This window comes from Neltuma alba, unplaced genomic scaffold (genome assembly GCF_004799145.2).
Source record: "Neltuma alba isolate B1F8T4 unplaced genomic scaffold, ASM479914v2 tig00012000_pilon, whole genome shotgun sequence".
NCBI classification, from domain to species: domain Eukaryota; kingdom Viridiplantae; phylum Streptophyta; class Magnoliopsida; order Fabales; family Fabaceae; genus Neltuma; species Neltuma alba.
Genome location: NW_021636573.1, coordinates 180,594 through 252,682, shown reverse-complemented (window position 1 = coordinate 252,682; position 72,089 = coordinate 180,594). Strand labels below are relative to the sequence as shown.

General features: G+C 33.7%; 3 protein-coding genes across 5 annotated transcripts in view; 2 read left to right on the top strand and 1 right to left on the bottom strand.

Annotated features, from left to right (window-relative positions):
• The window catches only part of LOC114720842 (uncharacterized), an 8,532-nt gene extending 183 nt beyond the window's left edge, over positions 1 to 8,349 (top strand). Inside the window, exons 1-8 of one of the 3 annotated variants that reach the window (XR_003737995.1) lie at positions 1 to 202; positions 764 to 987; positions 2,247 to 2,308; positions 4,127 to 4,336; positions 5,569 to 5,698; positions 6,401 to 6,726; positions 7,129 to 7,256; positions 7,856 to 7,968. The exon at positions 1 to 202 is cut by the window's left edge and continues 72 nt beyond it. Coding sequence is in view for 2 of the 3 variants with exons in the window: in XM_028906564.1 (XP_028762397.1) it covers positions 1 to 202; positions 764 to 987; positions 2,247 to 2,308; positions 4,127 to 4,336; positions 5,569 to 5,698; positions 6,401 to 6,726; positions 7,112 to 7,256; positions 7,856 to 8,101 (1,545 nt within the window). In the remaining variant the exon portion in view is untranslated. Of the gene's footprint in view, positions 203 to 763; positions 988 to 2,246; positions 2,309 to 4,126; positions 4,337 to 5,568; positions 5,699 to 6,400; positions 6,727 to 7,111; positions 7,257 to 7,855 lie in introns of all 3 variants that reach the window. The other 2 variants (XM_028906565.1, XM_028906564.1) reach the window with 2 other exon arrangements.
• Positions 8,350 to 44,990: 36,641 nt separating this feature from the next.
• Positions 44,991 to 51,792, top strand: LOC114720817 (uncharacterized). Its single transcript, XM_028906537.1, has 7 exons — positions 44,991 to 45,005; positions 45,749 to 46,010; positions 46,563 to 46,786; positions 48,934 to 48,995; positions 49,984 to 50,193; positions 50,559 to 50,688; positions 51,550 to 51,792. Exons 1-7 carry the CDS (start codon positions 44,991 to 44,993, stop codon positions 51,790 to 51,792), a joined length of 1,146 nt encoding a protein of 381 aa, XP_028762370.1.
• Positions 51,793 to 60,228: 8,436 nt separating this feature from the next.
• LOC114720843 (CRM-domain containing factor CFM3A, chloroplastic/mitochondrial) lies at positions 60,229 to 66,632 on the bottom strand. The gene is made up of 9 exons (XM_028906566.1): positions 65,510 to 66,632; positions 64,688 to 65,171; positions 64,481 to 64,611; positions 63,195 to 63,545; positions 62,647 to 62,803; positions 62,016 to 62,308; positions 61,517 to 61,576; positions 61,288 to 61,386; positions 60,229 to 60,734 (listed from the first exon to the last, which is right to left on the bottom strand). The coding sequence occupies exons 1-9, from the start codon at positions 66,431 to 66,433 to the stop codon at positions 60,636 to 60,638; spliced, it is 2,598 nt and encodes an 865-aa protein (XP_028762399.1). The 5' UTR covers positions 66,434 to 66,632; the 3' UTR covers positions 60,229 to 60,635.
• Between the last annotated feature and the right edge of the window lie 5,457 nt (positions 66,633 to 72,089).

Here is a 72,089-nt window from a genome sequence, read left to right as displayed (position 1 = left end):
TCTCTCTTTTCAGATGGCAGCCGAGTGGATTTCTCTCATGCGTTCGCCGTGTCATTCGCCGGATTTGTTGCCGTCTCTAACGCCTTGGGCCACCGACACGCGGCGTCGAAGCAGGTGGATAAAGACCACAAGATCATCCCGAAGCTGGAACGGACAGAGTCTGGTCGCGTCGGAAAGCTAGAGAAGTTCTCCCATTATGTTGGTACGCAGTGCTCGCAAAAAATTTTCGGATCGAATAATGAGATCCTGACATTAAAATCTCCCTGTTTCTGTGTTGAGAAAAGGAGGTGGTTGGTTTCATCCTGGTCTCATCTAACTTCTATTCGTTTATTTTGGTTGAATCTCATGTTAGCTCGGTATCATTGTCGCTTTTCAACTCTACCTGATCCGGATTGGGGATGAGATTGATTTGTTGCTCAAATAACAATACAGAATCTCTCATATTTGAAAATTGAGAGTGATTACAATTTGTTTGATAAAATGAATCCGAATTATCTAGAGGGCGAGGTTCTGGTTAACTCCCGGATTAGTGTTAATTAATTTATGCTTATCGTTTATGCAGTTATCTAAAGAAAGCACAATGACTTATGCCTGCTTTTCATAGAAACTAGTGGTAAACTGGTCATGCTTTTCTTTAAAAGGGCAATAGAATGGCAAAACTTTACGCTTATGTGTTCTCTCTTTGATGGGACTTGAAATGAAATGTGGGGTGTTGTTAGAGAAACACAGACATGAACTCTGTGCGTGGATCAATAATTTGCAGCTAGGCAAATGGGATTTGAAGACCCTGAGGAAGTTCCTGGGCTGTGCAAGTTGGCTAATGACTTCCTGAGAAAAACCAAAGACTGTGAGGCAAGCATATACGGATATTTTGATAAGGAGGATGGAGCTGAATCTCTTTATGAGATGTTGATTCATGAGTTCGACAGATGCATTCTCACTTACTTTGCTTTTCATTGGAACCAAGCTTCTGCTGTGATTAGTCAGGTAAAGTCGTTTTTTAAAATTATTTATTGATTTGTTTAATTTTTTTAAAATATCAATTGACTTGTTCAATTAATGATTCCCGAACATTTTATTTAAAAAAATGGAAAACTATCTGTCAACTTTATTTTATGCAGGGAAAAATAATTATTTTAGATAAATATTAGCCAAAAACAAACTAAATTTAAAAATAAACTATCAGCCTGAGAATGAATAACGATTCATTTATTGCATGGGTCAATGCGTGGCTCTTATATATTTACCTATATGTTTATTTGTTTATTATTAGTAATTTACTTGATCAAGTTCCAAGAAAAATTGAGAGGCCCGAGAATTGCGATTTTTTTAAAACTTATTTTCTATGAACTTTTTGTTAATTATTTATATGAAACGTGTTTAAATACTACTAATATATTCCAGGTCTAAAATTGATCAAAATAACCATGTATAAAAAGTGATCAAAATAAATAAATAAGTAAATAAACTCAATATCTTAACGCTAGTTTCGAGAGGGCAATTCTTACCTGAATAAAAAAATTATAGGGATTGAATAATGTGAATTTTCTCCCCACGTTTTTTCCAATTATTTTTGGGATTACGATTCTGTATTCATGATTTTGATGGGCAGATGAGGATGTATGTTGTTTTCTCTTGCTCTCTGTAGTGATATTAGAAATTAGAAATAATCTACTTACCAAAAAAAAGAAGAAGAAATTAGAAATAATCTGAAACAAGTTGCAATTTTGTTGGCAAAAGAAAACAACAAAAAAACAAGTTGCAATTTTATAATACGTTGAAATAGGATGTTGGGCACGTGAATAAAACTCAAGATATTATTAAAGAACTAATTATTGATAGCTTTGGATTTTCTTTCCCCCCCCATTGTGATAAGGATGCAAAAAAGTCGGACAGTCATGACTGCGACCCCAAATGGAGATAATACTTTTTTTTTTTTTTGGGGCTGAAACCAGAAATCAGATGAAATTGATTATAAACATGTGATGATTCGTCAAAATAATTTTTTTTTAAATGGTAGTTTAAAATAGCTTGTTGATTTTTTTTAAAATACCATTAATAACATGTTGTATTGTGTTAATTATCTATGACTGCAGCAAAACGAAATTTCTACTTCTAAACCAGCACTTTTATCTTAACATGATTTCATATGTTTGTGGTTGGTATAATTTATTTTTATATATTTTTGGGGTTTAATCGAATTACATCGAAAATAAAAGTTTTTCGGGTTTCCTTTTGGGTTATAGGCATTAAGCAGAGAGTCTGGGAAGAAAACTCAGCTGAAGGAGATGCTGTTGGCTGCTACGAGGTGACTCTCTCTCTCTCTCTCTACATACATATATATATATATATATATATATATATAGATGTAAATGTCATACGATAATAGTATAATACATTTATTTCTCGAATAATGTTTATAAATGAAGAACTAAAATATTGCTCTCATTCTAACACCCTGTTTCCACAGTAAAGTTTATTGATTGTTAAATTAGAATATGAAAGGGAAATTTTTTCTCAAAACTTTATCATGGTTCCTAATTTGAAACTTTTCTCTTCTTTTTTTCTTTTCTTTTTACCAGCAATTTGAAACTTTTCATATATCAATGTAAAACATGGAACTTGTAGAGTGTCACACTATTTTCGGCTTGTGAATAATGAATCTATTTTGGATGGACGAGTCTTCCCCTCCTCTATCCTCTTTTTTCCTTAACCACAGTTAGATAAAAATTTCAACAGTTCAGATTTGACGTTTTATGAAAACAAATATTATTATAACTTTACTTAAAAAGTATATAAGTAAATTTCAACTATTAAAATTTGATCTGAACAAGTCATAATTGTAGTGAAATTTTTATTGTTACTGTTATAAATAGTTTAGATCAAATTTTAATAATCTAAATTTATTTATATATATTTTTTAAGTAAAATTATAATAATATTTATTTTTATGAAACGTTAAATCTAAATCATTTGATTTTTAATGCAATGGTAATGAATGGAAAATGAGCAGAGAATCTTTGTTCCGCAAGCTTAGCACTAGGTTCACACGAGGTTTAGTGCGTTACTTCTCATTGAGAAAATCATAGGAAAATACCATTGAAATATCAATAGGAAATCAGAGATTGGAAAGAATTTTGAAATGTTGTGAAAAAGATATCATCACCTCCAAACTTTTTAATAAAAAATGACCCGGAAGCAGCACTTCAGGTCGCCAAAGCTTTGGCAAGCTGGTAGTACACTTTTGGAAATTTCAAAATAATAGTAATAAATAGCAATATAAATTTTGTAAATAGTAGGTAACAAGGACCTAAAATATTTTTCAAATTTTCAGAATAAGAGTATTGATTAACGAAATAAAAGTGAGGGACATCAATATCTTTTTAACAGCATTTCAAAATTCCAAATCAATCCAATGAACTGATTTAGGAGGTGCTTGGTTTCCTTTTTCACATAGATTGAGACAAATTTCTCTCACATATTTAAATTTTTAGATCGTGATTTGGTTTCCACTTTCCATCCAAATACACTCTTACTTGGGATTTTGATATTTTAATGGTATATTTCTAGAATTTTTCTATTTTAATTTCATTGAAGAGTATCCTAAACTACAGCTCGAACAAAATGAGTGCTCGACACGTGTGTGCCAGGGTAGGGCCTGCGTGTGCTTACCTAGTTTACGTGACAGAGAAGTAGCGGGCTAGTCCCTACGCATCGTAGGCTTTGATATTGACTTAGTGGCCCATCAAATTATTGTAGCTGTTTTCAACAAGTACAATGAAAATATAGAAAAAGGACAATTATTGTTTTTCCTTCGGGAGGGCAGACAAATTAGTTTTTTTAATAAAAAAATCGAAATATCTATCCTTAATTAAATTTCAGTTTTTAAAAAGCGTCTAAATTAAAACTTATCTCGTCTTTCCTATTCTTGTTATTCTAAACATATCTTAAGCAATTAGGAAATGGCATTTTTTTTAAAATTTTTTGTTTTGATTGTTTGTGAATAACTTAAAATTTAAAAAATACAAAAGAGAAAGAAAATAGAAAAAATCTGTAATTATTGTGTAAGTAAATGAAACAAATGAAGAGGAAATTGATCTGATCAGGGATTGTGGTGTGTATGCAGGAAACAGAGGTTTGAGAGAGTAACAAAGGATTTGAAGGTAACAAGAGTGTTCTCTACATTGGTGGAGGAGATGAAAGTGATAAAAGGAGAATCCAAATGCACAGATGTCATGGTCCCAGTGGCCCTCGGTGAGAGGAGTCCTGTGCTGCTGCTCATTGGGGGTGGAATGGGTGCTGGCAAGAGCACTGTTCTTAAAGACATTCTCAAAGAGTAATCATCTTACTTCTCCTATTATGCATACACAGGTTTTGAAATATTTGTTATTCTGTTATATGATTAATAATTAATATTAATAATAATTTTAAAAAATTAACATTGGGTTAAGTTGAAATTTGGGACAAACAATTTAGTGATTCAATTGTGTTATTGAAATGTTTTTCTGAATATGCGTGCATTCGTGTAATATATGAATGTGTTACAATTATAATTATAAATTATGAATATTACAAAATACTATTTTGAAATGTATAAATATTTATAAATGTAAAGTATTTAAAATTAAATATCTCACATATGACAGTAAATGTGTTGACTAGATATCCCAAATATTTGTCATGCAATACCAAAACTCTATTTTAAATAAAGAAAGTCAAATCAATTTCTGACTGTTTGGTTACCAAAACTACTAGTTTTCAATTGGTTTAGTTGATTTTTTAACAATTTTTCCTGAGCCAGTTTTGAGAGTTAGATGAATTGATTCCATCATCACTTAGTCTGTTTTTGTCTATAAATACATTTTAAACATTCCAAGTATTCTTATCTACTCAGTTGTGCCAAATAGTTTCATATCCTGTGTACGATAACAATTTGTCCTTTTGGGTTTTTTGAGATTAACAAGGAGATAGTTTTTAAAATTAAAAAAAATTCATTGAACAATATTTTCAAGTGACTAAAGGATATCAAAAAGATTAATCTACAACTTCACCAATTCTGAATGATAGTGTGATGCTAGGATGGTCTATTTGTACCACACAACCGTACAGTACATACATGATGATGATGTCATTCAATTCCAAGCTTGCGTTTTTGAAACTATCATTTTTTTTTTCTCTTGGAGAAACTTTGATTATATCTGGGCAAACTATGCCATCAATCATGTGGAAATATCACAGCTTTTTAGTGGTTCTCTTGCTAAGATCACATTAGTGCTTTCTCTTGCTAAGTTCACATTAGTGCCCTCTCATCTCAGTCTAATTAGAGTATTTTCTCTCCGAAATTTTGTTAAATTAAATTGAATGAAGTTATCTGTGTACGACATCTACTAGAGTCGCGAATGTAATAATTTTGCAAGTAACATCATTTAAATACTAAAGCATAGTTAAGTTTGTTTGCTTTTTCTTTTTCTTTTTCTTTTTAATGAAAAAGGATAGCTTTCTTTGTCCGTTCAAGAGAGATAAGTTTGTTTGCGCTTTGTAGACTTATATATCAAATGGATCTGGCAGGCCATTCTGGGAAAGAGCATCGAAAAATGCTGTGGTGGTTGAGGCAGATGCTTTTAAGGAGTCTGATGTTATATACAAAGCCCTGAATTCTAGAGGCCACCACGATGACATACTCCAAACTTCTGAATTGGTGCGCTCCTAAAGCGACTTCTTCACATAATTTTTTTGCCTGATGATTCTGTTGCAGTTGGGGGAAGTAATGCATAATAATTTGATGTTATATAATTATTCATTGAGGTTTAATATTCGATAGTGCGTTATTTTGTTGAGTGACATTAATTCTTTCGGTAGTTTCTCGCTATTTCAATATATTCCTGTTTTACGTCAAATTTAAATTGCATGTTATCTAATAGCGAAAGCAAGAATGTGATGTACAATTAAGTGCATTCATATGACTGACTCTTACCTAAACTATTTTGGGGTTAGATAGTGAGTGGTTTTATAATAAATCTCCTAGTCATACTGGACGTATATTATTTTTCTTTCTTTTTGTTTTTCCTAATACAACTATTACATTGGAGCACTGTTGGACTCAAATGGGATTAGCTGTCTCAAGTTTCAACTTGGAACTTTTTTTTTTTTTTTTAACCTTCACAAGGTTCAAATCCTCTGTTGAAGGGGAGAATTGAATCTCATTCACTTTGACCCAGCCTTCGTTGGTATGTTGGATGTATATTGAATTGATTGAAGTGTGCATAGATAGACTCACACAACTTTAACGTTAAAAAACTTTTAAAGTTTGAGCTATTGAAAAAGTAGAGGGGTTACTATATTGTAGTAAACGATGTTCAATTGATAATTACCCTCGATTAATTAATGGAGATTCAAACAGGTGCATCAATCTTCAACTGATGCTGCATCATCACTGTTAGTGACGGCACTAAATGAGGGGCGAGATGTGATAATGGATGGCACCTTATCATGGGAGCCTTTTGTGGAGCAGACCATCGCCATGGCAAGGAATGTCCACAAACACAGATATCGCATGGGAGTAGGCTACAAAGTTGCTGAGGATGGAACTTTGACTGAAAACTACTGGGAAAAAGCTGACCAGGAAGAAGATGCTAATGGAGACACAGGCAATAAGAGAAAGCCTTACAGAATAGAGCTATGCGGTGTGGTCTGTGATGGTTATCTTGCAGTTGTTAGAGGCATCAGGTACACGCTCAAATCCATCTTTTGGTTAAAACAATTCCAATTATATATAGAGCTGGAAAATCAGATCCTTATGTGATGATAAATAAGTTCTACTTGGGTCTTGTCCCCTTTTATCTGACAAAGAGGAAGGGTATCCGTTGACTAGGCTTCAAGCCAAGCTGAAGCAAAGTGAGAGATTTATTTGATTGGTTTGGTTTGATTATAATGCGGTTTACTTGATTTTTTTTTTTTAATATATACATAAAAAAGAAAAGAGGGTGGTCGGGAACTGATGCAAGAAGTTGTTATGTGATTTAATTACCTAACGGACTAAACTACCTGCATGGGATCATTTTTAGATTTTGAAGATTTGCACTGACATTTCATTGAAATTATTATTTGACAGGAGAGCTATAATGACAGGGAGGGCAGTGAGGGTGAATTCTCAGCTGAAATCTCACAAAAGATTTGCTAATGCTTTTCAAAGATACTGCAAACTTGTGGACCAGGCCAAGCTCTACAGCACAAATGCAGTGGGTGCTCCACCAAAGGTAAAACTTCAAGAGTATTATATTACTCGTTGCCTTTGTAAAATCACATCTCATGGTGAATGAACTAAAAAAAAAAAAGTTTGTGGATGAGCATTGTGGGGCCGCTTTGGATCAAAACAATGATAAAAAAAAAGTTATTGTTGAGTAATGATGATGAAAAAAATAATGAATATTATATAGATTTCAATTTGTATATAACTAGGTTGACCTCTATGTATTACATGGAGCTTGAAAGATACAATATTGTTATAACTTTTGAACAAGGTGACTTGCTTTACCTTCTATGCTTTAGATTATTGATATTACAACAGTATCTTATCCCACTAGGTGGGGTCAACTAGATGAATTATATGATGTTATTATACTCTATCAATAACCAAATGTTGGGAATTTTATGTGATTGATAAAAGAGAGAGCATTTTTTCCTTATAATTAACTTACATAAGGAGAGTTTTATTCTTAATCCCTACCTATCTCTGTCCTTCATTTTTACCACTTGAACTAGCCACAAGCGGCTGAATACCCGTACTATATATCCTTAGCAAATTAAATGGTAATTTTTTGAAGTACCCCACAAACACATGGTTGCATTTGTTTAGCTCATAGGATGGAAGGAGGGAGAGCAGAATCTGCTTGTGGATCCTGAGGAGATCAAGTGCTTGGAATCAATAGGTAATCTGAATGCTGATGCTGATTCCATCTACGAACTGTACAAACCTCCCAGCCCTGCTCTGGGGCCTGGCTCCATCTGGAATGACATAGTTTTGTCTCCTTCAAGAGAAACTCATCAGAAAGTGTTGAGAGGTTCCATTCAGAAGATTGAAAAACTCCTCACAAACCAATAACTAACCATTGTGAATGCCCTTGTGATGTACCATGAAGCTGGAAGTTATTCTCATTTAAGGAGTGTTGACATGTCAACGTACTCAGTGTGTACTTAAAATTGACATTGTCACAGCATATTGAACAGACATGTTCAATACATACCGTGTATCTTATTTGTCAATGTTCATGTTCTATAAGGTTACTTATGAGAGATGTAGGCCGTGCCCTTGCTTTCATGTCAAGATGTAAATATATTCGGTGTCTTTTAGTATGGACCTTTCTATTTGTCCTTTTTTTTTTTTAAGGGGTTGGGGGGGGGGGGGGGGTGTGTCAAGGCTATGTTTGGTCAAGGGACGGCTTTTTAAGGGAGAGGGAGAGGGAGAGGTTTAGGGAAGCCTCATTTTGTTTGGTACAGAAAGGAAAGATAGGGAAGATGTGAGCAAATGAATCAATTCATTGTAAGTATGTTTTTCTTGTTATAAATTTGTTTTATTGTCCAACTGGACTTGTGTAAAGTTTCTATTTCCAGTTCTCGGTGTGTAATTAGTCGCTAGATACACGTTCTAATCATTACTCATTCAAAATGGCTATTGGGAGACGCAATAAATGCAACTATCAGGGGGAAAAAAACAACAGTAAATGAATATTAAATCTGAGTACAACAGAAAATCACTTCATATTATATTCATATTGTTTCGTTGTTCTCTCTTTTTTTTTTAATTATTTAAAATAATTTATCTGCTCGTTATCTTAGTATAACTTTTAGGAAAAAATTTGTACATAATTCCTGTTTAAAAATTTAATTAGTTAAAAGACTTGAATTTGTGCGAGTGCAAGTATATGTGGGTGCAATGTATTTTTTGCTATATGCAAATAGTTTCTGTATTGATAATTGTTGTACATCACTAATAATATGTTGTTGCAGACAACGAAAGACAACAAAAGATATGTACTTACGGATTATGGCTACATTCGCTCAAATTTAGATTTTTTAAACTAATTAAATTTTCAAACAGGGATTTTTTACCAATTTTTTCTATCTTTTAAACGCTTCTTTTCTTATATATCATTTTGTTTTATTTTTAAAAAAAACACGCGAATATTAAAGAGTAAATGTTTGCTGTAGTTTTTCAGAGACAAATTTTGATAGTGTAGATGAATAATGGTTAGTAAACCAATAAAGCAATGATATTTTGATAGACAAATGCAAAGTGGAATAAACAAATAATAATGCAAGCGGAATAAACAAATAACAATTCGACAGAGAGTAAAACCACTTTGTAAAGCAAATACTCTAAAACCACTAATGGCTTAATAAACGTATAAGATTGGTTCAGAAGACAATCAAGTTGAGTAGAATACTTTTAGTAAACAAATAACACTTAAGCAAACTCCTACTGTATTTCTGGAAGATATTTTTCGGGGGCAAAAACATGTAGTAAACAAATCCACAACCGCCTACTAACTAATAAAGGAATATAATTGTTCACCAAAAAAAATAATAAAGGAATATAATTTAGTAACCGTTTGCTTATATTGAGACCGAAAAAACTTAGCTTCTAAACTTTTTTTCTAAAAATAAAAAAAAATTCATTAATTTGAAAAGCTCATCATTTTTACACTTTTACAAGATAACTAAACAACTAAGTCTCAGAAACTAAACATTAAACATTTAGCTCTTTCTTCTTAGACTTGTTTGTTCTTCCATTTTTGGAACAAGATCTCTTCCGAAATTCTCTTCCTCTTCGTCAATATATCTTCTCTTTATTTTCAAATCTTTTCTTTAACTTGGATAAACCTAAACAAACAAGTTCAACTCAATATCCATGTTATTAGTTCAAGCATGATATAAATATTGATAACAAATATAAGAGCCAATATCACGCAAACCTTTTGCCTTAAAGCTACTATACCATTAGCTTTTCCAATTACCTAACAATAAAAAAGAGACTTCACACTTTACTATTGAGGGTTTTTGGAGCGTACCTGGAACTGTGAATAAGCCCACACAAGATCCGATTACACAGAGAGGAGTTGGAGTTTTGTTATACGTCAATTGCACAATTAAAAAAAAAAAAAAACAGAGAACAGAGCTTTTGTGCACAGAGGAAAAACTGTTGGAAAGATGTAGGGGTGTGCATGAAGCCCGCATGCCCAATAAGCCCGTCCGAGCCCACAAGAAAAGCGCCCAGCCCAGCCCAGTAAAAAGCTGCCCAAGCAAAAATGGGCATCTTCGGGCTGGGCTGATTCACGGGCAGGGCAGGGCCGCGGGCAGGGTATGCTGCCCTGCCCATTTGGCCCTGCCCGAAAAAATATATAATTATATATATAAGATAATATTATTTTAAGCAATTATCTCTTTTGTTTTGGCCAAAAAAATTAGGTAAAATTAGAAAAAATGAAAGGAACATAAAATTATAATTATATAAAAGAGCTAAATATCAAAATATAAGATTCAATATGCTAAATTACTCCAAGTCAAATTTCTTTCTTTTTCTCTTACATCCAATTTTTTTTTTAAAAAAAGAAAAATAAAACCACCTTTCAAATTTTGTGCTTTCACATGATTATAAAAATCTGCCAACTATATGAATAAACTAAGGAATTGAACTACTGATTTAGCTTGATTATTAAATGTTCTAATTATTAAATATATTTTTTTTTACCTCCCATAAGAAATTGAAAGTTGAAGAACAAGACTACATAGGCCTTATATATATATGAGTGATAGACTCATTCGTGATAATTTTTTTCCTCTCACTTGTCTCAAAACACGATAATTGAATTTTTTTCTACATATGATATAAGGCATGGTGTCATTACGCTGGGCAGAAAAGCCCGCCCTGCCCAGCCCGTCCTTGCCCTGCCCAAAATGGTTAGGGCTTCTACTGGGCAGGGCAGGGCAGCGGGCTGCAAAACGCAGCCCGCTCATCTTTCGGGCTGGGCATCGGGCAAGGGGTTTGCCCTGCCCAGCCCTGCCCATGTGCAGCCCTAGAAAGATGTGTGTTCTCAGTTTTGCAGTACTACTAAATAAGTAAATAACCCGGACATGATTTATTGTTCCGTCCATCACTATTTTGAATAAAATGGAAAATATACGCAAAATGACCCCAAACTTTCAATCAAGGATGGATCAGGTTTAATCCAACAAATATTATTAAATAATTTGGGGAATTAAGTATAGTGGATCAACACCGAAATTCTCTTCGGAATTTAATTTCATCAAACTTATCACATGTGATTGACGAGATTGTGTGGGATAATGAGATCACTATGAAGTTCCAAATATAAAGACAGCAAGGGATTTCCTTGACAGAAGGAACTTACAAAAGCAAGTTACCGTTCTAGCTTTTTAACAATTTTTTTAAGACAGTGTGTTGATAGTCAAAATTTAAGAAGGAAAGATGATACAAAAATAACAATTAAACTTGGAAATCCCAAAATGATTACTTAAATAAGCAAAATCTCAATTCAGGTATAGATGATCAAATTGGGATTTGCCACTTTGCTAAAATGACTATATTAGCTTTTTTTTAAACAAAAACCAAATACCCTCACCGGCCAGCTAGTGGCCGGAGTTCCACTGCTGGTGGTGGCTGCCAGAGTTCAGATAAAAGAAGAAAGTGCCTGTTTTGATCCGTGTTCTGCCGTGTTTAAGCAGCTTTTAAGACCCAAAAGCACAATTGGCATGCTATGAGGTGTTTGGACAAGTTTTTGACCTATTTGATTTATAGGCCAAAAACTATTTTGAAAAAAAGGCAGAATTACAAAGTAGTTTTTAGGTGCTTATGAATCGTGCTTTCGGGTTGCGCGTGATTTGCGTTTTGCTTTTTTGCTTGATGCCCTTGCCTATGCGCGTACCGTTAGATTTATGTATGGCAAGCATTTTGCTTCTTTTTGGTTCCCCAATATCCTCCTCTGTTCTTTGATAAAACAGTAAAATATATCAACCTCCCCTCTATTTAACCTAAATTATAAAGACATTCTTTTTATTTTGGAAACATATATGGACCTCCCTTAAAATCAAAATATATATTGCACAAACCTGTTTTCTAGTTTAGAGATTCAATTCCCATCCACCCATCCGTTAAATCATAAAATTGATCCATTATTTTGATCAAATTACCCCTTCTTAATACAGATATTACTAATAATTATCATTTAATGACATATCATACATCTTTATTTGAAATTAAAAAAATAATTATAATATTTTTTGTTATACTATTGAATTAATTACCATATTATAAATTTTATAAATACAAATTTTTATTTTACAATAAATATTTTTTATTTATTTAAACTTACTTGTGATGTAATTTTTTAAATATATACTAGTAAAAAATGTTTTGTAATTGTATATGTGTATTTTTAATAAAATTATAAAGTTATTTCTTAATTTATTAAATTTAGTAAAAATATTAAATAGATTATTAATAAATATTAATATTAAAAGATAAACTACAGATTTAATATAATGACGGGTAAAGTAAGAAACAAGGTTTATTCTAATTTTTTTAATTAAAAAATGTATGTAAAGAATCTTTTCAGAATATTTCTTAACAGTGTTAATAGTTTGTACCAAAATGTATGTTATCAAAATATAGGGGAGGTCTGTGTAATTAAGATAAAACAGAAGGATGGTCAGAGTATTTTACTCTTGATTAAATTGAGATTGGACTTGATAACAATGCAAAATTTGAATTTGAATTTTCATAATGAGGTAATATTACTCTTCCGATTCTAAATATAAGACCCTTATACTAGTGTGTATAAGGGTTTTATATTTAGGACTGAAAAAGTATTTGAATTAAAAATTTTACAATATTTTTAATTTAAATATATTTTAGCAATTACATATAATTTTTTGCTATTACATATATCAAATTTCTTATATTTAAAAAAAATAAGATACTTGGTCATATGTAATTAAAGAGCTTGATATAATAAATATAAAGAATTTGAGCCAATTATTTTTCATAATAGATATGTATGTATATGTATTACTTAATAAAAATTCATGCTCTTTTTAGTTATTTACAAAAGTTAATCCAAATATGAATCATACTATCCAATCTAACTTTTTTTAAAAATAAAATTTAAAATAGATTATTATTTTTACCACCAATTTATACGGGCTCAAGAAGAATGCCGAGAGCATGGTGGGATAAGAGGATAAGTAAAGTCCCATGTCGTGTACATGGATAAGAAAGGCAGAAAAGAGAGTCCATAAAAAGGGAGAGGAATGTCCCGACCAACTACCCTTCACCTTCATTTCCTTTTTACTTGATGTTTTTATCGTTAGCTCAAATTTCCACAGTTGAGATTTATTTGGTAAAAAATATTACTCCGATCCTTAATATAAGACTTAATTGTTAAGTTGATTTCTGTCCTAAATATAAAACCTATTTATCATATTTATTAATTTTTTTCTAAATTATCCATATGGATAATCCTTCAATCATAATCAAGTAGAAGAGGGAGGTAAGATATTGAGGAAGATGATTATGGTGTTTTAGGGAAAACATGTTATATTTTTTATAATTAACTAATTTATCTAACTTCCTTAATCTAATCAAATTAGTTAAATAAGTCTTACATTAAGAAACGGAGGAGTATTATAGTATTAAATCATAAATAAAAAAATAGATAAATAAATTTATAGTTTACAATCGTAAAATATTATAATAATATTTTTTCTCAACTATAAAAAATTAATCTAATAATAAAAACATTAAGTAGAGAATAAGTGGAAAGGAAAGCTTGTCTCCCGCCACGAACCCCATTGTTGAAGCCATAAAAATTCAAACATTCAGGTCTGTTACTTTTTTCATTTTTTTTTTAAAAAAATCAATGTGTCAATTTTTCAATTAATGAGCTGACAAAGTTTATATGGTCTTCTTTTAGCCACCTCAGCATCGATTTTGACCATAAGCGACCTGATGAAAAATTGAGTAAAACTATAAAGACAATAAGAAAACTATAAATTAAAAATTAACTGTAAAGATTGGGAGATTACTTTTTTTTCAAATTATTATTATTAACATTTCGTAGATCTTAACTAGTAATAATTTTTATGGCTGAAAAAAGGAAAATTAGTTAAAAACTCCTCTTTGACAAATTAATTGGGAAATAGGATCTGTAATAAATGTAAAACTTTGGGCCCATCAAGCTTCAGTAAATGTGATAAGAAAGAAACTATATTACGCTAATAAATGCCAATTACATATGATAGATCTTCACTTGCAAATGATAGATGCTCATTTACATATAATGGATACTTATTTGTGTATGACGGATGCCTATTTGCATTTAGGTTTATTATGTATTATGGATGATAATTACCTATAATGAATGCTCACTTGTATATGACGAATGCTTATTTGCATAAGATGGATCCCTCTTTGTATATAGGTTTATTCTGTAATACAAATGCTCAATGTATCTGACAGACATTCACCTGAGGCGTCTATCATATGTAATCAACATTCGTATTAAGTAATAATATCTAATAAGGATCCATACGTAACTAGAGATTCGTTACATGCAAGTGAACAATCATCATATGCAAATGAGCATTCGTATTACATAATAAATCCATATACAAGTAAGGAATCCATCATATGTAAGTAAGCATTAATTATATGCAAGTAAACATCCATTATATGCAAGTAGCATATATATGATGTAATAAACCGATATGCAAGTAGGCATTCATCATATGTAATGAGTCATGTGCAAATGATCATCCATTATATGCAATTAGTCATATACAAGTGAGGATACTTTTTATGCAATTAGTATATGTCAAGGCAATGTGATCTTTTTCCTATCCTATTTATTGACACTTAAAGAACTCACATCTTTACATTTATTGCAGGTCTTATTCCCCAATTAGTTTGTCAAATGGGATTTTTAACTAGTTTTACCTTCAAGAAAAAACTAGTAGTGAATTTTTACTATAGAAAATTAAGCATAAATTAGGAGTTCTTTTGTTGAAAAAACATTGAATACAATGAACAACATAAATATTACTTATATAAAGGATCAAAAATAATTTTACAACTTTATTAAAAAAATCATTTGGGATGTGCGATTTTATGTATACAAACTTCTCATTATATTCTTTAATTTTACAAGCTATTATTAATGGGGATCTAGGTAGACTAAAAAAATTACCTTATCTTTCATCTTTATTATTTTTTAAACTAATTTATATAATTTATTTATAAATATTGGAGATGTCATATGATAATTTTTTGATTAATTAATTCATTTGACTTTTCTGCACTACTTAAATATAAATATCTTTTGCATACAGAAGAATAATGGATGGGATTAGCGGCTTCAACGCTAAACTAAAGATTGTGTCTCTAGCGATTACGAAGCTTATAAATTTCTACATGATTTAAATTTATGCTGGTCTAGAGGTTTCAAGAAGATTTGTTTATTCTCGGATTGTATAGAGATAGTTAATCTAGTTACTAGAGGGTGTAATAATAATTACCCTTTCAAAGATCTAGGTGATGATATTAGAATACGAAAATCGTAAATAAAAACCTTAAAATATATAAAATTGTGATTTAAGTTTGAATATATATAATTTCTGTTACAACCACATCTCAAATAAAAATTATGAAATATTGATTAAAAGAGGAAAACACCCTTCTTTTTCCCAATCCTTTATCTGTCCCTCAACGTGGATGAGACTAGTCCTCTTCTAGTCCTTTCTCTATTCCCCGAATCCTCATCCTCCCTCGACGCTGCCGATAATTCCTTGTTCAGAGTCGAACTTCATCTCCCTTGGTCCTCACTCCTTACTCTGTCTCAACCTCGATGGCAAGCAAGTGTGGCTTTCACTTTTCCTTCCTCTACCTCTTCGCTTTTGAACAATTGGGGTGCTATGTTTGAGAGAGCTATTGAAAAGTCTCTGAATCAATATTTCAGAATTCTTTCTTTACAAATTGAGAAAACAGATCAACCTCTCGACTTCTAGAGACATAAAGCTATATTTGACCCAACACTTCTTAAGCTCCCACTAATCCTCCTAGTTGTTTGTCTTATTTCCTCCTAAACCCTAATTTTTTATTATTCTTTTAACATCATTGTCTAATTTATTGTTGATTCAACCGTTTGTATTGCTAGCTTTGGTTCTATTTGCTAAATTGAATTGTTTGTTGATTGGACATGAAGGGAAAGAGAGGGAGATGTCACATAAATTCTCACTAGCTCTTCACATTGGATATCTCAATGATTTCATTGCACCATCTCAGGCATGCGTAGTCTCTCTAGAGGGATTAAAGTATAACACTATGAAGCTTGACAAGATTGAGGTAAGTGGTTTTGGTTTCAATGTTCCATTAAAATTTGAATGAAGTTATGCCATTTATTTGGTTGGGCTTGCTTGTGAATCAGATGTCTTTTTTGTTCTAACCTTTGAGCAACCCTCCAAATGTGTGACAAGAATATGCTATCCATGGATGGTGATATTTAATTCTTTTTGAATTGATCTTATAGTTTTATTTAAAATTTAAAATTGGATAAAGTTTTAAATTTGTTCTATATTATATTCAATGGTTAGTAGAAATAAATTGATGATAGATAGTATTAATTTGACGTGTTTCATGTAAATATCACTTAGGGTTTTCAACTGTCAAAAAGCAATCACAACTGTAACCTGTTAAGATTTTGACTTGGAATCCGTGCACGAGCTATTTTTGTGGGTTTTATGTTATTATTATTTTTCCAATGATCAAGGTTGTTGCCTTGTTGGATTGTTAATAATGATTTCTTGTGACAACTTTGATGTATCCAATTTTGCACGAGCTTAATCCTTTTGATAGTGGTTGCAAATGCCTTGCTAAGGGCATGCTTCTCAAACTGATTCTTGATAAATTTATCTGATCAATTTAGCCCTGCACAGAAAGAGTAGTTTTTGTGCCTTCATAGGATTGTGATGTACAATTGTTTTTCCCCACATTGATATTTCTTAATTTGGTTTCATAAATATAAATGCAATTTACAATGTAATGACATGTAGCATGCTTTATATAGTTGCTTTGTGATCTACTTGATCTGAGAAGAGGTGAAGATATTGTGTGACTAGAAAGTCAATGTATTTTGTATGAGGCTAATAGAAGAGCCTAGAGATATGCTTGTTCTCATCAAATACACAAACATGATATAACAACGGTTATCTCTAACCTGTTACTAACCATTTTAAACCCAAAATTTAACAATACTAATCATAGTAGAAAAGAATCTTAGTATAATCTTTGAAAAGGCTACCATGGTTATAAAAAAAAAATTTTGATTCATCAGAAATGTTAACCATGATAGAAAGTATTTCACAATAATTAGGTCTTGGGCTTTACGAAGTCCAAAACATCACATTTAACTCTAAACCCATAACATGATATTTTCTGAACAACATTCTTTCAAACCAACAGTGATTAGCTATTTTCGAAAGTCATTATGAATCGAAAACTTATAAACACAAGAAACCCAACAATAAAAGTAACAAAGACCATCAGTGATATAAGGTACGGATACGGATCAGCTAGAAACAAGTTAGGAAACTAGATGAACGATCGAAGGTAGGACCTTAAAAGAACCTATCTCTTACAACCCTAGCCATAGAGACATCACAAGGATAATTAGTCCTTGATATAGTCGAGTATTCCCACAAGAATACGAGGCGAAAAGCAAAACTCACTCAAGAGAAATAAAATTCTCTAAAATTCATTCATTCAAATCTGATCCCCAATTACAAAAAACGTAGCCTTACATAGGCAGCAAAAGAACAATCTAGAATAAAAAAACTCTAGGTCATAAATGCCATAAATGTGCCTTAATGATGATTGACTATCTTGGTTGGCACCAATTAAGGCTAAAGGAAATAGGAAATTACCTTTTCTTGAAGAAAAAGGCTACTATCTAAAAATAGGAAACTAACCTAAAATATTCTTATGCAATCTTTGACCAAAAGGCCTTATTTAATGCAAATAAAAATGGAAACTTAAAAAAATGAAATTAACCATAACTAATACATACAGACGCCTTCTTGATGCTTCTTGAATATTCTTGGATGTCACTTATGCTCCTCCTCCAAGGCATATGCTTGTCACATGCTATTTTGAGTGAATTCTTCAATCTGGATTGCACATGGGCCTTGTACATCATCTTGTTTGGCTTCTAGCAATGTAATCACCATGTTTGGACCATTGATGGGCTGATTGAGGGATGCTTCTTCCAAATAAATGGGCTCTAATTCTTAAAGATCTTTTATCAAACAATTCAGCGCCTCTTTCATAGATTTGGTCCTTGCTCTTGTCATTGGGCCTGAAATGCCTTGTAATGGGTCTTTTAGAATATTAGACTTCCATCTTTTAACTTGGGCTCCACGCTCTGTGTTTTGGTCTTCCTTTGATGCTTGATCATGCCATGCTCCTCTATCATTCCCTCCCTGCTCAAAAGGATTCGCCCTCGAATCTGCAACATCAAAGAGAGATAAATCAGTCACATTAAATGTAGCACTTACATTACCGTAGGAGCTAGGCAAATCTATTTTATAAGCAATTATCATTGATTCGCTCCAAGACTTGGAAAGAGCCACCTCCTCTTGGCTGCAACTTAGACTTTCGTTGTTCTGGAAACCTCTCCTTTCACAAGTGTACCCAAACCCAGTCTCTAGGCTCAAAGACAACCTTCCTACGACCTTTGTTAGCTTGCTTTGTATATTGCTCATTCTTTTTCTCGATGTTGGCCCTCACCTTAGCATCTAATTCCTGCACAAACTCAGTCTTTTTTTTGCCATCAAGGTTAGCTCGTTCACTAGAAGGCAAAGGCAGAATATCCAAAGGAGATAAAGGATTAAAGCCATAAACTGTCACATCTAGCATTATGATAATTAGAGATAAGAAATATTCTCAAATTATTGAAGATTAAAAATAATAAGGAAAAGTCAAAGAATTTTGGTGGAAAATAATTATAGTAATTTTCCAAACCAATTATAGGAAATTGACTAATTAAAGAAAATTGGTCAAATGTAAATAAGGAAAAATATTTTTGAGCCATGGAAAATTAAGAAAAAATAGGGATAATATCCTTTGAGAGTTATATGAAATTATAAATTTGGTTTTATGACCAAATTACCCTTAGAGAGATTATAAGAGAATTTAAGGGTGATTTAGGCTAATTGAGGGATTTTATTTGGAAAATTCCAAATAAATATTTTAAGAGGAATAAAATTCCAAGAAAATTCCTATGAGATCCCAAGGAATTATAAAGAATTATGGAATTAAATGGAAACCCTCAAGTGTCCAAGATTTTTCCAAATAAATGTGAAAAGTGGAAAAATCCCTAAAGAGAAGGAAATTAATTTTCCTTTTTATTTAAATATTAGGAAATTAATTTTGAGCCAAAGAGGACAATTTGGGAAGATAAAAATGAGGAGAATAAATTAAGGATATAACATAAAATAATTACAGAGACTAAGTTACTGTAATTATAGAAAAGAAGTTAAACTCAGAGCCTAAAGTATACCGATAAAACAAGATTGGTGTCTTGCAAATCCAAAGGATCCTATTGAGCCATGTGTCAAGCTCTTGAAGGAGAAGGTTTAAATTAGCCAAGTGTCATTCCATGAATGGAGAGGATTTTGACTTTAATAAATAATTTCATTTGGAATTATGTTAATTAAGAGAGAGGAATCAAGACTTAGTAGGATAATGACACTTGGACTATCATTAAAGAAGGTGGTTGGGATATTTTGAAGCCTTAATCAGCTCATTCCTCCCCCATTTTCAGATGTCCATTTCGTCCAAAAGAGAGAGCAAGAGAAAAGAGAGAGCTTGAGAGGAAACAAGAAGAAAAAGAGGCACCTTTGGTCATTCAAGCAAGCTTTCAAGGTAGATCTTGGTACTAGAGGTGTTCTTACTTTGTTTTCTTTCATTTTTATGGTTTAAAATCTGTCTCTTCCCTCTCTTAATGTGGACTGAACTGATTAATAAAAAGGGCAAAGAAGTTTTGATCATAACACTTGCTAAGACACAACAACACAAGCTAGATCCTAGTGTTGGCAAGTGAGTTTAAATGATTTTAAAGCATTTTTCATGGTTGTTGTTGTGAGAGTTATTTTCGGCCAAGTGAAGAACTGGACCCTAGGATGAGCTTTTCATTGTTTTAAGGCTTCCATGATGCTTAAAATGAGGAATGGTGTAGGGTAGACTAAAAGAAACAAGTGTTGGAAGCCTAAAAGCAAAGCTGAAAATTTTGGGTCAAAACCTCTAGTGGTTTGGTCAGTTTGTGGCTGGAAGAATCAGTTTTATTTTCACAAATCTAAGCCCATTTTTGGAATCTACATGAAAATCAATGTAGAAACAAGTTAAGGAGTGATTTTTAGGGTTAAAGAGAACCAAATCTAAAACTAGTGAACAAAGGAGGGAACTTTATGGTTCAAGAATCATTTTGATGTATGTTCTTGCTTTTTCATGGTTGGATAATGATTCTTGCTGTCATTTTTGTTGGATCACATGGTTAGGGTTTGATATTTGCCAAGGGAAAGAGGAGAAGGAAGAAAGGCTAAGACTTTTGAAGCAAGGTAGTAAGTTAAACCTAGCTACTACCACTAACTAGCATTGTTGATTATTGTATGGTTAATTGCTATTATTGTGATTGAGCTCTCTTGATTGTTATGTGGCTTCTCTTGATAGTATCTTGCTTTGGCCTTTGCATGATTGAGTTTGCCAAATGATAAGCATGTTAGTTCATCCATAGTAGCTAATGTGATCATGCATAATAATGATGCTTGCTTGGTGTTATAGTTGGTTAATTTGCTACTGGGATTTTCAAAAATCTCATCCCCCAAAAAAAATGTAACATTTTAGGACCTGAATCCTCCAAGGGGAAGCTGCAGATTGAAGGTTGATTTGTGGAGTTTAGCCACAAAATTTCGTGATAATATTTTGGTCATGTACATATTAAACTAACAGTGCTGGAAGCACACTGACCCTGACCGGTTCATGTGACTTTTTGATTATGTTCCCGAACGTATTAAATCGTGAAATTTGGTATGATGAAATATGACATCCTGAGCTTCAAATTGATAGCTAATGCGTTAAAAATGGACAAGTATACGATTTTTGGTGAATTTCCAAAGTTAAAGGAAAGAATCTGGGAAAAAGAAATTTTGGCACTGGACAGAACGGTGTTCCACAAAAACTTGACACTTTCTCATAAAGAATTGGACAATGATATTATTTTTCTTGAAAAAGGACTTAAATAGATTTAAGTAGAATTTTGAACCACCCAAATTGGATTTTTGTAGAATAAGTTATGAATTTTTGAAGTTGGGCCAGAAAAACTGGATTTTTACCCGATGAATAGTAAAAATCCGAAAATTAGCGTTTTTATGGTAAAAAGTGAGCCCAAGACCATCCAATGTGGTCAAAAATGATTTTGAAAGGAACCTAAGTCAATATTATAGTAAGGTGTGACATAAACAATCTCAAATGAAGAGAAAGAAGTGGAAGAGTGAATAGCCCTGTTATATGCAAATTCAATATGAGGCAAGCAGTTGACCCAATTCTTTAAATTCTTTTGAATTATTGCACGTAACAAGGTAGTGAGTGTTCTATTGACAACCTCAGTTTGCCCATCCGTTTGGGGATGTGCCACAGTAGAAAACAACAACTTAGTTCCAAGCTTACTCCACAAGGTCCTCCAAAAATGGCTAAGCAACTTTACATCCCTATCACTCACAATGGTTTTAGGCAATCCATGCAATCTAACAATTTCTTTGAAGAACAAGTCAGCAATATGCACAGCATCATTTGTTTTAGAACAAGCAATAAAATGAGTCATTTTACTAAATCTATCCACTACAACAAAGATGCTATCTTTCCCAATTGAGACCTAGGCAAGCCCAACACAAAATCTATAGAAATATCTACCCACGGTTGGGAAGGCACAGGTAGAGGGGAATATAAACCATGAGGTTGAACGTTAGACTTTGTATGCCTACATGTCACACATTTAGCACAAACAGACACAACATCTTTGCGCATACTAGGCCAATAAAAGTGTTCATGCAAAAGAGCTAAAGTTTTATCAATACCAAAGTGACCCATCAAACCACCACCACGAGTTTCTTTGACAAGCAATTCACGCATAAAACATTTAGGAATGCACAATCTGTTTTTCTTAAAAAGAAACCCATCATACATGTAAAAGTCATTCAATCCATGCTTTTCACAAGAAGACCAAATCTTAGAAAAATCACAATCAGAATTATACAATCCTTTCAACAGTTCAAATCCAAGTAACCTAGCATGTAGAGAAGTAATAAGAGAATACCTCCTAGAAAGAGCATCAGCAACAATATTCTCTGTACCTTGCTTATGCTTGATCACGTATGGAAAGGTCTCTATAAACTCCAACCAGCGAGCATGCCTCTTGTTAAGCTTACCTTGAGACTTTAGAAACTTCAAACTTTCATGGTCAGAATGAATAATGAACTCTTTGGACCAAAGATAATGCTGCCAAGTTTCCAAAGTTCTTTTCAAAGCATAGAGCTCCTTATCATAAGTAGAGTAATTCAAGGAAGCTCCACTTAATTTCTCACTAAAGTAAGCTATAGGCCTAGACTCTTGCATCAAAACAGCACCAATACCAATTCCAGAAGCATCACATTCCACTTCAAAAATTTTATTAAAATCAGGCAAACACAATAGTGGTGCATTAGTTAATTTCTCCTTTAGGGTGTTAAAAGCCTTTTCTTGTGATTCACCTCATTTAAAAATAACATGCTTCTTAACAAGTTGATTCAAAGGTGCAGCAATAGATGAAAAATCCTTAACAAACCTCCTATAGAAACTTACTAATCCATGGAAACTCCTTACTTCATTAGCATTTGTTGGGGTTGGCCAATCCCTGATAGCTTTCACCTTCTCTTCATCCACACGAATCCCTTGAACACCTACAATAAAACCAAGAAACACAACAGAATCCATGCAAAAAGAACATTTTTGAAAATTAGCATACAAGCTATTTTCTCTAAGAGTTTTAAACACCTCACACAAGTGCATAACATGGTCATCTAAAGTTCTGCTGTAAACAAGAATATCATCAAAGTAGACAACCACAAATTTTCCAATAAATGAACGAAAAACATGATTCATTAAGCTCATGAATGTACTAGGTGCATTGGTCAACCCAAAGGGCATAACCAATCATTCATACAATCTAAATTTAGTTTTAAAAGCTGTTTTCCATTCATCTCCCTCTTTCATGCGAATTTGATGATAACCACTCCTTAGGTCAATTTTAGAAAATAATACAGCACCATGTAACTCATCTAACATGTCATCTAATCTAGGAATAGGATAACGATACTTAACTGTTTTTTGTTGATGGCTCTACAATCAACGCACATTCTCCATGAACCATCTTTCTTGGGCACTAGAAGTACTGGAACAGCACATGGGCTCAAACTTTCCCTTACAAAGCCTTTCCTCATGAGTTCATCAACTTGGCGTTAAATCTCTTTAGTTTCTTCGGGATTGGCTCTATAAGCTGGTCTATTAGGTATAGAAGCTCCAGGGATGAAATCAATCCTATGCTCAATTCCTCTCAAAGGAGGAAACCCATTGGGAACTTCATCAGGGAATAGGTCACCAAATTCCTGCAACAAAGCCACAACACTAGAAGGCAAAGAAGGGTTAAGTTGGTTAGTAGAAAAATAAATGTGGCAATGAAAAGTTAATTAGTATAATGTGATTTATGTTTGGATTGACATTTCTAAAAAGTTAGTTTGAAAAGTCAAAACTTATTTGAACAGATAATGAAAAAGTAAGTTTAAATGTAAAATGACTAAAAATGACATAAGTTTTTATATAAGACGTATTTAACTAATTTGAAAAGATTAAAAATATGCACAAGTATTTTAAAGAGATCATGTAACTTATAATATAATTAAGCAATTTATTTATTTTTTTTAATTTGTTCAAATTTTTCTATTGAAATCTTATATTAAGGAGAAAAGGTAATATATCATACATATACAATTTGATAAATTTTTTAAAAATAATAAATTAGATAAATTAAATTTTATTAGTTAATTTTTTCTTCGCCAAAAAAATAAATTATTGAGTTAAGATAGGACCTACTTAAATACTCTTATCTTTCTTCTTATTTATTATTAGGTTTGTTGGAATAATTTTGTCTTTTACCATTATTATTTTTTCTCTCTCTACCTTCTCACCTTTAAAAGTTACTTTGATTAGCTTTTGCTTTTGTTGGATTTTGGGCTTGGATCTGCCCTTGATGGGCCGGACTATTTGACTGAATATTAAGAGAATATATCGTTCAAATATCCAAACAAGATTATGATATGTTTGACTCGGTCAAACATCCTGAATCAAATCCAATCAGTTACGATATAAATTTAATTAATTTATATTATATATAAAATTTAATTAATTTATATTGTATATATTAAATATATATTAAATATATATTTAGAATTAATTGTGTTTAATTCTGGATTTGAATTTAAATATCATGATATTATGAGATAAAGATATATTTATATATCCTAACTCAGATTTAACCTGATGGGCTTTCCAAAATACCCCTGACAAAAGCTATAAATAGAGGCTTCCACCCATCAGTCCAACTCACTCCAATAGTTGAGCTTTCTTACTATCTCTTTCACTCTTATTCTTTCTTGCAAAGAGGTGCTCTACTGTGTACTCAAAACTTAGACTTTCATAGTCTAGCTTATAGCGTGAGCTTAGAGGATCTAACTGACCCAACCTGAGATCCGATTGGTATGTTTTCCCTAATCCCTTCTATATTTTATATGACATTGGTATCAGAGCCCTCGTGATCTCGAGGCTTTATGAATATATATATATATGTGTGTGTGTGTGTGCATATATTGCTTGGGCTCAGCATTTCTTTTTGTGTGAATTTTTTCGCTGCGCTGTTAGTATACTTGTAAGTCATTTTTTTTCAAAATTTGATATGATTGAGTATTAAGTTTGAAAATGCACTCAGATTATATAAATAAAGCATGAAAATACTATCTGTAGTGCCATAAGGTTCAAAAACGTGATCAAAATCCATTTTTCAAAAGCTCTAACATCGGCCGTACAAACCAGATTTTTGGGTCTTTAAAAACAAGTTTGTTTTTAAAGAAAATGAACCCATAGGATTATAGAACTCGAAAAGACGATTTCATAGACACTAAAACACGTAAAACGGAGCTCGGAGGTGGAAGATATGGGGGTTTAAAGTTGGCAGGTCATGACAGACCTACCGGAGCTCCAGTCAGGTCTGGAATGACCCAGCTAGAGGTCAGGGACGACTTGACCAGCCCAAAACAGCATCGTTTTGGGCTAGTTAGGACGCAATGTTTCACTCAAGTGAAACGCTGCGTTTCAGGTCTGTTTGACCCGGAACCTTTGTGGAGTTGGGTCGGTGGACTGACCTGACCCGCAAAAAAATTTTTTTTTAAAAATCTTTTTAAATAAATATTTTTCAAAAAAAATTTTTTTTGAAGACACACCATGTGGGCGAATGGGGCCCAGGTCACAACAAGCACATATTTAGACTCCTTAAAACGTGAGGAATCAAATAGAGTGGGTATAGTGACAGAAGAACGCTGGTAAGGCGATGCGTGGATGACACGCACTGATCCTGAGAATAGGCAACCCTTTCCTCCTTTAAAATTAAAAAAAAAATTTTAGGAAGGCTTCTTGGGGTGCTTGAGGGCACGTGGATGCTTATTTTTGGACTTTGTTTGGCCTAAAATATTCCTAAAATCATGAGCCACAAATTGATATATCATGTGCTTATTTTTTATGACTTTTTGGGTATGAAAAATAGTAAATAACTGTTTTATTTTTATTTTTCCCCTCTTAACTTAAACTTTATTTTTCTTTGGGTTTAGGAAATGGCAATCTCAAATTCTAACCACTCTTTTGAAACATCTAAGTTATTCTCCTCTTTCTGATGCTCCACAGTCTTCAAATACTTATGCTGAAGAAAATACAAATAAAAGAAAAACACCTTAATCGCGAGTGAGCTCTAATGTACCTAAGGGGAGCAATGGTAAAAGGAAATGTGTTCCTGACCAACAAGAAGAAGTTTGTAGACCTAAGGATATAAATTTAATTGAATAAATAGTAGAAAAGCATGCTGATGAACACAAGTATAAAAAATGTTTGTTTTCAAAATTGAGCTATTATGCTAAACAAATTACCAATGAGCAAGACGCATTCTTTTTCTCAAACATTATAATCCAATATAGAGAGGAACTGGCAAGGAGGGGATACATATTTAGCGAAAGAATTTTCAAACAAAGTCTTTGTAGATGTTGGAAAGATGTTAAAGAGAGTTTGAGAGAATCCATGATAAAATACATCATAAACGAATGAGTTTTTGTTCGTGTTTAATTTTCCTTTTTCATTTTAAGTTTACTCTTTGAGACTTTATTTTTAGGTTATCCAAATCTTTGTAAACATTTATGCTTCATTAATAAAATTTTTTATTATAAATGTTTTATTTGAGTGGGAGTTTCACGGGGAAAACTCAAATTGGGGATATATTCAAAGAAAGTCAGAGATAAGAAAGGTGAGAGGCTAACCAAGAGTAATGGGATAGGAGCCAACCTAGTTGTCTCCTGATCATGAAAATGGCAAGACTCTTACCCAGACGATCTATGACATGCTTGAATAACATGTATGTTGCATACTATACTAAAATGCATTATTGTCTATATGATAGCATGATGTCTCAAAGAGGAATCAAGTCCATCATAGCTGACCTCATAGGAGGTGACAAGCTAAATGAAGACAATTACAGCATGTAGCGTAGTAAGATATCATATGTCCTTGAAGAACAAGAAGTCACTGATGTGTTCACAACTTTTCTTCTAGAGCTAGAGGCGAATGCATCACAAAGGGACCAGGACGGCTACGCAGCCTGGAAAAGAAGGGACACCATTACCAGAATTACCATGCTAAGTGCCATCACTGACGATGTGTTAGTACAATTCGAAACACATCCTTTGCCTCTGCTATATGGGTAGTACTAAAATCCGAATTTGACGGTACCTCTGCTGCAAGGCTTAAGAGGCTCACCGTCAAACTTGATAATTTCAAGCTAGGTCCTTAACACTCCCATAAGGCATCACCTAAGAGCAATACAAAACTTGATCAGAGAGCTTAAGGAAGCTGGAGGAGCCTTATCTGATGAGCAACAAATTCAAGCTATCATGAGATCTCTCCCAGCCAGTTGAGACGCCATGAAGGATACTATTACTCATAACGAGAGTATAAAAGCCTTTGCTGATGTAGTTCACCACCTCCAACTGGAGGATGACCGAATGGAGACTGTGAAACCTGTCGGTAAGGCATATTTAACTAAAGGAAAGGGGAGGGTCAACCTCCCAAAACCATTCTAAGAGAAGCAAAGGCTCTCAAAATAAGAAAGGAGGCTCTAAAATGAAGAAGGGAAAGAATTCCTTCAAGAAAGGCAAGAAATCTGCAAAGAAGTGGAACATAGCAACCATTAAATGCTATGCTTGCCAACAGAAGCCAAGGACTGCCCTGAGTAAAAAAAAAAGGTATTGGATTCAGATTCGATACATTTCTCTTATTTTTCTAGTACTGCATTTATTGTTGAAACTAATCCTGCTTGGGTTATAAACTCAGGGGCCACAGACCACATGAGCAAGGATCATGGCAACTTCACAGAATTTTGTCGATTACCAGCAAGAAGCAAATGGCCTTATGTTGGGAACAACACGAGAGTAGAAGTCAAAGGGATCGGCACTTGTGAGCTGACCTTGCATGGAGGAAAAACCTTAGTCCTGCAAAGTGTCCTCTACGCTCTGAAAATCTGACAAAATCTTGTGTCTGTTATTTCCTTAGTTAAATTTCATTTCAATGTCTTTTTCCATGATTTCATAGTAGACATTTCATATGGGACCAATTTTTCAGTTTCTCGTTATGTTTCGGATGGTTTCTTTGTTTTAGAGAATTTCAATAACAATTTTTCTAGCCCTTGCTATGCACTTTCTTGCAATGTCAATTACGATAGATGGCACACTATATTAGGACATATTAGTCAAGAATGAATGACCAAATTGGCAAAAGAGGGTTTGCTAGGAAATGTGTCCAAAAAGAAAATATCTCTATATGAACATTGTTTGGCTAGCAAGAGCACAAGGAAACCTTTCGAAAAGCCAACCAGGGCTAACCACCCTCTTGAACTGGTACACTCTGATATTTGTGGACCAATGAGTATAAGGGCACATCACAGAGCATGGTATTTTATTACCTTTATTGATGATTCTTCTCGATATGGCTATACTTACCTGATTTTTCACAAATCTGAGACATTAGAGTGCTTTAGAAAATATCTCAATCTAGTAAAAAATTAGCTAGGTTCAAGAATCAAAGCCTTAAGAACTGACCAAGGTCGAGAATACCTCTCTGATCAGTTCAAAGAGCTCTGTGAAGAAAGGGGTATTGTTAGGCAACTAACAATCCTCGGCACTCCTCAACAAAATGAGTTATTGAAAGGAGAAACAGAACTCTTCTCAATATGGTTAGATCAATGATGGCATAAGCTGAGCTTCCAACCTCATATTATGGAGATGCTCTTCTAACTGCCACATTTATACTTAACTGAGTGCCTTCTAAATCAGTCACCACTACCCTTTATGAATCATGGACAAACCGCAAACCAGATCTAAGCATCCTAAGACCATGGGGTCAGCGGCCTACATTCATGATTCTTCCCATAAGTACGACAAGCTAGAACTGAGGGACAAAAAGTGTATCTTCATAAGATACTCTGAGAACTCTAAGGGATATGTCTTCATTAGTGAAAATGATGATGGCTTAGTGACTAAGATAGAGTCAAGAGACGTAACATTCATAGAAACCGAATTTCCTAGCAGAGGGAGTATTGATCGAAGAAGCTATCTTTATGAGAACGATGGCAACGAGGTACAACAAAGTGTTCCTCAGTCTACTGATTCGAGTAGAAGATTTGAACCATTTTCACAACAAGGTCTAACTCAGCCACAGGAAGAAAGTCCTACAACAACCCCATTTAGGAGAAGTAACAGAGACAAAACTCTTAAGAGACACTTCTTAATTGAATGAGCAACCTTTATCATTAGTCCAGGAAATGATGAAGAAGACCCCATAAGTGTTAAAGAAGCATTAACAGGGCCTGCTAAGAAAAAATGACAAAATGCCTTACAAGAGGAAATGGATTCCATGGAGTCCAACCAAGTATAGGAATTAGTTGATCTACCACTTGGCCGAAAGGTGATTGGGAGCACGTGGGTTCTCAAGTACAAACGTAAGGCTGATGGATCAATTGATAAAGCCAAAGCAAGGTTAGTTGCCAAAGGGTATACACAATGGGAAGGAGTAGACTATGGAGCCACTTTCTCACTTGTTGTACGTTTCAACTTGATATGATTGATACTAGCTCTAGTAGTAAGTTTAGACTTAGAGTTACATCAAATGGATGTAAAAACTTCCTTCCTGAATGGAGAATTAGATGAAGAAATCTATATGGAAGGGCCTGAGGGCTTCATACAGAAAGGGAACGAACAAAAGGTTTGTAAACTCTTGAGATCCATTTATGGACTCAAACAATCATCTAGGTAGTGGTACTTAAGGTTCCACAAAGCTATAAGCTCCTACGACCTCAAAATGATCAAGGAAGATCACTGCGTTTATATCAAGCAATTTGGAGACAACTTTGTCATTTTATCCCTTTATGTTGATGACATACTCCTGATTGGTACCAATCTTAAACTAATAAGGATGATCAAAGAGTGGTTATCCTTGAACTTTAAGATGAAAGACATGGGCGAAGCAGAATATATCTTAGGCATTAAGATAAGAAGAGATCGTTCTAGAAAATTGCTGTCATTGTGACAAAAGGCATACATAGCAAAGATTCTTGAGCTTTTCAATATGAGAGACTGTAAGCCTATGGATACCCCTATGGTTAAGAGACATAACTTAAGTGAGAAAATGTGTTCTATAAAACAATATGATATAGAACGCATGAAGAGAGTCCCATACTCAAGTGCCATTGACAGCCTAATATATGCTATGTAGTGTACCAGGAATCTGTAAAGAGGATAATGAGATATCTAAAGGGAACCATAAACTATGAATTGTGCTATCAAGGAAACGGCCTTCATGCGAAGGGTTATTCTGATTTTGATTGGGCAAGAGACCTAGACGAGCAACACTCAACATCAGGCTATGCTTTCCTACTGAACAATAGAGCAATCTCCTAGAACAGCAAGAAACAAACGTGTGTGTCTCTTTCATCCATGGAAGTAGAATACGTAGCATGTTCTACAACTGTCCAAGAAGCTGTATGGCTTAAAAGATTCTTAGTATGATTAGGAATCCATGGTGGTAGTGAGGGACCAACTCTAATTCATTGCGATAGTCAAGCAGCAATAGCCTATGCAAAGGACCCTAAGTATCACAATCGTTCTAAGCATATAGACATAAAATATCACTTTGTAAGGGGTATGATTGCTAAGAAACAAGTGAAAGTTCAATACTTATCCACTCATAAGATGTTGGTAGATCCCCCAACCAAGCCTATAGCAAGAGATCCTTTTGTCAAGCATGTAAAGGCTTTGGCCATGTGGAACGCATGATGTATTGAACTCCTTTTTCTTTTTGATCCTTTTCTTGTTCAAATGTGCAAGCATTAGACATGTTGTATTGAACTTTCTTTTTCTTCTTACTTAGTAATTAAGTGCATTTTATCTAGTTCAAAGAAATTTTTTTATATATACATTTGTGTATTTATACATTCCAAGGCATGAGGTATGCAACACCAATATGTCGTATAGATCACAAGGTTGGCTCACTCACACGGGCAACCTGTAACATCCTGAGTTTTATCGGGTTTTAATAACCTCTTTTGGTTGATTTTGAGGATAGATTAGCAATTTAATCTCGATCTTGGTGTTTGGGTTGGATTTGAGGTATGTTGGAGGAATAGGTGAACGTACCCCTCTCAGGGTATGTTCGCTGCGGTGAAGTTTTACTTAACCCCGGCGCACCGGGAGTTCCAGGGGAGAGTATCCTTTCGGGAATGTTTCGCCGTGGCGAAGGTGAGGGCATGCCGCGGCGAAGTTCTTCTGGGCGAGCGAGAGTTTCCTCTCTGGAAGCTTTCACCGCGGCGAACTCAGGTTTTCAGGCGAGTAATCCCTCTTGGGATTAGTTCGCCGTGGTAAAGATTGGAGTTCGCCGCGGCGAAAGGTTGCGAATCTATATAGACGCTGGAGGGTTCAGTTGTGCGAAAATTAGAAAATCTGAAGAAGGAGAGAGGAGCTCTGCTAGGGTTTCGGTGTTGAGGCTTGGGAAAGACATTTCTAAGGATCCATTACTTCAAGTAAGTGATTTTAACCTCTAATCTACTTTCTTTCTTGGAATTTCTGAGGATTTTTTGGTGGAACCCTAGAGTTTTCTAGGTTGTGATGGAATTGAGATTTTTGACCGATTGTTTTGAGTTTAATTGATTGCTTTGGGTTAATCTAAGTATTTAATCGGTGTAGTTTTCTTGGATTTGAAGAACATTGAGTTTTTGAAGCTAGGGTTCATGGAAATAGGAGGTTTGTGATTGAGGTTGATAATGTAGAGGTTGATTCTAAGTTTTGTGATTTGGGTTATGTTAAGGAGGGTTAAATTGGATGTTTAATCGGTTTAGATTGTTGTTGGAACTTTAATTGTTCAAATGGGATGTTTGGGTGTAGAGTTCCTATAGTGGGTCCTTGAGGTTTGAACTCTAATTGATGCTTGGAAGGAGATTTGATGTTTTAATGGACTTTTATGACTTTGGAGTGTTGTTTTGATGGTTATACCCTTTGAGTTGGGTAGAGTTTTGGTTAGAGCTAGGAATTTTGTGTCCCCAAATGTTGTGTTGGCCACATTATTAGTTTGAAAGCTAATACATGATGGTTGTGTGTTTGTGTGCTTGTGTAGACCGGTTGTGAGTCTTGTTGGTGCACGGGGCCACATTGTTGGTTTGTTGTTCCTTGCTCAGGCGAGAGGTAACCACTTTTCAATCCTTAGTACTTGCTTCTGTGGTATTGTGAGTAGATTTATATTTTGTGCTCCAAGTAGTAATTATGTTCAAAGTGTATGTTGTATATAAAAAGGAAAACCGTCTTGTGGGGTTTTGATTGATGATGAATGAAATCTTGAAATTGTGAAGGATATGCCACTGAATGAAGTTACTTATGAGATGTTCAATTACTATTTGATTATGGTTTGAGCATGATGCATGAATTGGGAATTGGTGAGAGTTTTTGATAGTTACTACCACGTGGTAAGGCCTCCATTAATGCATGATGGTTGGCTCAGTACGTCCCCCATAGTGAGGGATAGGCCTTTTGGCTCCTTACGTCCTCCAGAGTGAGGGATAGACCTTTTTGGGCCTTATGTCCCCCATAGTGAGGGATAGGCCGGGTTCGGCTCTTAAAAATCCCCTAAAGTGAGGGATATGGTTGACGGGAATTGCATCATTGCACTTGCATGACTTGTAGTGGCTATCATTTTATATTACTTGTAAACTGCCCCACTTGACACCTCACGAGCACCTATTTAGTAGTACCTAGAATTGGAAAGGTTGGTTACTGGGACTTTGTCTCACCCCGTGGTTTACAATGTTTTCAGGTGAAGTTTCTAGGCGTGCGTCTTCGGGAAGAGACGCAGAGGTTTGAGCTTGGTTAGCTTTAGGCCTCTAGCCTTTGTTTATGTATGACCAGTTGTATATTGCCACAGTTAGGGTCCTTTGAAATATTTTGATTACCCGGCCTTATTGTAAATTGGAGAATATGTTATCTCCTCGTTTTAGTTGGCCGGAGGCCATTTCTATTGTTCTATGAAACTTTGTTACATGGTTGAAAACTAATTGGATGGGCTGATTTTGATGTATGTTGTTACCCGGGCCGGAGGCTCGGAGGCCCAGTGGATATGAATGAATGATTATAGCTGCATGCAACGGAGTTTGGGTTTGACCTGAGTTTGAAAGCCCATTCTAAAATTATGCAAATTTCTTTCTACTATGGTAGTTCATTTTAACAGCTTTCCTTTTCTACCATAGTAGTGATTTTATGATGAGTTATAATGTTATGAGGTTAAGGGTCTTGCACAACCGCCTCACTATGTTCTCATAGGACATAGAAGATTTGATAGCAAATGATCACCATAAGATGGTAGACAAGAATCACTACACAAATGTCCCCTCAGTTAGACTGAGATAAGACCCATAAAAGTCTGGGCTGAATCATGGATAATGTGTAATCTATGAGACCTGTAGCCAGATAAAGAACTATTCACTTATAAGACGTCATATATAGTTGTGATAGAAGAGATCTTGGTTCCAATATTGAAGTGCATTCAGAACTTAAGTCTATACGATGCTACTAAAACCAAAAGCAACATACTCCACTTAGTGGATCAAGCACCGTAGCATGTAATTCACACTGCATAAGCTCACTCAAATCTGTAAAATGGGATGTAGATGGAAGATCCCTGATCTATTACTGTGAGTGCCAGAAAGGAAATAAACATTTCATAATGCCCTCAAGATTTAGACAGCATCACAAGGGTTTGGTTTGGTGACAGCTACTCTAGCCTAAACCCCACGGTCAAGAATGACACGATCTAACGGGTCAAGACTAGGAAAGCGACTATGCCAAATCTAAATGATGAATAGTCAGAAGGAAGATTTATCCTGAAGTACACATCTACGTTGGTGTTTGTGACATGTCCCTTGCATGTTGAACAGAACAACTAAGCAAGTGTGGATACTATACGTATAGGAAGGCAATCTGAGTAAACAAAATAACTCGAGAGGGGTTAGATATGCCATAAGTAAAGTGTATGGATAAAGCTAGGGCATTCAAGGCAACAAGCATACAATTTGTAGGTACATCAAGGGTGTTCTTGTGTGTTGATCCTATATAAAGACTCCTAGTGCACGAGCACCCAAATCGATGACGTCATACCCACGTGGTCACGACAAACACCTAGTATGAAATAATGAAAGATGTAGCTATAGCACGATGGACAGCCCATCAAGTGTGAGTGGGAGATGTTGGATTTTAGGCTTGGATCCGCCCTTGATAGGCCGAACTATTTGATTGGATATTAACAGAATATACCAGTTAAATATCCAAGCAAGATTATGATATGTTTGACTCGATCAAACATCCTGGATCAAATCCAATCGGTTATGATATAAATTTAATTAATTTTTATTATATATAAATTTAATTAATTTATATTGTATAGATTAAATATATATACAGTATATATATTTAGAATTAATTGTGATTGATTCTGGATTTGAATTCAAATATCATGATATTATGAGATAAAGATATATTTATATATCCTAACTCATATTTAACTTGATGGGCTCAATGGATATTTTGGCTTCCCAAAATACCCCTGACAAAAGCTATAAATAGAGGTTCTCACCCATCAGTCCAACTCACTCCAGTAGTTGAGATTTCCTACTATCTCTCTCACTCTCTCTCTCATTCTTTCTTACAAAGAGGTGCTCTGCTGTGCACTCAAAGCTTAGACTTTCACAGTCTAACTTATAGCGTGAGCTCAGAGGATTTGACAGATCCGACCCAAGATCCAATCCGGTACGTTTTCCCTGATCCCTTCTATATTTTATATGATAGCTTTGAATGAACTTTTTTCCCAAAAGTCAGTTTGAGAAAAAGTTAACCTAAACAATTATTCAAGCCTACACCAACCAGCATCGCATGTTTTCCCCTTTCCAATGCAGGTTCTCCGCTCTAAATGTTTTGCCAAACACATGCTTAATCAGCAGAAAGTGAGTTATTGTTTGTGAAGAACAGAACATTTTCTCGTAGATCATCAAGAGGTTCCACCAATTCCTATTCTGTATCCATGTTTTTATTTTCTTGGATGTAGCATTATTGTTTGTCCATTGTAATTTAATTTCTTAAGAATTAGGTGGATGCATATGAAGGAAGAAGAATTAAATTTATGTTGGCAAATGACCACCCACACCACACAAGTGTACGTGTACATGGTGGCATTAATATTTACTTCATAGATAAATTTTTGAACAAATCTTTAAATTAACCTTTAAAAATACCTCAAATTTATCCTACATGACATAAATTTATTAGTTGAATTATGTAGTTTACAACTTAGTAAATAGCTTAAATTAGTGTTTAATTTGTTAATAGACTTGTTATTTTTCATACTAAATTTGTCATTAGCAATTAAATTGTGAAAATAATGTCATTTTCTGCTAAAATTCAAGTTATTATGAATAGTTTTTTAAAACTTATTATTTTTTATATTAGACTTGCTAATAACAACTAAATTGTGAAAATAATATCAATTTCTGCTAAAACTTAAATTATTATAAATAGCTATTTCACACTCGTTATTTCTCACTCTAGACTTGTTATTAGCAACTAAATTGTAGAACTATTGCCAATTTCTGTTACAACTTAAGTTATTGTGAATAGCTTTTCAATACTTATTATTTTTCATATTAGACTTGTTATTGACAATTAAATTGTGGAAATAATGTCAATTTTTGCTAAAATTGAGTTATTGTAAATAGTTTTTCAACACTTGTTATTTTTATATTATACTTATTATTAGCAACTAAATTGTGAAAATAATAATAATTTCTGCTAAAATTTAAGTTATTCTGAATAGCTTTTCAGCACTTATTATTTTCCATGCCAGACCTGTCATTGGCAACTAAATTGTGAAAATAATGTTAATTTCCTCTAAAACTTAAGTTATTGTGATTTGCTTTTCAACGGTTGCTCATTGGCAACTAAATTGTGAAAATAATGTCAATTTCTACTAAACTTAAGTTAATGCTATTTTCACAATTTAGTTGCTAACGACAAGTCTTCATTAGAAAATAACAACAATGTTATCACCCATAACAAAAAATCAGTATCTATTTAACAGCAACTATTTTTTGCAATATGAACGCAATATTCTTCTCCCTCCCCTTAAGATATTACATATAATCAAGTTTGAACTTGTAGTAGTGAGTATGGATTTGCCCTTGACCAGCCCAATTCAAGAAATCTAATTTGGAAGCAGCAACTACTATCAGTATGCAAGAAAATGAAGTTGCACCAGCTCAGTCTGCCATGACATTAACTTAGTTGGGTCCATTGCAGTACCACTTGTTCTGCATTTTTTGTTGGACAAAATTACTAGTTGTCTTTCGTATAATTTTTTTCCTCCAACTAAAAAATAATTAGAGATGGCTCCTTGCATTTCACTCCAATTTAGAAACAATATGTTTAATATGGGAGAAATTGAGGCAATAGATTTACAAATAACATTCCTGTATTTGGAGAGTGAAAAGTCTTCATCCCCATTCTCTCTCCTAATGTCTCTCTCTCTCTTGGCACTTCTTTTCTTTTTAAATTGCAGAAGGGTTTTTTGGTTTTTTAGATTTGATTTCATAATTTCAATTTAAGACTTGGCTTCTTCAAATAATTTTGTTTATTCAAGTGCTCATTTTGTTATTTTATATTGGTCTTTTTATGCAAATTTTCCTATTAAAATATCAATACATAGGGAGTGGCGGCTTGTTTTTAGTCATGTGGATTGGAAGATGATTCTTTTGACTAGTCAATTAGCTAAATTCTCTTATAGACTTGGCAGTAATTTTTGCATCCTGATCACCCTCCTCTTCTGCATTTTGAGCTGGACGGTGATGCAAGACAGTAAGCTTGTTGGCTTAGTTTTGTTAGCTTTTCTTTATTGATTATCATTTATCTTCAAAAAAAATAACGGACGGAGTACCTTTTTTTTTTTCTTTTACCCTACTTGAACTTAAATATCTTTGGCTTCTCTTTCAAATAAAAAAGTATAAGCCAATAAGAGTTTATTCAATTACTAAGAAGTCAGTTTATAATTTCATAATGTTGTGTCATAAGTTTAAATTCTACTGTCAATATGAAAATATTAAGAAGCATGTTTTAGCTTGGGTGAGTCCTGCCTCTCAATTCATTTAAATTTTTTTGTATGAAAAAATGAAAAGGCATAAAAAGTTTTTTTTAAAAAAAATTTAATTGGCTCTTCAAGTCCGCTCGGCTTTTTTACCAAAAGGCTATGAACAGTGAAATAAAATACCAAAATGCTACAGCGTGGGAAGATATTACTGAAATGCTACACTTGAAATTCATCACCAGGAGATGAATTTATAAACTTCATCTTGCCCACCAAGAGATGAATTTATAAACTTCATCTTGCCCTAATCGACTTCTTTAATAAACTGAGACATTTACAAATTCATTTGGTGGAGATGAATTTTAGAAGTTCATCTGGTAGAGGTGAATTTTAGAAGTTCATCTTTGACAGATGAATTTTAGAGTCCCTAGGCCACTTTTGTCCTCTTCTGCCTCCATTCTGTATGAATATCTGAATATTTTTTTTAAATTAAAAAGAAATTTTCAAAATGATACATTCTTCCCAAGACTGATAACACATTTTAAAAAAACATTTTCTGCCTTACCCATACATCTCAATCATCCTTCCCAAGAATGTAAGCTTTTTTACTGTTGATCTATAAACAGTAAAATTTTTTTATCAAAACGTTATACTTTAAAAAGATTTACTAAAATGTTATATTCGAAATTCATGTTCAAGTGAAAAATTTCCAAAATTCATCCACAAAAGAATAATTTGTTTGATATCTTTTATCATACTTGGAGTGGAAGTTCATCTTCTAGAAATCAATATCAAAAATTCATCTTTTAAGGAACAATTTCAAATTTCACTATAATGAGTAAACAATTATTGGAATGAAAAATCATAATTATTAATTAGAGGATATTATATAATATTAATAATACTAATAATGATTATGAAATTAGGATGAACTAATAAGATGTATCAATTTAAAATAAAAAAGTAATGAATAGATTTTGTAAAAAATAATTAATAACAAATAATAGTTAAGTTTACATGAATGAAAAATAATAATAATCTACCTTACAAAAGGTGACTTCCGGTACCACACCTTGTTCTCCTTCGCATACGTTGTGGCTGTTGTTGTTGCTACATGTTGGCTTCTTGAGATTGAAGTGTCTCATTTGTTTGTGTAGTTGGCGTGTTCAAATCAAACCAAGGCAACTCATTCAAATGTATGGACTGTTGAGGGGTGATAAATGCTTCATTTGATGGTCCACCATGCTCAAAAGTAGAAGCATTATATTCGGCAAAAAATACTGATGGATTATCTAATAAGGTCATGAATGATTAAAATTGAGAAGGATTGGCTGAGTCAAAAGGGGATGGTGATGAGGGTGTCGTGTAATGAGGCTCAAATTGTGTATGAGTGAGAGAGATGAAAGGGGATGATGGTGAGGTTGACATGTGATCAACTCAGGTTGGAGATTCATATTGAAACGTTATTCTCTAAGAGCAAGCAAAATGTTGTGTTGGTCTTGAGCAACCCTATCTCGATAATCAATGCAATTAGGGCATATTGAATGAGAATTTATGGATAGCCTATATAACTCCTCCGCTATGTCAGACTGAAATAAATAATAAGATATCGGGTTATAACACTTTTAGTATGAGGAAAAAATGGTATTGGTGAAAAAAAGAAGAAAAACATACTGTGCAACTTGTATCACCACTAATACGTTAGATCCATCGCCTCATATGTCTCCAATACCATTGCATATATTGAGATGTTCGATCAAGTTCATTAAGTGCCATAGGAGCATTAATAACTGCATGTGGCCATCCATCCCATGCTTGAATAAAGTCTGAGTATTTGTCAATCCAATTTGTAATTGTTCTGTCTCGTAATTGCATTGTGTGGTAGTTTCACAAATGAATAGACGTGGCAGGAATTGGTTGCTGACAACCGAATTGCCTTAATACACGATTGGAGTGATGTCATTCTATAATATTAAAACATATTAAAGGAACTGAGGCACTCCAAATTTCAGGTGTAGTCAAACAATACTCTGGAATTAAGTAGCGCACTTCAGGAGATTCATATGGCTGCCAAATTATCTCGTCGTCAACCATTTTATCCAGGAAACTCCTATATCGAAGTAAAGAGACAGTAAGTGGACGGGCATTCTGTCTCACATTCTTCCACTTGTTATTACAAAAAGTAATGTTAAAAATCATATAATTTAAATAATATAAGTGCATATCAAATAGTTGTTAAGTGAATTTTACATACCTAAAACCCAATGGAGGTAAGAAAGGATAGATATTAGAGTGCAGATCTGGATACACAGGTCGTTGTGGTGCTGGCATGGGGAAGCGATCCCATGCCCATAAATGCAGTAGTGATAAACATCCTCCAATCCCATCCTCAGTTGGATTAGTAGCATTACATAATTCTCTATAAAGGTGAGCTAAAACTGCCAATCCCCAACTATACTTTCCAACTTCTTGCAGATCATAGAGTAGTGGGAGGTACATTGAATATACTCTTTGACCCGATCTATCTGGTAAGAGGTAGCCGCTAATTAACCTGAGGATATATGCACGAGTAAATTGTTGAACTTGTAAATCATCTGCATCATCAGGTAAGTCATTAAATTGCTCTTCCAACCAACTTATAAGTAGTCATTGCCCATGTAGTCTATCTGTATGTGGTCTAACGCCTAGAAGCTATTCACAAATGTCTAGCTAGTTATAGTCAATACGCCCAATGACAATCATTCCTGTGCATGGAAGGCCTAATTGTATAACTACATCCTCTAATATTATGGTATACTCTCCACGTGTAGTGTGAAATGTATGAGTTTCAGGACGCCACCTCTCAACAAGTGCTGAGACCAAACCTCGATCGTATTCAAATTGTCCTACTCTAATAGCACTATAAAATCTGATTAATATAAGATATTCAATAATTTGATTGGGTAGGTCAATCATTCTATTAGTGTGCATCACTCATCTATTATGTAGGATTCTATTAACCTACCATAGAAAGAAAAGGAAAAAGGTTAGTATCAAAGCATAGAATTTATAATCTATAGTAAATAGATTTTACTTACATTATCATTCCACACACGTTTTGAAATATGTTGAGGTTGCAAGTACAAAAGAGAGTTATCCTCTAGGCCAGGGTTGATAATCTCTTCTGGAGATTGTGCCATTTTAAAACGTCTCTGTATAAATTAAAGAAAAATTTACAAATAACATAACAGATAATCAAAGTAATTATAGTCTAATCTTCATAAAACATACTAATTTATTACAACAAGTGAACTACATAATTTATTGTTTGGATGCTACACTTTGTGGACACGTAGAATGATTATGACCAACTTGTCGGCACAATGCACACTTGTTAGGTTGGTTGGGAGTGATCCAATCGATTTCATTATATATGTGACTTGAATGAGGATGTCTTTTTTCTCGAATCACTAATGGGTCTAGTATTAGAGTAGGACAATCAATTTGTGGCCAGTAAATCTCATCACCCATTGGTTGGAACTCATTATTATAAGCCATTTGCATGGTGTCTAATCTGAAAACAGGATCCACGTATTACAAATGGTCTATGCCTATTTATGCACATACAGCAATGCTATGCATGCATGGATACTTTTCTGCTTGAAACTCTCCACAATTGCATTTTTTGTCAATCAAGTTAACCTTGCAACACCGACGAAATTGACGACATTGAACATTGTAGGGCTCCACAACCTCAAATGATGTTGATATTCTGTCAAATTCTCGAGCAACACACGCCGAAGCATTTTGTGTTGCTATGTCTAACTTCTTTGTCATTGTCTCAGAGAATACTTTATCAACTGCAATTTGTGCATGAATTTGTTGGGCATGTTTGACAAAATAGTTGTTGACTCTATACATGATTGCCTTAACTAAACCAGTTATTGACTGGCTTCGAACACCTTTAAATACACTATTCATGCACTCTGCAAGGTTAGTTGTCATGTGTCCAAACTGACGGCCTTCAAGGTCATATGCACGCAACCATTTCTCTTTTGGGATGGCTCTAATCCATCTTGCTGCAAGTGCATGGTGCAATGCTATCTCTGCTAATTGTTGATCAACAACATGACATTCGTAGGCATACCCTACAGAAAAATATTAGCTTGTTAGAATGTTTATAGAATCATGTAGTCATAAAATCATAAAAAGCACAAGGAATCTCACCAATATTTATAAACTTCTCTTTCAACCAATTTGTTCCATGTGCTTTGTGAAGATTTGAAGCCACGTGCCGTAAACAAAAAACATGATATGCATGTGGTGGTTGCCATCCTACTTAGAGATTAGCAACAGCAGCCAAAATTGAACGATGCCTATTTAAAATTAAACAAATTCTCGTTCTTTCTTTTACTACACATTGGCGCACAAGGTATAAAAACCATGCCCAAGCAGATTTTGTCTCCCCTTCAACTATAGCAAACGCAAGTAGTACAACATTTCGGTCACCATCTTGTGATACTGCCATAAGCAACGTGCCCTTGTATTTTCCATATAAGAATGTTCCATCAACTTGTACAATAGGCTTGAGGTGAGAAAATGCATCTATGCATGGCTTGAACGCCCAAAAAACATGATGAAACATTTCAACTGGTTGATCATTTATACTAATTTGTACCATATATGGCATGTGAGACTTGGACACATTGGTTAGCAATTCATGATCAAACTAGCAAAGGAGGATTTAGTAACCATCTTAGGAGTAAGGAATATGAGATCTCCCAATTCCCAAAAGCAATCGCAATTGCTAATTGTTTTGCTTTCAATAATTTGTGACACTTTCACATCTAGCTTGTCAGTTACCATTGCTACAATACAAGATGATATGACATCAGCATCTAATTTTGGATAGTCTAGAGTTAATGATATACTCAAGCATGTGTGAGGGCCCCCATATTTCATGATCTCCCAAAAGTTTATGCTTTCTTTCTTGCAAGCCCTCACTCTCCAATTGCAATTTTGTCCATAATTAATACAATGATATTCTTCAGATTTTTTACATGAATAGTGAACCCTAAATGTATGATGAACTCGAATAGAGTATAACTTCACTGCACGTCTTAGAACACAGACATTACCAAACATTTTTCCAATATATAATTCTTCATTATCCCCAACATCTAGAATATTATCTAATTCACTAAACTCAGGAGCTCTAGCTGACTCGACGTGAATTTGTGATAAGAAAGCAGTTGCAAGCTCATTCTGCTCGTTCATATCATCATATTCATTATCGTTGTCATCATTATCACTCCCACTACTGGCATCTAAATATGAATCATATTCATCTTCATCCTCAAATTCATCCACAATGTCTTCTATTTGAGGAAGAGAGCATGATGGTCCATTGTTGCCACCGTCTATGGGAGGTTTAAATGGTTGAAAATTTTCCATGTCATTGCTGAACATGGACCCTTGTTCCATAATGTTCACCTCATTGCTACTTAACGGGAGTGTATTTCCTACACAATCATCCATTGGTTGTGATTCTACATGACCATAATCTAAAAAATTACATATGTTGGCATACAATTCTGCACATGTCAATTGAGTTGAAAATCTTCTTCTGACTTGCCACATTTCTTTTATATCTACATCATCCTCCAAATTGCATGCTTGGTATTGTGGTGGATTTATGCATGTAGAATATCTATATACTAGATTTGTCACCATTTGATTGGGAGGAAGTCGTAACTTTTGTCCAATAACTTGCTTCAATTTGTCCAATGTAATATTTTCATCAACTTTGATTATTTTCACGCTGTTGAACTCAAATGTTGTACCAGCTTGGCCATTATAAATTTGTCCATTTGCAAATATACATCTGAACTCCTTTCTATGATCCATTCTATTTCCTAAATATTGCATTATAATCATTAATTAAGTACAATTGGGAGAAGACAAAACTTTGAAAATAGAAAGACTCACAAATCATGGTTTCCCATGCATAGTTCGCATAGGTTTAAGTCTAGTGCTAAAAAAATTATTCATATATATATGTATTATAATTCTATTTTGATTCATTCCGTACCTTTTAATTAAATTTCTAATAGTTTTAAAAGTAATATCAAATCTATGTACACTATAGATTCTTAAAAATTAAATTTTTTATGATATTCATTTTTATTAATGAAAATTTTTTAACAAAATATTGCCACCTATTTTCTTATTAATAAAAATTTACTTTTATATTATATTTTATTCTCATTATTTTATCCAAAATATTTACTAAATAGGTAAAAATTATATTATTGTAAGAAAAAATTAGGGGGAAGGACCTAGAAAAATAATATTTATTGAGAAGAATCTTAAAAATTATAATTATTTATAAGGACCAAATACTAAAATATAAATTTAAAAATATTAAAGTACCCTTAACTAAATCCCTACATTTTTTCTTATCATGCTTCCATTGAATAGATCTTTTTTATAATCTCCTTAATTTGTACTAAAAAAATTTATAATCTTTTTCTTATCAATATTTATAACAAAATTTATTGAAATCAAATCAAAATCATTTATTATTAAGCTAAAATATCTTACATATTTAAACACAATGAAATGAAATTATTCATCTACATGAACACCCTTAGCGAATAGTTAAATTTTATCTGTCTTTGTTCTATTCCAATTAAAAAATTTTCTTTTTTTCAAACATCTCTTTCGTTACTTTTAATTTTATAAATTTTTTTACCCCATATATATATTTTATAAATATGTTTAAATGTAAATAAACATATTTTACTTGATTTCATTAAATACAATTTAAATTTTTATAATTATTTTTCTTAACCTCGGTTTTTTAAAACAATAAATAATTAAATGAACAAAATTATTCAGATTTATTTTTATATCTAAAATTTTTCATTTATTTTAATAATTTTTTAATTGTTAGTTACTTTAATACACACCCATCAAGATCGAGTAAAATAAAAAAAAAAAAAGAAAATTGATAGCAAATAAGGAATAATATGGGGAAAAAAAGTTAAAGCTATGAATTTTTTTCTTATATATTCATTTCAAAAAAAATCATATACTTAAAAGATACTCCTCTAGTTTTATTTATAAGACAGAGAGAGTGTAAATTTTGATCCTATATATAAGGCACTTGATATAATTTTTAATACAAACATACATAATTATCCTTATTAAGTTATTTGCACAGTTGGTACATTTTCTTCACTCCTTTATCAGTGCTAAATGTCCTTCAATTTTGTCTTCTTCTTATGCTATTATTCTCGCATGTTCCACTTCTCCTCTCTCTCTCTCTCTATTCATCTTTTCCACTCTCCCTTGCTCATTCCTTTTGTTATTCACCTCTTCTACTCTTTTTTTCCTATGCCATTAGTTTTTTTCATGCATAACAGATCTGACTCTTGGAAAAAAAAAACTTGATGAAAATATACATTTTTGTGCTTGATTAGTGTTACTTTTATAATCAATTATGAGATAGTGGATGTGAAATTATTTTAACGGTTTTTTAATCTGTGTGAAATATACTAAAAGTGTCTTATAAATAGAACTAAATGGGTAATAGAGATCAAAAGAAAATCTTGAGATCTTAAAACTATACAATAGAGGATTCTTACCGGCAAAATAAGAGGCACCTAAGAGTATAGATTTTTGAAATTGTTCAACTCACCACTTAGTACCTGGAGATTTAAAATAACAGTTTATCAAATAAAAAATAAAAAAGAAAATCAAATTAAATATTATAATGACAAGATAAAAAATACATAAGAGAAATAACATACCATCAGCAGTAGTAAAAGTATGTGTCAAATGTTTGGAAGTAAGAGTAGAGAAACAAGACAGCAAAATAATGGAGGAGGCTGGAGTAACTAATAAAACGAGAGAGTAAGATGATGAGAGAGAAGAGAGAAGTCTGAATACATGAAGTGGGAACACAAGCTCAACATGTGGAGGACTCAAACGCATTCATGGGCTACTGGCATAAGAGGAGATGCAAAATGTATAAGTAAAGCTCGGACGATTCAGATGCATTCATGGGTGTAAGAGGAGATGTAAAATATATAGCAAGCCATGACGCTACTATAGCTTCACAGGCAAGGGAGATGAGATGACTTAATATTCTTCCCAGCTTCAGACACATGCAAAGAGTTCAGTTGCTTTTCTGACCTAAACAAAAGTGATTTTGAGAGATTCGTACGGGGAGAGGATGCTCATATGCATAGAAATGGGGAGAAAAGGACAAAAGTACTTTTTCTGAAGTTCATCACTCAAAGATGAACTTTACAAATTCATCTCTACCAGATGAATTTGCAAATTTTCCCACTTTATTGAAGAACTCGTTCTGGGCAAGATGAAATTTATAAATTCATCTCCTGGTGATGAATTTTAAGTATAGCATTTCGGTAATATATTTCCGCGCCGTAGCATTTTTGGTATTTTATTTTACTTTCATAGCATTTTGGTAAAAATCCCAGTCCGCTCCAATACTTTCGCTTTGCTGTTCAGAACCCGGCAAATCGCGCGCCCCATATCCGTCATCGTCTTCCTCTGGCGCTTTTCTCTGAATCTGGAGCAAGATGCATCTCCATGGTACTCTATTATGCCTAGCTTCTACCTTCATCTCCTCTCTTCGTAAATTTCACGTCTATTTGCATTCTTCTCTCACTTTCTCTCTTTTCAGATGGCAACCGAGTGGATTTATCTCGTGTGTTCGCCGTGTCTTTCGCCGGTTTTGTTGCCGTCTCTAACGCCTTGCTCCACCGACACGCTGCGTCGAAGCAGGTGGAGAAAGACGACAAGATCATCCCGAAGCTTGAACGGACAGAATCTGGTCGCGTCGGAAAGCTGGAGAAGTTCTCCCATTATGTTGGTACGTAGTTCTTGCACCCAATTTTCGGATCGAATAATGAGATTCTGAGATTCAGATCTCTCTGTTTCTGTGTTTTGAATAGCAGGTGGTTGATTTCATCCTGGTCTCCTCTTAGTCCTTTTATTTATTCTTTTCTTTTGGTTGACTCTCATGTTAGCTCAGTATTATTGTCGCTTTTCAACTCTACCTGATTCGGGGATGAGATTGATTTTTTATTCAAATAGCAATACAGAATCTTTCATATTTGAAAATTGAGAGTGACTGCAACTTGTTTGATAAAATGTCCGAATTATCTAGAGGGCGACGTTCTGGTTAACACCCTGATTAGTGCTAATTAATTTATGCTTATCATTTATGCAGTTATCTGAAGAAAGCACAATGACTAATGACTGCTTTTCAAAGAAACTAGTTGTAAACTGTTCATTCTAAAGGCAAAAGAATGGCAAAACTTTATGCTTTTGTGTTCTCTCTTTGATGGGACTTGAAATGAAATGTGGAGTGTTGTTAGGGAAACAGAGACATGAACTGTGTGTGTGGATCAATAATTTGCAGCTATGCAAATGGGATTTGAAGACCCTGAGAAAGTTCCTGGGCTATGCAAGTTGGCTAATGACTTCCTGAGAAAAACCAAAGACTGTGAGGCAAGCATATATGGATATTTTGATAAGGAGGATGGAGCTGAATCTCTTTATGAGATGTTGATTCATGAGTTCGACAGATGCATTCTCACTTACTTTGCTTTTCATTGGAACCAAGCTTCTGCTGTGATTAGCCAGGTAAAGTCGTTTTTTAAAATTATTTATGGTTTTATTCAATTAATCTTTCCTGAACATTTTTTTTTCAGAAAAAAAATTGAAAACTATTGGTCAAATTTTCTTTTTGTCCCAGTGTTTGAAAATTGAGTAATTATTTTAGATTTAGATGAATATTAACCGAAAACAAGCTAGACACAGAATGAAGACGATTCGTCCATTACTTGTGTAGCCTTTATGTGTTTATATGTATGTTTATTTATTTTGGAAATTTATTTCATTAAGTTCCAAAAAAAAATTGAGATGATCCAGAATTGCGATTTTTTTCCATTTATTTTCTCTGTAATTTTTATATATGTGTGTGTACTATGTGACATGTGGTCAAATAAAATATTGTGAATTTCGAGAGGGGAATTCTTACCAGAATAAAAAATTATAGGGATTGAAGAATGTGAATTTTTGCAATTGTTTTAGGGTTTACGATTCTGCATTCATGATTTTGAATGGGAACATGCCTTGTCTGCTCTACCTTTTGTAATATGTTAAATAGATGGGACAATTACACTCAGGTCCCACAAAGCACAATTAATATAAAAAAGGTTCCTCAAAATCGCGAAATGATTCTGAAGTCCCCAGGGACCTGTGTGTAATTAATTCTAATTGTGAAATTACGTAGTTACCCCTGTTAATTTGAACCTATTTACAACCTCAACAATGGCTGTTAACAACCCGAAAAAAGGTGGTTAACAACCTCAACAACGCCCCTGGCATTCCATAAAGTGAGTTGTCATGAGCACTGCCGAGGTTGTCAATCACTTCTTCTCGGGTTGTTAACAGCCACTGTTGAGATTGTAAACGAATTGCTACAATAAAATTAGAACCTATTTATAACCTCAATAACGGCTGTTAACAACCCGAGAAGAGATGGTTAACAACCTCAACAACGCCTCTGGTATTTCACAGAGTGAGTTGTCATGAGCATTGCCGAGGTTATCAATCACGTCTTTTCGGGTTGTTAACAATCACTGTTGAGATTGTAAACGAATTGCTACAATAAAATTAACAGGGGTACGTAGGTAATTTCACAATTAGAATTAATTACACACAGGTCCCTGGGGATTTCAGAATCATTTCGCGATTTCGAGAGACCTTTTTGATATTAATTGTGCTCTGTGGGACCTGAGTATAATTTTCCCTAAATAGATTGTCGGGCACATTAATAAAACTCAAAATATTATTAAAGAACTAATTACTGATTAGCTTTGGATTTTCTTTTTCTCTCTTGATACGAAAAAGTCAGTCTTGGCTCATGAGTACTGCTACGCTTAATAAAGATAATATTCCTCATCTCTAAATATAATAACTATTTTATAGTGTAAATTATATTATAAAATCAGTCTTATATTTGAGACATGAAAAGTGCTTTTTTTTTTTTTTGCTGAAGCCAAATAAATAAACATGAAAGTTTTAGACAGATAGTTTAAAAAATTAGATGAAATTGATTATAAAGGCGTGAAAATTCTTTAAAATAAATTTTTTGAAATGTACTCGATTTGCCTTGGAATACTTGGAACTGAGGAAGCCAAATCCGAACAATAAATTTTAAAGAAGTTTTCTAAGGACAGGCCACCAGACAATGTTATCGATTATTAATTCGACTCAATGAAGATGAAGTTTTATTTTTAGAAATAGTGAAAAAATGGTACTTTAAAATAGCTTGTTGATTTTTTAATTACAATTAAAGGATAAGGTGCTTAAATACCTCGAAACTATACACGAAAGAGCACCTAACACCTATTAGTTTTTTTAACTCTTATATACCCTGAAATTCTGATCTCCTAGCATGTCTGTCTTAAGCTATTATCTGCTATTAAATTAGACTATTAAAGACATTGGTTGCATTACATAATTTAAAGGTCAAACTTAATGGCAGATAATAGTTAGTACATTATATAAAAGCTAAGAAAAACTTTTGTGAATATTTCTAGGGTATTTTAGATCATTATTCCAATAATTAATAACATGTATTTTGTTACTTATCTATTATTACAATAAAACGAAATTTCTACTTCTACAGTAACACTCTAATCTTAAAACGATTTCATATGCTTATGGTTGATATAATTTATTTTTATATATTAAAATTTTTGGGCTTTCTTTTTGGGTTTTAGGCATTAAGCAGTGAGCCTGGGAAGCAAACTCGGCTGAAGGAGGTCGTGTTGGCTGCTACGAGGTGACTTGCCCCCCCCCCCCCCCAAAAAAAAATATATGCATGTATGTGTATGTGTATATGCTAAGGCCAAACAATAATACGCTTGTTTCTCGAATAATTTTTATTAACGAAGGATTCATATTATTAATATTTTTAACTGAATTTTATATTTTGTTGTTCAATTATTTTAATGGAAAAATCACAGGAAAATATCATTAAAATATCAAAATCCCAAATTAAGAATTTGAATTTCAGTAAAATTTTGAAATGTGGAAAAGATAGCATCACCCCTCAAATTTTTTTTCTCAATAGAAAATAACACCTAAGCAGCTTTTGCAGGTTGTAAGAGATTTGACACCAACGACCCCTTGTTGACTATTGGCATGGATCTTTATACGTTTTTCATATTTTCAAAACAAGAGTGATAAATAGTGAAACCATAAATAGCAAAGTAAACGTAAAGGGTAGTGATGTCTTTTCACACCATTTCAAAGTTCCAAGTTATTAAAATTCAAATCCCTAATTTGGTATTTTGATATTTTAGTGGTATTTTTCTGTAAGTTTTCTGTTTTAATTTCATTAAAAAAATATATATTAAACATACAACTTTGAACAAAATAGCCAGTGGCTTATACGTGTGTGCCAGCGGGGGTCTCGGGCCTGCGGGTGCTTGTCTGGTTCTATGTGACAGAGAAGTAATGGGCTGGTCCCATGTGCATCTTAGGCTTTTTTTTTTAAATTAAAAAAATGTGTCGTTAATTAAATTTAAGTTATTAAAAACATCTAAATTAAAACTTTATCTTGTCTTTCCTATTCTTATTAATCTAAACATATCTTGAGAAATTAAGAAATGTCATTTTTAATCTGTGCTTGGATTGTTTATTAAACACTTGAAATTAAAAACTACAAAAAAGGAAGAAGCTAGGGGAAAAGTCAGCAATTATTGTATAAGTAAATGAAATAAATGAAGAGGAGATTGATCTGATTAGGGATTGTGGTGCGTATGCAGGAAACTGAGGTTTGAGAGAGTAACAAAGGTTTTGAAGGTAACAAGGGTGTTCTCTACATTGGTAGAGGAGATGAAAGTAGTAAGAGGAGAATCCCAATGCACAGATGTCATGGTCCCGATGGCCCTCGGTGAGAGGAGTCCTGTCCTGCTGCTCATGGGTTGGGGAGCGGGTGCTGGCAAGAGTACTCTTCTTCAAGACATTCTCAAAGAGTAATCATCTTCCTTCTCTTATTATTCATACACAGCTGGTTGTGAAATATTTGTTATTCTATTATATGATTAACTATTAATAATTTTAAAAAATTAGGTTAAATTGAAATTTGGGACAAAAATGATTTACGAATTAATGACTCGAGTGTGATTACATTCTGATTGAAATGTTTTTTGAATGTGTGTGTAAGATATGAATATGTGCTTTAGTTCAACTCAATTTTAAGTAATATCATTTAATTACTAAAGCATAGTTAAGTTTGTTTGCTTTTTCTTTTGTTTTTAATTAAAAAAAGGATGGCTTTCTGTTTTTGATAAGTTTGTTCCCGCTTCGTAAACTTATACATGCCAAATGGATTTGGCAGGCCATTCTGGGAAAGAGCATCGAAAAATGCTGTGGTGGTTGATGCAGATGCTTTTAAGGAGTCTGATGTTATATACGAAGTCCTTAATTCTAGGGGCCACCACGATGACATGCTCCAAACTTCGGAATCGGTATGCTCCTAATGCAACTTCTTCAAGCAATTATTTTGCCTGATAATTCTGTTGCAGCTGGGGGAAGTAATGCATGAGATATAATTTGATATTATATAATTATTCATTGAGGTTTAATGTTCGATAATATAGTATTTTGTTGAGTGATATTTAGCTCTCTTGACAGTTTCTCGCCATCTCAATATGATTCCTGTTTATGTCAAATTTAAATTGCATGTTATCTAACGGCGATAACTGACTCTTGCCTAAACTGTTTTGGGGTTAGATTGAGAGGGGTTTTATAATGAATCTCCTAGTCATGTTGGAAGTTGATTAGTTTTCTTTCTTTCTTTCTTCGTTTTGTTTTTAATTACAACTATGTAGTTATATTGGAGCATTGTTGGACTCCAATGGGAATAGCTCTCTCAGCATGATGTTTTTCCTTCACAAGTTTCAAATCCTCGATCTTGTTGAAGGAAAGAATGAGTCTTGGTCCCTTTGACCCAACCTTTGTTGTTATATTGGATGTAGATTGATCAAAATGTGGCTTGCTATAAGTTTTATATTTATTTGATTGATATTACAATAACAGCAACAAGTTTTATCCCATTAAATAGAATTAGCTATATGGATTGCACAACATATTGTGCTATATCAACAGCTAACAGCTAACCGTTTGGAATTTTATATGATTGATATTGATATTAAATTGCAGAAGGAGAGTTTTAATTCTTAATCCCTACACATAGATCTCCTTCCTTCCTTCCTTTTTTTACCACTTGTGAACTAGCTTCAAGTGGCTGAATACCTGTATTATATTCTTAGCAAATTAAATGGTAATTTTTTGAAGTACCCTACAAACACATGGTTGCATTTGTGTAGCTCATAGGATGGAAGGAGGGGGAGCAGAATCTGCTTATGGATCTTGAGGAGATCAAATGCTTGGAATCCATAGGGAATCTGAATGCTGAAGCTGATTCCATCTACGAACTGCACAAACCATCCAGCCCTGCTCTGGGGCCCGGTTCCATCTGGAATGACATAGTTTTGTCTCCTTCAAGAGAAACTGATCAGAAAGTGTTGAGGGGTCCCATTTGGAAAATTGAAAAACTCCCCACAAACTAATAATTAACCATTGTGAATGACCTCGTGACTATGAAGCTGGAAGCTGTTCCCACAGCATATTGAAGAACCACGTTCAATATGTTCGTGTATCTTGTTTGTCAATATTCATGTTCTACAAGTAAGGTTATTTATATGCCCTTGCTTTCATGTCAAGATGTAAATAGACTCGGAGTCATTTATCACGCGGTATGGAATTATCCCCCTTTTTCTAGGTGGGGGGAGGGGTGTTAAGGCCTCGAGGATCACATTCCCTTCAAATTCTAGTTAGAATCCTCATGCGGTGCTGTGGTTGTTGCGGCCATTGGAGATAAAGAGTGGCGGTAGGTGAAGATACTGTGAAGAACTGAACTTGAGAGTTTCTGAAAACCCCACCTTCTCTTTCGATTCTGTGGTTCTGTTCATCATACTGACATAATTATTTCTTGCTTTTTTGGGTGGTTTCTTCCCAAGTTTCTCGTTAGCCATTGTTCCTGGGAGGATTTTCTCAGTACCCTTTAATTCAAACGGAGAAAAGGCTCCATATTCTCCATCTCCTGTTAATACTTCAGATTCCACATAAATATCAGAAGCTCAAGTTTTATCTGCATCGGTAAAAATTGAAACGGCTACTTCCAAGAACGGTGCAGGTGAAAAGCTTGATGAAGAATCGAACCGTAAAGGCACAAAAGAAGTGGGCGTTACTAATCAGAAGGACAAGAAGCTAAAATTCAAGCAAAATTGACCCAAGTGAGATATAGTCATGGTCCGCCAAACACGTCAGATGTCAGAGAATATCATCTTTGGTGCAATGCTTGGCTATTATCACTTTTGTTGGGACTGATCAGGGGGAAACAGAGAAGTCAATGGACATAACGTGGCGGTTGAATCCTACATTAGGTTCCAATGTTGTTTCAGTCAAACCTTCGCCTTCGTTAATAGCAGCTGCATGGTGAGATTTCAAACTCTCGTCTTGATGCTATCTATACGACTTTGAATGCGTTAGCAATCGCAAATTGCTTTCTTCAAAAGGATATAACTTCTTTAAGGCTGCTATCCATACAATTTTTTTTTTATACAATACAATTGAACGCATGGACACACACAAACGTGTTAACATGGGGCTTAAACTCGATACCTCATCGAAGGGTTATGGCTGGCATTACCACTGGGATAACTAGTCGTTGACATGAAAAGGTGTTGATTGGCTCAGAGGGTTCAACAAATCAATGCCTCTAAAGAAGCATGGTCTTCAAGCATTGATGGGAGTGAGGCTACCCTTCAATCACAGGTGGCTGGTACAGTCAAAGTATACTAAAGGCAGAGATAAAAGTGGGCAGTCCGAGCAATCAGTATAGTTGGAGGAAGGAATAGCTCAGGTTCTGGTAGCAGGAATTGGACTGCACACTCTTCATTGTGGATGAGTTTTCTGAAGATATTGTGTTATTTTGCATAGTGAAGTTGTATAGTTTAGTTCTCCTCACCCCCTGCTACAAGTTGACATTTTAATTAGTTTAGAAAGTATCAGGTTGAGGGATCATGTGGAGAGATTAAAGTCTCATTGGTTAGTTAAGATAGCTCTATCTAAAGGGTCTTTGGTTAATGTACTTAGTGTGTTAGACTTGGGTCTCTCTCATAAGTCCCTAAAAATTTTTGAAATTTTTGTCGCCCTTCTAGAAAGGATTTGGTCACCCTAAAAGGGTTAATTGTTCCTTTTGTTGTATAGTTAATTTATTAACAGCCATGTTTGTTAGAAGGTAGGGGGAGGGGGAGACGGAGATGCACATGCAGAGGTAAGACTAATTTTGGTTGGTACAGATGGGGAAGGGAGAGGGAATATGTCCCTCACAAACGATGAGTAAATGTCTCTACAACAGTTTTTCATGAACAAATTTTAACAATGTTGTAGTGTAGACGATGCTGGTTAGTAAACAAATAATAACATAGTTATAGAAAAATACTAGTTAGTAAATGAATAAGGGGTTAGAGTGAAAATTTGTCTCGAAAGTTTTCATTTAGGAGCGCTACACATCTAGAAGATTTTTTTAATGCAAATTTATTCTGAAAGTTTAAAATTATAGCAAAATTACCTTGTACAGTTAAAAAATAATAATATTGACCGTTAAAGTAATGATGTTTATTGTTATCATTTTTAATTATAGCAAATGATTTTGCTACAATTTTAAACTTTCTGGAAAACCAAGAGGGATTGGTCTAGTAGAAAGGATTATTCTCTCACAATGTGGCCAATTAGGATTCAAATCTCTACTAGGAAAAATATCCACATTTAGTGCTGGACAATGCATTAAATAGGAATGCTTTCAATTTGAGGATACTAAAACTTACCCCCAAAAAAAACTCTCGAGGCAAATTTGTACTAAAAAAACTTTTGAGTGCCCAGTGCTCCTTAATAAAAACTTCTGAAAAAAATTTACACCTTAATCTAATGAATAATGAAGAGTAAATTTTTATTACAGTTTTGTCAAAATGAAGTTAAACAAAAGAAGTTTACTAAACGAATAACACTCCATCAAACTTCTATTGTATTTCCAAAAGATATTTTTTAGAGATAAAGCATATAATAAACAAATATAAGTTAGTAACAAGCAAGGTAAGAAAAGGAAAAAAAAAAAAAAAGATGAAACGGGCTGAAAAAACTAGTGAATCGACCAGTGATTGGATTTGATTTGAGTGCTAAACCGTCCAAAAATTGAACCGATATCAAACTAGGATGAACCAGTGAAAACTAGTGTGAACTGATGATAAATTGGTTTGGATGATTTTGTTGCTTCTGATCCTTCTCATTCAACTCCTAACATTTTAGTCACTATAGACTAAAATAAATTTTAATGATGATTTTGGTATCAATGATTATTAATTTTAGTTATTGAGAAGTTATAAAAATCAAAATTCTAAATATTGTTATACTTTGTTATTGTTACACTCAAATTATTGTTGTATTTCCTTGTATGAATTATTAATATTGTTATATTTTGTTATTTTTAATTAAATTATACTACCTCCGGTCGTAATTATAAAAGCTAGTTGACTAATTTGAAAAAATTAAAGAAAAAAGTTAAGTTAGTTATTTGTAATAAATATGTGTTGTCTTTCTTAAAATATCTTTGCTAATCAAGTGTGTTGGCTAGAACTATTATTGTTAGAAGGACTACCTCGAAAAAAATACATAAATATGAAAGACAAAATGGATTGAGATCTTATATTTAGAACTAGAATAAAAGTCAAACAAAGTTTTATATTAAGGATCGGAGATAATATTATTTTATTATGACCAAGTTGAACCCTAATGTGATCTATTAATTCTTAAACCACTATCTTAACCAGTTTAGTATTCAGTCTGATTTTTTATTTGTTTAGTAGCAAGTGTTACAATAAATGAATAATAGAAAGCAGACGAATTATAGAGGTCAAACCAAGTTTAAGAAATTGGCAAAAAAGCCAAGTTTAAGAAATAATAATTATAACCCAATAAAGGCTAATGAACATTACCGCTGGCCGTTTGCCCAAGTGTACGTGTGCTTGCGTGGAATGTGTGTTGCGGGTTCGAGTCTGTCATCTTGGAACTCACTGTAACTTAGAGCCGGTAATATGGGTTGGACCCGCGGGTCCAACCAGCCAACCCGCCAAAAATGACGGGTTAGGGCTGGCCAAAAACCAACCCGCCACTACCTTGAAAAACATAACCCGCATCGCCATAACCCTAACCCGCGGTGGGTTAGCCCGCCAACCCGCGGGTTAACCCACTTATTTTTTTTTATAAAAAAAATAGATAATAAAGGCAAAAGTAAAGTAGATTTTCAGTTCAAATTTTATTGTTATTAGAAATAATTAGATAAAGAGAGTTATTCAATATTGCTCATTGGTTTCATTGAAAAAAAATGTGTGAACTTGTGTATTATCATGTTGAAAAATTAGACAATCATATACTATTTGTATTTTATTGTGTTGTAATTTTTATTTGGATGTTTGTAATATTTTATATCATTTCTAGTGTTTTTATTTTGTATTATATATAACTGCTAACATTTAAAAAAATAAGAAAAAATTAAATAAAAAAAAAAAATAAAAATTTTGACGGGTTGGTGGGTTAGGGTTGGTAAAATGCCAACCCGCCAGAAAACAGGCCTTTTGAGCCCGCACCACATAACCCGCAACCCGCCACGGGCCAACCCTCAACCCGCGGGTTGGCCTGTTTTACCAGCCCTACTGTAACTCAAAAAAAAAAAAAAGCTAACGAACATTTACTGACTAATTAGTAGAAAAATATAGATCAATAAATTGTTTTCCCATGTTGAATTTGGAAAACTTAGCTTCTAAATCTTCTTAAAAACCATGTAAAAAACATTTTCATTTTTTGAAAGGTTCATCGTCTTACTCTTTCACAAGAGAACTAAGATACTAAAGATTTAAAATATAAAAAAAAAAAACAATTTGTATAGATGTTAGAACAATTGTTTGATTCTGTTGTCTCTCTGTTTTTTTAGTGCTCTTAGAAAAATTGCATAGAAAATTTTTTCAAAATAAGTTTTGGAAACAAAAATTAAAGAAAAAATTCTTTTTGAATCATTATTTTGGAAAAAAATCTAAAATGGCTCACTTATTAAAGGCTTTTATAGATGTTGGTGTAGGATTTCTTAAATTTTTTTTTTCCAGAACTTGTTAATCGTCTTGATTGCTGTTCTTATTTCATGTCTGATATGCACCGCTTACAAAGTTTATTAACATCATTTTGCTCATTTTATTAAAAAGAACAAAACAACGTTATTTGTCTGTTTTCTAATTTTGTAGAACAAAAAGTCATAAAACATCAAAAAGATGTTTTGATTTTTTTTGTTTTTTAGAACAAATGCTAACAGTTTTGTTTTTTACAACACAACCAAAAATTTATTTTTTTTAAACGTATTTTTTAATTTTTCAAAACAGAAAAACTATTTTAAAAACAGGAAACCAAATAGGCCGAAACTTTCTTGAACATTTTTTCGCAAACTCCTTATTCTTCCACTTTTAGCAAAATCTTTTCTTCTTCTTAAAATCTATTTCTTTTTAACTTGATAAATTTATATAAACAAGTTCAACTCCATATCCATGTTATTAGTTGAAGTAAGCATGATATAAATATTGATAACAAATAATACCTCTGATCCTTAATATAAAAACTAGTTGACTGATTTAATTAGATTTAAAAAGTTTGTTAAGTTAAATATTTGAAATAAATAGGTGTTATTTTTTAAAAAAATATCCTTACTAATCAAGTGTATTGACTAGAACTACTATTATTATAACAACTATTTTAAAAAAAAATATGAGAGACAGTGGATTAGGATCTTATATTTAAAATTAAAATAAAAATTAAATGAGCTTTTATATTAAGAATTGGAGATAGTATAAGAACCAATATCATGTTAAACTTTTTGCTCTACCGTTGGAAAGCATCGTTTGTCCGAAATCGCATGATAATAAGTACGATGTTAACCAAAATGTTGCTGGGCCGAGCCCAACAATCTGTAGAAGTGTGCGTTGTGGGCTAAAGGATGCATGAGGCCCATTGCCTTCAAATCTCTGCAATAAATAGACTACTGAACAGGAACTAGCTAACGAATCATTGAATGATGCAGCTCTGGGCCACCAAAACCGTGTTTAGTTACCAACAAGAACTAGCTTGGTTGATAAGGAATTCACTCTCCTGAGCTTGAATATCACTGCTGATATAAGAATCTTGTTAGTAGACGATCTTGAGTTTGAAGATCATTGGTGATGTGAGAATCTTACTAGTAGACGATCTATAAATACCTCTGTAAGTGCTCTCTAAGCTTAAAGACACGCTCTGGCTCTGGTGAATCCAGAAAATCCAACTCACCTAAACTTATAAAAAAAAATGTGTTTAGTTTATATGATATTGGTTCTTCTACTATATTTGATCCTTAATATAAGAGTTAGATAACTAATTTAGAAATATTAAGAAAATTAGATAAGTTGGTTATTTGTAACAAATGTGTTTTTGACTAAGTTAGATTATTCTATTTAATCATATACATTGGAACTACCATTTGGTGAAAACCTCTTGCTATATCAATAAAAAATATTTTGGAAAAAACATTATAAATTTAAAAGACAAAGTGGATTGAAATCTTATATTTAAGATCAAATCTAAACTCCTAACTAGTTCTTCTATTTAGGACTGGAGGTAATATTTATTATCCACACACATATATAAATGTTCTCCTCCGTTCCTTAATATAGAACCCAATTATTAACTTGGTTTTGGTTCTAAATATAAGACATATTTATTATATTTATCAATTTTCTCTAAATTACCCTTATAGATACTCACTCAACCATAATCAAGTAGAAGAGAGAGAAGGGGTATTAAGAAAGATGATTATGGTGTTTTAAGAAAAATACCACTTTTCTTATAATTAATTAATTTACCTAACTTCCTTAATATAATCAAATTAGTTAAATAACTCTTATATTAAGGACGGGAGGAATATCATATTTTATAGCCATGAACCCCTAGAGAGCATAGAGATCAGTCAGGTGCCCATATCTAGCAAAACATATTTTTAAATATACAACTTTGTTCATATTATAAAGCACCGCTAACCACTTTATCAGAATTAGAGGGGGGGGGGGGAGTAGCTAAGTCATTAAATTTGTTTGAAAATTTAAAACAAAAAGTTTATACTTATTCAAAATCATGAATTAAAAAATGTATCAAACTTTATGCAGGGGCAATATTTTAAAAAAAAATGCAATTAATATCTTGCTTAGTGACTTGTAACAAGAACCACCTATTCTTTAGAAAGTGCTATATAAATATGGATCAAAGTTGCAATGTGAAAGAGTTGTAAATTTTATAAAAGTAGGGTATAGATTGAGTTGAAACCATATTATGAAAAATGGGTTTTGGCATAATTTGCAGATCATTTGAGATTCACAATTCCACTGTTGAGTATTCACAACTTATCTTTCAAGATTTTAACTGAGCTAAGTTGCCGATCAAGTAAACTTGTCTATCAAGATTTTAATCATTTGAGATTCACAATTCCATGGTTATTTTCATCCATCAGTTTTTGTTTAGACAATTAATTAATATTTGATATTTTGCAATTGTCGGAAACTGATCTAATCATTATCTTCTTGAGAAAGGACCCATGGGTCATTTTCCTATAATAATATTATTTTGCAAATTTGATGGGAAGAATGAGAAACCAAACAAACTGCACCAACAATCTTTGGTTCAAACATCTCTTTGGGTCTTATAAACGGCAAACTGAATAGGAGGTGACAAAAGCTAACACTCAAGTTACTTACGTCTATTATCTATGAGGTCAAATTATTTATTATTAGTTGTTATCTTATAAACGGCAAACTGAATTTGTATGTTATTTTTGTTATTATTAATTGTTAAAATGCATATATACACTTATAAATTTATTTATAAACTTGAGTTAATAGATATAAACAACTTGATAAAACACAAGTTTTGTTTTTTTAGTAGAACACATTTTTTGGCCCAATTATAGCCTTGAGCGCTAGCGCAAAACAAATATTCAACAAAGTCCAGTTTTTCATTTCTATCAACCATGTTCTCGGGTTAAAAATATTTCATTTACTTAAAATTATCTTATTTTCATTAATATAAAAGTACAAAAAAATAGAAGGAATTATATTGTTCAAAAATCATGGATGGTGCAACTCTTTGAATTTCATGCAAATGCATGAAACTCAGTTTAATTTCTCCAAAAATACTTCCATCCTACTAAACATAGGCCAAGTCAAACCCATTGTTCATCATCATCATCATAAACAAGAGTATCTTACCATTTCCAAACAATAATAGACATGATCTACATCTGAGAGCGAATCTATATTTTCTCAATTTATGAATGGAAATGAATTATTTTGAGAAAAATATGATTTTGATAAATCCATTTGATCAAAGTCAAAAGACTGAGTCCAAAAAAAAAAAAGTCAAAAGACTAATAAATTTTTCAAAATTTGCCATTGTGAAACAAAATAAATAAGAGTTTGTAGAGTTTATCTTTTTGTTTTTAATGAAATTGATCTTTTTATTTTAAAAAAAAAAGAGTTTATAAAAGGCATTTGGAATAGCTTTTTAAAAATGATTTTACGGAGTTTGAAAGATATATGAGAAGAATTTTATCTCAACTTGTATGAAAACAATTTTTTAAGCACCTTTGAGGAATTCCAAACACCCTAGTAAGAGGAAAATGTAATATGTAACGTCCAGGATTCAGATCCTCATGGAATGAAAAAAAAAAAACAGAAAAAGGACAAAACAAAACAAAAAAAACCTAATCGAATATAATAGTTAATAAAAACCTGTTAGAAGTAGTTGAAAAGCAAAATAATATATTTCCCTGAGAGCTCTTTCCCGGCCATGAAACTAATTGATCTTAAATAGCTCCGTCAAGACTGAAATCAAGTGCAGTCAATTGAATTCAAATAGAACACGTCAATTTGAGAGGAATGCTGAATAATTTGTGTAAACCATAACCCTACTATCAAAAAAGTAAGAGTTCCCTAAAGTTGATAATTGGTCAATGTACTGATTAAAATAAGACTAAATTAACATTATGGACAAACGTATATATATACATACACTTTCCAAAACATACCCTTGTATGGCTCAACAGATTCAGAAGAATGCCTTTGTTGAATGTCCATTAACAATCTCACTGAACTTCCCAGTTTCTTTCAATGGTTTGATAAGATCCGAATGTGATTTTTGCATCCTTCCTCAATGTGACTTCAATCTTTCGGCGGTTGGATGAGATCTGAAATCACAGAATCTTGATTTTGAACACCATATGGTCAATTTTTCATGTTGGAGAATGTAAATCATCCATTTCATCTTCACTATCATTCTCACTATTATAAGTTTCCAGATACGCCTCATCTCCTTCCTCGTTATCTCCAGCCTGTATGGAAAGAGGATATTTACTCGTCTTTACAGAACAATCAGTAGCAACACGCAACTTCCCAGATTACCTATTTTCAAAATTCACACAAACTTTCTTTAAAATGAAAAGTAAGTTACACAGATCATACGAGGGTTTTGCCAAAATTACAGGCATCAATGGAAAGTTCATGTATACTTTGAAGATAAAAGAAAAGTTTGTTTAATTGCAACAAAATTCAAGGGAAGTTTCTAATTTACTTTTTGTCTAAATGGGTGTTTGTGTAAGTTTTGAGATTATGGGTTTGTATTTTTAACAAAATTTAAAGAAAATCTGTAATTGAAAATAGAGGGAATGTTTGAGTGATTTCAACAGAACTCAGGCAAGGTTATGTAATTTACTGGTGTAAAAAAACAGAAATTTGTGTGTCTGAGGAGTTCTTTTTTAGCAATTATGACTATTTGGGTGAGTTAGGAAGCATGGGCGCACAGTCTAAAACATCAACGTGATTTGAGTGTCCCCATGTGCCTGACACTAGTATGAGAGGGTGAGCAGGGTAGAAAGAGAAAGAGACCTCAGAGTCCTCATCCTCGTCCTCATCAGTAGGGTAAGCATAATCTAACTTGTCATACAATGCTTCGTCTCCCTGATCCTTTACCATCTCAATTTGATCCTACGAAAATTTGAACAAGCCAAATATGAGGGTGGTAACAAAAGGGGGTTGCCAACGAAAAAGAAGAAAAGAAAAGAAAATGGACTTGCAGAATGCAAAGCTAAAAGCATATGGAGATTAGCGTCCATACTATTTCGCCTCTTATTTTCCCCACTTTACTTTGCAAAGATGATATATGATTTAAGAGTGCCTGCAATAAACAGAAAGAGATAACTCAGCAAAGAGCATTGGCTATAATCATAAATTAAAAACCACTAACACACACATACAAAGAAAGAAATAAAGGAACAGACAGGATATATGAATAGATAGATAGAGTCTTTTAAAAAAAAGAATTAGGAAAGATATTTCTTTAAAGGACGAAGGGTTGCAAAAGGAAAAAATAGAATATCCTCCACAGGTTACTACGGACAGAGAGAGTGAGAGAGAAAAGAGATGCAAGAGATAAATCCACACTATCAAAGAAAACAAAAATTCGAAGTAAATATTCTAAACCCACTTAAAAGCAACAAATAAGTTGCTCTCCAAGCGATGGGATAGTGAACTTCTAAGTCCTAGCGATACCAGTATTTATCTGCACACCTAGAAAGAAATGGAGTCACTATTAAAAAGCAGGTGTGTAGAGATACCTCACGTCTTTGGAGCTCAATTGAACGTGCTAGAGCTTTTCTCTTTGTCAAAAGATTCTTGGGTCTCAATGATGAAGGTCGCTTATAGTCTTTTCCCCGATATACAATTACAGCATATCCTTTTGACACCTTGTCAACCGAAACTAAAATACCTCCAGATTCAGCTTCAAGTGCTAATGCAACTTTCTTTACCTGTTCAAAGGTTTTAGCCTTTACCAGTATCTTGACTAGTTCCCGATACTTCCAGTGCAAGTGCATGTTCTCAATAGTGCCATCAAAAACTCCACGTCTACCTGCAATCATGGATTAGATTCTCATAAACAACATACCTTTTAAGTTCTGTTAAAGCATAGAATATTGGGATGGGGATTTAAGCGGAGGGGCCATCAGGAGAGCATGGTAAGGGAAAGAGGAGGAAAGCTGATAAAGTAATTTGCAGGGCAGTTTCAGATTTCTGAACTAGATTACCCAGTTGTAGAAATCTAATATTCAGGTATTTTCAAAACTGTACATACAAATTGTTACTATTATTATTATACAACATATTCTGCCAACATGTATCTAGTGACAAAGCAAATCAGTCAGGTCCAAATGTAAATATAAGTAAGAACAACAATAGATAAAGTTTTACCTAGGAGTAAGAAAGCTTTCATCCGCAACCCTAACTTGCGAAACATGAATCTCTCCTCATCAGTTATGCTTTGAGGGTCTGGTTGGTGTTCTGACGGCTTCAAAGATTCCTCCACCTTGGCTAAAGCTCGTTCAGCTCTCATTACCTTCCTTTCAGCCTGGAAAAGGAAAAGTAATTGGGTCCAGATCAGGAAAATCCTTGACTGGCATAATGTAATGGCATTATCTCTAAGCATTCACAGCCCACATAATACTGCTGCACCCTTGTCAACACCAAGAGTCATTGAATTTGATACTCTAAAGCTACTACCATTAGTTTTTCCAATAACCTTGCAGTAAAAAGGAGACTTCACGCTTTAAGATTATTAAATTGTTTGGGCAATTAAGTAATTTATTCAAGATAAACTGGGTCAACACCCAAATTCTCTTCAGAATTTAGTTTCGTCAAACAAATCTTAAGTGACTGACAGGATTGTGTGGGATAATGAGATCACGATAAAGTTTGAAATATAAAGACAGCAAGAGATTTCCTTGATACAAGGAACTTACAAAAGCAAGTTTCCGTTCTAGCCTTTTAACAATTTTTTCATGACGTAGTAGTTCTAATTCTCTCTTAATGTTTTCTTCATGATGTTTATCCAATCTCTTTCCCCACTTAGCATCGGCATCCAAAGTTTCCCCAAGTGTCCCAGTCTCCCCTGATATTGTAGATGTGTCATTAGTTTGTACAGCCAATGAAGATGCTCTCAATCGTGCTTGCTCCTCCTCATCTTGCAGAGCTTTCACCAATTTTTCCCTCTCCAACAAGGTTTGGGCAACATCTGCTGACAAAAAATTCTTCCCCCGATAAAAAACAAGGAAATCTTTATTTCTGGAGAGTAATGTACCTCCTGTTAATCTCTGCAGGCAGAAATAAAAATAATTATTCATTCAACAAATCATCATATTTGTACTTCAGAACAAAATAAATGAATTATGACTGTGAATGCAACAAACAACCTTATGGCCGTGGTTTTTGTGATTACCTACTAATGCATATGAGTATGAGATGACAGACATTGCTACGTAGCTATCTTGTAATACTGAAGTGAAAAATGAAAACAGAATTCATCTGACTGACTTCCATTCTCAGGTTAATCTTCATTATCTAATTCATCAAAACATTCCATTCTCAGGTTAATCTTGTGTGTCAAGGAAAACATATCTGGACCTTCTTAAGGAAACAAGGATGTCAGGATGCAAGCCAGTTAATAATCCAAAAGAGGCTGACCATAAACCAAGGCTGAAAAGGAAAGCCCTTCAGTTGATGTAGGTAGAGACTGGAGATTTGTGAGGAAGTTGATTTACTCTAATCTCACTCATCCAAATATCAGAAACTCCTCATTACATTATTATTTCATACATCACATGGATCAAAAAGAGAAAAATAAAATGTGGGTCAATACCAGATTACTGCAAGTAACGTTGTGGTAGACTTAGATAACAAAGGGAAAACTTTGAAGAGGAAAAAAGAATTCATCATATTTCAAGAAAATTTTATGTGTCTAATGAAATACAAATCTTTAACTAGCAAAAGGGATATTTATCAGAGGCATCAATATGTTCAAACCCTTGAGAGTTTGAGACAAAACAACAGCTTCATGCTGGTATAAATCATAATTTCTATCCAATAGATGCTGCTAGAGCACACACATTTACTAAAACTAAAGGAAAATCACCCACCAGCTATAAATTTAGGTGAATAAATGCTTAACAAGAAAAGGTGGCGTGGGTACAGCTATCAGGTAAGATGAACAGAAATTATCAATTAAGTCAGTAAGGTTATGATTGATCACCTTGATCTCTTCTGCCATTCTCTCACTAGTGGTTAGTTGAACTCCACGTTTTAGAGCAACCTTTGCAATTGAAGTCTTTTCCCACAATTTAATAATTGCGGCAGCTAAACCTTGAAGTTGTCTGCTTCTACCTATATAAAATGAAATAATAAGAAATCAAAATTAAAGTTCTAAACTATGTGTCCAATAAGGGAAACAATGACGCACCTAAAGCAAAATGTGGAGGAAGAGTCCTAGCAACCCTCCGTAGATTAGTTGCCTCCCTCAAACCAAGAGAAGATCTCACACCAAAAGGAAGAACTCTGAAGGGAGGTTGGAAACCAGAAACAGTTGCAGGAAGCATATCTGCATCCACAGGCAGAGGATCACATCCTGGCCAATCCGTGTACCTAGGACCCAGACTATCCAATAATTTGTCTACTTCATCTTCATATTCAACTTCAGGTGGTGGTACTTCCTTCTGTTCATTTGTAGCTTCCGTATTTTCTAACTGTGCGTTCATCCCCATGTCTAGAGCAATATGAGATGCTTTCTCAACATCATCAGAGGGCGGTGGTAAAAGGTTTAAAGGATCCTTGCTTTTCTTGTATATTTGTTTGTTCCATTGTTCTGAAGGCACCTCATAGCTCACGCCCCTGTATAACGAAACTGAGTTGCCAGATCTCCAAATCACCAGACCACCAGTTTTTCTCTGGACATGATTTTAAAAATCAACAAGAGAATAAAAAAGTTCATACATTATAAAAAGGAGTCATCCAAAGAAACTTAATAAAAAAAATTCTAGGTTAATTAAAATATACATCCTAGTGTATTTTCTGATTAACCCTGTACAGGATCGCTTTGGACACTGAATTGTGATTGAGGAAAAAGGCTTACAAGTTCATGAGTTCATCTATTGTTTAATATTTGTTTCCATTGACATCTGTCTTGGCAAATATACTATTTCACCAGATTTGGTACGTAAAGGGCAGCAAAAAGGAAAGTTTTCACAAGGTTATATGCAGACAAAGGTAAGGATAATAAGCAAACCTCCAGAATCTCATGCATCCTCCTCATGTTAAGTGCAGAAGCGCCTTCAAATTTAAGCCTCACAATCTCCGATGTCTTCCACCTCTCATGAATCATGTCCACAACAGCTTGTGTAACACCACCACCCCCAATTCTTGTCTTATGCTTTTTCTGAAATGTCAAATTCCTCAACCTCCTTAGTTCTGATTCAGGAAGAGTCATTTCTGCCAAAGATGTCCTACTTCTGCTCCTCTGAGAAGTTCTTGGATCTTCCCTTTTCTCCTTCCGCTTTTCCCATGGAAACAGTACCTCCCCATCAGCTCCAAAATTGCCTATCCCCAATGGCGATTCTGGTGAAAACCCACCTCGAGTATTCGGCAACATACCTTCTTCCACGTTAAATATGTCCTCCACAGATCCTTTTTCTATCACCCTCTCTGTTGTTCTGTCTTCCTTTTCAACATCATCGACATAACCAAATCTTTTCAATTTCTCCACAATCCTGTCCATTGTACTACCACTTCGACCACGACCACCACTACCATCATCACTATCTCTATCACTATCACTCCTTAACAAACCCAAATTTGATGAATCCCCATTCTCAGAATCTCGATAATCCGCAGCAGCGCGAGGCGGTTTTGGACGATTTTGGTGGTAGGGTTCGTTCCATTTTTTCAACCAACTGTCACTACATAATTTTTTTCTAGAGCTAGATTGGAATATGGGCGTTTTTAAGCTAACCAAACGAGAATTCCCAGAAAACCGTTGTCCATCAATTGAAGTATAAATAACCCAGTTTCGTGATGCATAAAAAGTATGGTTCTCCAAGTGAACTACCGAGGAGTACCTTAAGAAATGGAGGCAACAGAATTTTGGAGACCTCTGAAACGAGTCAAAGAATGTTACTGCTGGATGAAACTGACGACTGGGAACAAGAGCCATTACAAAGTCTAGACTACACTTAACATAATATTAGACAGAAAATACTTTAGAACCTGAATCCGCGAATAGAACTATACAAGTCCCAACTCTCAGACTGGAAAAGAAGCAGCTTTGCTTCTGTTTCTGCTTGTTTTCCGTCCCAGAGTCTCCTCTATGCTATGTTATCCTCGCGGGGGCAGATATGTGAGCAGCCCTTTGCTACGAACGACACGCTGGCTTCTGAATATTGGAAAATCTTGGCACAGATAATTAGACGACGGCTACTTCGCATGGCAAACTCATTTAACCTTCAGAAATATCATGCCTCGGTCCCAATATCTAAAACCCATTTTTAGGTTTGTACCAAAAAAAAAAAACCCATTTTTAGGTAGATCCCTGTGTTAAAAAGGATGGATAAGGTTAGAGACACATTAATCAAAAAATGATGTTGTATATAAGAAGATTATCTTATTTTGCCTCAGTCAATAGGTACTAAGTTGATGGGATATTTATGAGAGGTATTATTGTTTTTTTTTAATTATTTTTTATCTATGGAAGGAATTCACACACTCATTGCATCGCATTCACGAAAGAATCAACACACAATCTTATATTTAAGTAAAATTTAAAGAGATGTTAAATGTTTGTTGAGTCAAATAATTCTCAGTTTGAGAATATTGTTGTAATCATAATATTAAATACTTATTTAGAATTTGCAGTATTCTTATATTTGGTAATAAATATTTCTATCATTTTGTTGTTTATATTAGGTACCGAAGGGAGTAATATATGCTTAGCTTACTGGCTTGTGTTCTGCATGTAGGTGTTTTCTAATTTCTATTATGCATGCTACTCTTTTAATCCTTAATATATGACCTTTTTAATTAATTTGATTAGATTAAAAAAGTTGGATAAGTTAGTTAATTATAAAATATATGACATGTTTTTCTTAAAACATCATAATTATATTTTTTAATATCCTTCCTCCTTTACTTATTTGATTATGGTTGAGGGAGTATCCATAGGGATAATTTAGGAAAAATTAATAAATATAAGAAATAGGTCTTATATTAGGACTAAAATTAACTTAATAATTAGGTCCTATATTAAAGACCGGAGGAGTAGTATCTTTTTCCGAACAAAATTAATACTGCCTCCGTTTTAATATAAAAATTAAATAAATAATTAATTAATATTAAAAAAATTAGTTAATTTAGTTATTTAAAATAAATGAATATTATTTTGTTTCTAACATACTAATGTTAATCAAGTGCATTTAAATTATTTCGTAGTAGAAACTTTTTAACATATATAATTACTGTTGAAATTATTTAAAGATAAAATATTGGAGATGGTGAATTTACATCTTACATTTAACATCCACTGAACTCCAAGGTAACTAGTTGACCAGAAACAAACAAAAAGCACACAATCTAAAGCCAGTTATCTCCATCTAATCTAAAGCAAGTTATTAGTATGCCTTTATAATAAGATTGCGTTTATAACAAGATTGAAGGGGTGTTTAGCTATTACCAAAAATGTTTTCTAAAAATATTTTTTCATAAAACGAAATAAATTTTTTCACATATTAACTTTACATATTATAAACTTACTTTTAAAATCATGATTTAATTTTTATCCAAATACCTTTAACAAACACCCTTAAAAAGAGTATATAATTTACATTATATATAAATTTGGCTCTGTACATTTTTTTTTTTGACCATGATTGGAAGTTACGAAAGTAGAGTAGGCATAATTTGCACCGAAATTCATGATGAACGTCAAACTTTATAACTTTGAGAGGATCTTGATAGCTGGTCCAAAAAGAAAGAGAGAGAGAGAGAGGATCTTGATCCGTTATATGGTCTTGTTTATGACTTCATAGAATGGGCGAAACAGTTTAGGGACTTTTATTTGTTTTTTCCCCCAAAAATAATATTGTGAAAGGGAACTATGCACTTTCGCCCTTGAGATTCAATTCCGTTAAAAGTGTTTCTTTGGTTGTATATATTACTACCTTCGATCCTAATTATAAGAATTAGTTAATTAATTTAAGAAGATTAAAAAAAAAGTTAAGTTAGTTATTTATAATGAATAGGTGTTATCTTTCTTAAAATATCCTTGTTAATAAAATATATTGGCTAGAACTACCATTGTTAAAAAGACTATTTTGAAAAAATATATATAAATATTAGAGACAAAATGGATTAGAATTTTATATTTAAAATCAAAATAAAAAGCAAACGAAGTTTTATATTAAGGTCCAGAGGTAGTAATAAATATTAGAAATTTGCAAAGATATTTTCATTAAAGAAATTAAGCAGGCTGTCTTGAGAAGAACAATTTTTTTTTGCCTTTTATAAATTTGGAAAAATTAGTTACAAAATTTGCATATATCGATGTCGAATTTTAAAATAAAAGAAAACTTGAACTAATATATATTGTTAGATGTACTCAACACTTAGCTTCAGTAATTTGCTAATGCGTGCTTATATAATATTCTTTAAATTCAAAGGTCACGATTTACTTGTGTAGGAGAGAAATTAAAATTATTAGTTTCTTTTTATGAAAGGAGAGAAAAATAGTTAACATCATACCGCTTATTACAAACATATCATATTAACTAATTTAACTATTATTCTTAATCTACTCAATTTAGTTAATTAGGTCATACGTTAAAAACTAGGGGAGCATTATTTAAGAACCTGTTTGGTGAGGCGGTGCAGTAGCCAATAAGTAGCTTATATGTGTAATAAGTCAGTTTGCATATTTGAAAGCTATTTGGAGCAATTTTTGGCCAATCTGACTTATGGGCCAAAAACTATTTTTTTAAATATGATTGTAAAAGTACCAAAAACTTACTTATAACTTATGCCAGAGTAACTTTTTGGATCAAAGGAGGAAGTATGTACCATACCATGTCTCGAACACACGACCTCTTAAAACATTCACAAAGCATGCTTCAAGAGAGCCAGAGAGAGACTGGCCTCACAGGAAGTTTGAATACTCTCGTACTTTCCTTACAGGAAGATGATCACCTAGTGGCTCGCAGCTCCAAGAAGATCAAAAATGTAGTCAATACTGGGCAGGGGAATGTTCTTAAGGAACATTGGCCTCAGTTGGGAAACAACAACAAATCTGCACATGCTTTTGGAGGTATCTCATTCGCAGATAAACTCAAAGGCATTAATGGACAGCAAGAGGAACAGGATGAAGATATTGATGCTGATTCAGACTTGCTCTCAGAGACCACTATGTCTCAAGACTCAAATAATGCTACCTACAAAGACGAAGAGCCTCCTTGCAGGACCATTGAGCACCCAGAAAGGAACTTTCCAACCTTTTGCTTTTCTGGGCGAGTTAAAAAATGACTATACAGGGTGTGGAAAAAAGCCATCATCATCAAGTTACTAGATAGAAGCATTGGTTACAAAGCACTACTGAGCAGGCTTCAAGCTTTGTGGGCTAAGAAGGGGGTCATTAGTCTCATTAACATTGGTTATGGTTATTTTGTGGTTAAACTCACCAACAAAGATGATTATTTTAATGCTCTTACAGGGGGACCTTAGATGATCTATGATCACTACCTCACTGTTCGTCCATGGTAGCCCAGATTTAAACCATCCATGGCAACCATTGATAAGGTTGTTATCTGGGTTCGGTTACCGAAGGTGTTTTTAGAATATTATGATGAAGAAGCTCTTACCTATATAGGGAATAGAATTGGAGAGACCCTTAGAATTGATATGAACACTTCACGTCAGCTCAGGGGGCACTATGCATGTATTTGTGTTTTAGTTGGTTTAGGGAAACAGTTGATGTTTGGTTTTTCCCTTGATGGTGAAGATTATTATCTTGAGTATGAAGGACTCCATATGCTCTGCATTAACTGTGGCATTTATGGACATAGGTGCCAAGCATGCCCAAAGAAAGAAAAAGTGACAAAGTCAAATACTAATGCTAAAACAAGTCACAATAATGATCATGAACGTGAAAATCAAGAGAAATACTCCCATCCAGTCCAGAATTTTAGTCACGATCAATGGAAAGTGGTGCAAAAAACTCGCAGGCAGAAGAAAACCATAGATGCTAAAACAGAGATGAGTAAACCGGAGAACAGGGGATCAAGGTTTGGTGTGCTTGCTAACATGGAGGAACAACAAATGAGTCCGGACAGAGCGGTTATTCCCTACCCAAACATTGCACAGGAGGACATGCGGTATCTATACTCTCCGCAACGCACTTTGCAGGTATGCCACCAAAAAGGGAAGAGCAGTAGTAGAGCAACAAAACATCAGGGGACCACAGGGGGTACACTAGTGGTGGCTCGGAAAGAAAAAAGGGACGAAGGTAATGAGGAGAACTTAATCAAATGAATTAAGAAAAGGATAAGAGAGATGTACCAAAATGAGGTCAGAGACAGAGAAATCATGATGGTTTCATTGGAGAGTCAAAATGAGGAAGAAAATACCGAGATGATTGATGAAGAGTTACCTAGGGACATTGAAGGCAGGGCCTTCAAATTGATGAACAAGGTCGACTGTTTAACCCCCATATTGAACCACGAGAAGCCTAAATGCAAGTTGATCCAAGAGAGCACAATATTGGGCTTGAGTGTGAGAGCCAGCGAATGTGGATCAGAATGGAGAGACATCTTGTGACAGAACCATGGTACCCGAGACCCCACTTGAGTCCTAATGGGCTCATTTTTTCTACCTCAATTGTTTTTTATGGATAGTCTGCTTTACTGGAACACTAGAGGAGCTTGTGATAGAGGGCTCCTTAGAAACCTTAAAGCTGTGTGTGATGGAACCAGGCCCAATGTTATTGTTTTAGCTGAAACAAGATGTGAGAGGACGAACAGATTTCAGTGCCTACACTCCTTGGGCTACGATGGTCTCCGAGTAATTCCTAGCAGGGGGCGCTCTGGTGGATTAGTGTTAGCTTGGAGGAGCTCGTAGATTTGCATCACTGTCCAGGAAGAGGATCATCAATTCTTCCATGTGGTCTATGAAATTCCAAATCGACACTCTTTCCATTTGACAGCAATGTATGTGACGCCAATCAACGAATTGAAAAGGCAGTTCTGGGAGAAGTTATCTTCAATAGCTACCGGTATTGCGTCTCCTTGGACAATCATGGGAGACTTTAATGATATTCTTTTAGCTTCTGATTGAATAGGAGGAGCAAGCATTGCTCATAACAGAATCAACTGGTTTCAAGATAAGGTGAATGATTGTGGACTAGTAGATATGGGCTTCAAAGGGCCTAAGTATACATGGAGAGGACCACGTATTTCTGGTTTTTGACGCCTATATGAAAGATTGGACCAATCCCTGTGTAATCCAAGCTTCCTGGCAACTTTTCCAAACTTTGTGCTTAAGGTACTTCCTCAAATGAAATTCTCTGACCATAATCCCATTTGTCTTCAATTCCTTAGTCCCATGCTCAGTACTGCTCCCAAACCTTTTAAATTTGAAGCCATGTGGCTTAGTCATGAAAATTTTAAGGATTTTCTTTTGGGTAATTGGTCTACTTCTGATGAGATTAATGATGCCCTTGACAATTCTAAAAATTCTATTTCTGTCTGAAACAAGGAGGTATTCAGTCTTATTGAATAGAAGAAAAAAATTATTCTAACTCGGTTGAATGGCATTCAAAATTCTCCTGCTTA

Excerpts from the sequence above, each read along its gene's own strand:
- LOC114720817 (XM_028906537.1), top strand. Across the intron at positions 46,787-48,933 it reads CTTCTGCTGTGATTAGCCAG|GCATTAAGCAGTGAGCCTGG; the intron begins GTAAAGTCGTTT and ends TTTGGGTTTTAG. Across the intron at positions 50,194-50,558 it reads CTTCAAGACATTCTCAAAGA|GCCATTCTGGGAAAGAGCAT; the intron begins GTAATCATCTTC and ends TGGATTTGGCAG.
- LOC114720843 (XM_028906566.1), bottom strand. The coding sequence starts at position 66,433 with ATGGCTCTTGTTCCCAGTCGTCAGTTTCATCCAGCAGTAACATTCTTT. Across the intron at positions 62,309-62,646 it reads GAAAGCTTTCTTACTCCTAG|GTAGACGTGGAGTTTTTGAT; the intron begins GTAAAACTTTAT and ends CCATGATTGCAG. Across the intron at positions 60,735-61,287 it reads ACGAGGATGAGGACTCTGAG|GCTGGAGATAACGAGGAAGG; the intron begins GTCTCTTTCTCT and ends CTTTCCATACAG.